This window comes from Mustelus asterias, unplaced genomic scaffold, assembly GCF_964213995.1.
Source record: "Mustelus asterias unplaced genomic scaffold, sMusAst1.hap1.1 HAP1_SCAFFOLD_2350, whole genome shotgun sequence".
NCBI lineage: Eukaryota > Metazoa > Chordata > Chondrichthyes > Carcharhiniformes > Triakidae > Mustelus > Mustelus asterias.
The window spans coordinates 1-58,237 of record NW_027592295.1 but is presented as its reverse complement, the minus strand read 5'-3'; the positions used below and the strand labels follow the sequence as shown (position 1 = coordinate 58,237).

General features: G+C 54.2%; 1 protein-coding gene and 1 pseudogene across 1 annotated transcript; both read left to right on the top strand.

Annotated features, from left to right (window-relative positions):
- The first annotated feature begins 3,023 nt into the window (after positions 1 to 3,023).
- LOC144489606 (UDP-glucuronosyltransferase 2A2 pseudogene) lies at positions 3,024 to 3,676 on the top strand (annotated as a pseudogene).
- A 5,713-nt stretch (positions 3,677 to 9,389) lies between these two features.
- LOC144489605 (UDP-glucuronosyltransferase 2A2-like) lies at positions 9,390 to 35,410 on the top strand. Its single transcript, XM_078207471.1, has 3 exons — positions 9,390 to 10,095; positions 33,421 to 33,569; positions 35,291 to 35,410. Exons 1-3 carry the CDS (start codon positions 9,390 to 9,392, stop codon positions 35,408 to 35,410), a joined length of 975 nt encoding a protein of 324 aa, XP_078063597.1.
- The last annotated feature ends 22,827 nt before the right edge of the window (positions 35,411 to 58,237 follow it).

Genomic DNA, 58,237 nt, shown 5'->3' with positions numbered 1-58,237 from the left:
AGGCACAACAGTCCTATCCTTGGTTTAATTAGCAGCAGAACAGACCTCTACAATTAAAGGTGAACACATTGGAGTGTCAGTTATTGAACTAATGATTCAATAGGCCCCCCCGCCAAAAATACACACATGGGCTGGCACACTCAGCGTTCTGTACAGCTGCATCATCAGACTCCAGCTTTTATACTCTATACCCCGTCCTATGAAGGCAAGCATACCATATGCCTTCTTCACCACCTTCTCCACCTGTGTTGCCACCTTCAAGGATTTGTGGACTTGCACACCTAGGTCCCTCTGTGTTTCTGTACTCCTGATGACTCTGCCATTTATTGTATAACTCTTCCCTACATTATTTCTTCCAAAATGCATCACTTCGCATTTATCCGGATTAAACTCCATCTGCCACCTCTCCGCCCAATTTCCCAGCCTATCTATATCCTGCTGTATTGCCCGACAATGCTCTTCGCTATCCGCAAGTCCAGCCATCTTCATGTCATCCGCAAACTTGCTGATTACACCAGTTACACCTTCTTCCAAATCATTTATATATATCACAAATAGCAGAGGTCCCAGTACAGAGCCCTGCGGAACACCACTGGTCACAGACCTCCAGCCGGAAAAAGACCCTTCTAAGTACAGCACAGGAACAGGCCATTCAGCCCACCAAGCCTACGTCATCACATTGTCCTACCTAGATCAACCGTCTGCATCCCTCTATACCCCACATGTTCCTGTGCCTGTCCAGATAAGTCTTAAATATTGCTAACCTGTTTGTCTCAACCACCTCACTTGGCAGTGCATTCCAGGCCCCCACCAGCCTCTGTGTAAAAAACTGGCCTCACACATCTCTACTGAACATTTTCCCCCTTACCTCGAACTTGTGCCCCCTTGTGATGGTCATTTTTGCCCTGGGAAAAATCTTCCACTGTTCACCTTATCTATGCCCCTCTTAATTTTATAAACTTTTGTCAGGTTGCACCTCAGCCTTCTTTCCAGGGAGAACAACCCCAGTTTATTCAATTTCTCATCATAGCTAATTCAAGGAACAAAGAAAATTACAGCATAGGAACAGGCCCTTCGGCCCTCCAAGCCTGCACCGACCATGCTGCCCGACGTAACTAAAACCCTCTACCCTTCCAGGGAACATATCCCTCTATTCCCATCTCAGTCATGTACTTGTCAAGACGCCCCTTAAAAGTCACTACCGTCTTCACTTCCACTACCTCCCCCGGCAACGAGTTCCAGGCACCCACCACTCTCTGTGTAAAAAATCTGCCTCGTACATCTCCTTTAAACCTTGCCCCTCGCACCTTAAACCTATGCCCCCTAGTAATTGACTCTTCCACCCTGGGAAAAAGCTTCTGACTATCCACTCTCTCCATACCCCTTGTAGACTTCTATCAGGTCTCCCCATAACCTCCATCACTCCAGTGAGAACAAACCAAGTTTCTCCAACCTCTCCTCATAGCTAATGCCCTCCATACCAGGCAACATCCTGGTAAATCTTTTCTGTACCCTCTCCAAAGCCTCCACATCCTTCTGGTAGTGTGGTGTCTAGAATTGAACACTTTACTCCAAGTGCGGCCTAAGGTTCTATAAAGCTGCAACATGACTTGCCAATTTTTAAACTCAATACCCCGGCTGATGAAGGCAAGCATGCCGTATGCCTTCTTGACTACCTTCTCCACCTGCATTGCCACCTGCGATGACCTGTGTACCTGTACACCCAGATCCCTTTGCCTATCAATATTCTTAAGGGTACTGCCATTTACTGTATATTTCCTACCTGTATTAGACCTTCCAAAATGCATTACCTCACATTTGTACCTTCCATACCAGGCAATATCCTGGTAAACCTTTTCTGTACTCTCTCCAAAGCCACCATGTCCTGATAGTGTGGTGACCAGAATTGGACACACTATTCTAAATGTGGCCTAACCAACGTTTTATACAACTGCAACATAATTTGCCAACTTTTATACTCGAAGTCCCAGTCAATGAAGGCAAGCATGCCACATGCTTTCTTGATCACCTTTTCTACCTGTGCTGCCACTTTTAAGGATCTGTGGACCTGTACTCCCAGATCTCTGTGTGTGTCTATACTCCTGGTGGTTCTGCCATTTATTTTATAGCTCCCACCTGAATTGGATCTACCAAAACACGTCACCTTTAATTTGTCCTTTCTGGTGTGATATATCTGGCTCCCAAGTTTGTCTGCATGATGGTTGTTCTCTGGGGCCATCAACTCTGATGTTCTACAAGTTTCTTTAATTGTATTTTCTGATGGTCATTGTCTTTTTGAGATGATACTGTCCCAGTCTCTTTATATAGAACTGACTTGATTTTGGTATTGGCATGCTTTGAAGATTACAGTACAGTCTGTCTCTGTGTGTTAAGGTTTGGCCTTTTTGTTTGCAGTGTTTATGTCCATGAAGCTTTTGTGACTTTATATTTAATAATAGTCCAGTTGGAGGGGATTCTGATCCTACAACCACTGTGGAGCCATCATGCCTGTGTTGGTTCTTTAAAAGAGTGAGCAATTCATCTCACAGCACAAGACATGCTGGTTAGGTGCATTGACCGGAACACGTGCCGGAGTGTGGCGACGAGGGGAATTTCACAGTAACTTCATTGCAGTGTTAATGTAAGCCTTACTTTGACTAATAAATAAACTTTAAAGCCCTTGTCTTTTCTCTTTAAGATAATGTTTCTTTTCAAGTATATATCTAATTCATTTTGTAAACTTTGTTACTGTTGAATCTGAATCTAAATTCAATATTTCTCATGCCAGGCCAGGCTTTTGAACTTACTACCATTTCATAAAGCCAAAGTGAACTTTATCTCTGGAAGGGTCAAAATCCTGCAGATAAATAGATTTGTTTGTTCTGACCCATACTATAGGAGCAGCTTTCTGCTGTGAATGTAAAGGAGTGATTCAAGGAGTTAGTGTAGATCTACCATTCTGAGCCATTCCTGCTGGACATTATGCAGCTCTGGTATCCGTTTGTAGTGTTTCTTTTCTCCAGAGTGTTACTGGTGACAATCTGGGGATCTGCCCTGCGGAAGGCAGTCACTGGATTAATTTAAAACCCATTATTGAGGAGCTGATTGAGAGGGGTCATGATGTTACTGTGGCTATACATACAGTTGCACTTTACATTAACTATTCTCAGCATCAACCATGAAATTTGCCATATTTGAAGTGCCATTTAAGAATGAGACATACAATGAAGTTATGAAGAATATTCTCCAATTCACGAGAAACCTCATTTATCCTATTGGGGCAGATACAGAAAATTCTCTCCGATAATCGCAAAAGGAACAAAACTGATCCAACAGATTTGTGTTGGAATAATAAAGAACCACAAACTGCTGCAAAAACTGCAAGGGTCAACATTTAAAGTCCTGCTGGTTGACTGTGTACATTATTGCAGTGATCTTCTGGTTATGAAGCTGGGAATTCCCTTCATTTTCACTGAGATTCTCTCTAGGATTTACTGCGGAGAGGCTCTGTGGACAAATCCCAGCTCCTGCTTCCTATGTACCTGTTTCTATGCCAGAGTTTTGTAACAAAATGACTTTTATTGAGAGATTTCAAAATGTTCTTTACTCTCTCATGTATGCTTGGGTGTGCAACCAGTTTTGGCATGACTGGGACTTGCATTACAGTGAATTTTAGATGAGTTGGAAAGTGCATTTCCCCTTATTAAAGTGATAGTAAAGTTACTTGTAGCTTTTGGAATCACAGCTATTTCTGCTCGCCAGTTCCATAAGTTCAGCAAAGTTTTAAAGGCTTGTGAAGAGGTGTAACCTGGTCAATTTAAATAGATTTATGGATACCAGCAAACAAGCTGATTGATGGTTGCAATCTATAACTAAAAAATTGCATTTACGTAGCACCTTTAACAACCTCAGGACATTGCAAAGCATTTTAAAGTGTTTTTGTAGCAAAGTGACTTTCTAATGTAAGAAATGTTCATGGGATAGGTTAGCTAGATGGCTACAGTATGATTCAAACTGATGTAATTGTCATCGGTTCAATCCATGTGCCGGCTACTGTAGTTCATGGAGGCCATCCCTATTTGGCCTGCTGCACACTTAGAGACTAGTGCCCCTCACGCTATATTTATCTCTCTATATTGATGGGAGATGCCTGTGGCCCGTTGAGGACAATGGCTAATTACAATGTCAGGATCACTGCATGATGTGGAGATGCTGGCATTGGACTGGGGTAAACACAGTAAGGAGTCTAACAAAACCAGGTTAAAGTCCAACAGGTTCATTTGGTAGCAAACGCCACTAGCTTTCGGAGCGCTGCTCCTTCGTCAGGTGAGTGGGAGATCTGCTCATAAACAGCAAACAGGGCATATAAAGACACAAACTCAATTTACAGAATAATGAATAATGATTGGAATGCGAGTCTTTACAGCTAATCAAGTCTTAAAGGCACAGACAACGTGAGTGGAGGGAGCATTAACACAGGTTAAAGAGATGTGTATTGTCTCCAGACAGGACAGCCAGTGAGACTTTGCAAGTCCAGGCAAGTTGTGGGAGTTACAGATAGTGTGGCATGAACCCAAGATCCCGGTTGAGGCCGTCCTCATGTGTGCAGAACTTGGCTATCAGTCTCTGCTCAGCGACTCTGCGCTGTCGTGTGTTGTGAAGGTCGCCTTGGAGAACGCCTACCCGAAGATCAGAGGCCGAATGCCCGTGACCGCTGAAGCCATATCCTGTTATGCCCTCATAAGAACAGGATATGGCACTCGACTCATCGATCGACAGTTCCGACGCGCCACAGCGAAAAACCGTACCGACCTCCTCAGAAGACAAACACGGGACACGGTGGACAGAGTACCCTTCGTCGTCCAATACTCCCCTGGAGCTGAGAAGCTACGACATCTCCTCCGGAACCTTCAACATGTCATTGATGAAGACGAACATCTCGCCAAGGCCATCCCCACACCCCCACTCCTTGCCTTCAAACAACCGCACAACCTCAAACAGACCATTGTCCGCAGCAAACTACCCAGCCTTCAGGAGAACAGGGACCACGACACCACACAACCCTGCCACAGCAACCGCTGCAAGACGTGCCGGATCATCGTCACGGATGCCATCATCTCACGTGAGAACTCCATCCACCAGGTACACGGTACATACTCTTGCAACTCGGCCAACATTGTCTACCTGATACACTGCAGGAAAGGATGTCCCGAGGCATGGTACATTGGGGAAACCATGCAGATGCTACGACAATGGATGAATGAACACCACTCGACAATCACCAGGCAAGACTGTTCTCTTCCTGTTGGGGAGCACTTCAGCGGTCACGGGCATTCGGCCTCTGATATTCGGGTAAGCATTCTCCAAGGCGGCCTTCACGACACACGACAGCGCAGAGCCGCTGAGCAGAGACTGATAGCCAGGTTCTTGCACACATGAGGACGGCCTCAACCGGGATCTTGGGTTCATGTCACACCATCTGTAACTCCCACAACTTGCCTGGACTTGCAAAGTCTCACTGGCTGTCCTGTCTGGAGACAATACACATCTCTTTAACCTGTGCTAATGCTCTCTCCACTCACATTGTCTGTACCTTTAATACTTGATTAGCTGTAAAGACTTGCATTCCAATCATTATTCATTATTCTGTAAATTGAGTTTGTGTCTTTATATGCCCTGTTTGCTGTTTATGAGCAGATCTCCCACTCACCTGACAAAGGAGCAGCGCTCCGAAAGCTAGTGGCGTTTGCTACCAAATGAACCTGTTGGACTTTAACCTGGTGTTGTGAGACTCCTTACCAGGATCACTGCAGCCAGTGTTTGCATTATGTCACTATGTATTTCAAAAAAGAGCAGGACTACCTGGTGTCCTGGTCAACGTTCAGCGCTCAGCTAAGATTACTAAAGTAGAGGTTTATTGTACTTTGATGTTTTCAAATGTGCCATCATGTTCTTAATACCTCAAAATACCTAAGCTCAAGTGCCTGATTGCTTATTCTTGTTCCTGTGTTTCAATACAGAAACATTTTTGAATTTGTTGTTTAGGATTATTCAATAGTTATTAAAACAACCTGATTATGTAATGCTGTTGAAGATCATAAAGTAACTACATTGTTATATTAGTGTATAAAATGAATAGATTTTATAAGTGATTGTTCTTAAATATTCTGCGAGGAGTAGAAGATATTTCAGCTACAGCAGAAAATTGCACTTTGCACTTTGCCTCATTGCCTTTCAGGAACATTTAAACCTTCAATACAACACAGATATCAATATAATTTGTACCCTAATGAGGTCTGAATGTGACCTTGGATTAGTCAAGTCAAATTGGCCAAGGCTCCTGGGTTTGTGTCCAGTGATCCAAATTAGGCAAGGACAGGATTGGGTTTAATTGGAATGATACCAGGAATGAGGGACTTCAGCCATGTGGAGAGACGAGGGAAGTTGGCATTATCTAGCTTGAAGCGGAGAGAGTTAAGGGGAGTTTTAATTGATGAGGGATTTTGAGGGACAAAGGGACGATTCACCGCATTTGTCAGATGGCCAGCGAGGATTCCCAATGCCCTGCTTAATGGGGTGTCAGCCAAAAATCTCGCCTGCCATGAAGGCTGTCAGGATTCACCTGCCCTGCTTCGCCAGTCTGATTGGATTCCCACCCTCAGTGGGTGGCAACCCAATAATTATGCAAACCCACTAATTGTAATGCAATTAACAGGTTTGAGGGCCCATTCACTACCTCTCCAGTGGGAAATGCACCAGGCAGGCTTTGGTGCTGGCACTAACCAGCGTGGGCCTCCGGAGCTGGGCCCTGAGGGTCTAGGGGAGCACCATCAACCTGCTGCACCTGCAAATCAACTCCTTGTGATTCGTGCACAAGGACACCCAGGTCCCTCTGCACAGCAGCATGCTGCAATTTTTTACCATTTAAATAATAGTCCATTTTGCTGTTATTCCTACCAAAATGGATGACCTCACATTTACCAACATTGTACTCCATCTGCCAGACCCTCACCCACTCACTTAGAATATGTATATCCCTTTGCAGACTTTGTGTTCTCTGCACATTTTGCTCTCCCACTCATCTTCGTGTCATCTGCGAATTTTGACACACTACACTTGGTCCCCAACTCCAAATCATCTATGTAAATCGTAAACAATTGCGGTCCCAACACTGATCCCTGAGGCACACCACTAGTCACTGATCGTGAACCAGAAAAACACCCATTTACCCCCACTCTTTGCTTTCTGTTAGTTAACCAATCCTATATCCATGCTAATACGTTACCCGTAGCACCGTGCACCTTTATCTGCAGCAGTCTTTGGTGCGGCACCTTGTCAAATGCCTTCTGAAAATTCAGATACACCACATCCACGGGTTCTCCATTGTCCACTGCGCACGTGATGTTCTGAAAGAATTCCACCAAATTAGTCAAACATGACTTACCCTTCATGAACCCATGCTGCATCTTACCAATGGGACAATTTATATCTAGATGTCTCACTATTTCTTCCTTGATAGATTCAAGCATTTTCCCTACTACAGAAGTTAAGCTAACCAACCTATAGTTACCCTCCTTTTGTTTACCTCCTTTTTTAAACAGTTAACCTTCTCTGGCATCCAGCCAATTGTGTAACTGGAAACTGATCACATGACTTGAACAGCCAATGAAATTATTTGTGAACAATGCCATTATGCTTGGTTCAGATTGCATGTATTCCACACACAACCCATTAACTTGATGTCATTAAGTCTCAGTCAATGTAAACAACCTTCCATTTTGGTCAACACAGGAAGCTCAGATCACAATTCCCAAACCAGGTTCTGACTCAAAGCCACTTTGCGGCTTGCATCTGGTTTTAATTATAAGTTGACCAAAAATCCCAGCATGTTTAACTCTCAGCCAGAATAGCCCTTTTAAAGCTAATATTGCCATTATTGTTGTTAAAATCATTGTTGTAGTCATTCTTTCTCCGTCCATACTGGTGATGTCCACTGACATTGGATGACTCAGTAAAGCCCAACTCAGTAAAGCACATGTTGAACATACACAGATGATATTTAGGTTAATTTGCTGCCACTCTTGCGATTTGCAGGAATTGGCTTTCTGTAATAAGATCATAATGAGGAACAGAAGTGCATCCTCTGCCGTTCAATGAGGTCATGGCTGATCTCATTGTGGCCTTAACTCCAATTTCTTGCCTCATCTCAATTTCTCTTAACTTCCCTTTTAGCCTCGCGTATATTCAATGACCCAGTTTTCATGCTTCCTGGGGAAGAGAATTCCAAAGATGAATGACCCTCTGAGAGAAGAAATTCCTCCTCATCACCATCTTAAATGGAAGGCCCCTTATTTTTAAGCAATGATCTGTTTCAGATAAGCATTGCCCTGCAGAAAAGCTTTGATGCATTGTATTTCAGCATCAAATGTTCAAGTGAATGATTGGCTCGCCATGTATTGCACGTATGGGGCCAAGGCCACCACTTTGAGACCTGAAAAGTCTCGGCCAACCTCAAATTACCCTGAAATTGGAAGGTTAACAAAGATGAAAAGCTTCAGCAGAAGTCTCCTTACTCAGCAATAATGAAGTTCTGTACTAGCAAGCATAGAAACATAGAAAAACTACAGCACAAACAGGCCCTTCGGCCCACAAGTTGTGCCAAACACATCCTACCTTCTAGCCCTACCTATAACCCTCCATCCTATTACGCTCCATGTACTCATCCAGGAGTCTCTTAAAAGACCCTATTGAGTTCGCCTCCACCACCACTGATGGCAGCCAATTCCACTCACCCACCACCCTCTGTGGAAAAACTTACCCCTAACATCTCCCCTGTACCTACCCCCCAGCACCCTAAATCTGTGTCCTCTCGTAGCAGACATTTCCACCCTGGGAAAAAGCCTCTGAGAGTCCACCCGATCTATGCCTCTCAACATCTTATACACCTCTATTAGGTCTCTCATCCTTCGTCTCTCCAAGGAGAAAAGACCGAGCTCCCTCAGCCTATCCTCATAAGGCATGCCACTCAATCCAGGCAACATCCTTGTAAATCTCCTCTGCACCCTTTCAATCTTTTCCACATCCCTCCTATCGTGAGGCGACCAGAACTGAGCACAGTACTCCAAGTGGGGTCTGACGAGGGTCTTATATAGCAACTATTTAAATAGTAAAATCTTGGATCCAGTCACAGCATTTCTGAATCCAGTCCTGGATTTTGAACTTGCTATCACCTTATCACACAAAACTGAACTTTATACCCCAAAAGACTTAATGCCTGATAGGTGAATGACCTGATTCATACTGATAGGAGCAGTGATCTGTATATAAATGTGTGATTTGACAAGTCAATATTGGTTAATTAGGACTCTGCACCATTCTGGATGGACATTATGCAGCTCAGGTATATGTCTATAATGCTCATCTTGCTCCAGACAGTTACCTGTGACAATGTGCTGATCTGGCCTGCAGAAGCTAGCCACTGGATTAATCTAAAACCCGTCATTGAGGAGCTGATCAAGAGGGGTCATGACGTTACTGTGGCTGTACATACTGCTGCACTTTACATAAACTATTCTGAGCCCTCGCCCATGAAATTTGAAGTATTTGCAGTACCATTTACCAGTGACATGTACAAAGACTTTCTGAAGAGCTTCCTGCACTTCTGGATCTATGAAAAACCTAATTTATCCTTTTGGGATGGATATGGAAGATTCACAAAATTAATCGGAACTGCAACAAAACTGAACAGACAGACCTGTGATGGAATCATTAAGAACCACAAACTGCTGCAAAAACTGCAAGAATCAAAGTTCAGAGTTCTGCTGTCTGATCCTGTAAGTCATTGTGGTGAGCTTCTGGCTATAAAGCTGGGAATTCCCTTCATCTTCACTCTGAGATTCTCCTTCGGATCTGCATTGGAGAGGCTCTGTGGACAAATTCCAGCACCTCCTTCCTATGTACCTGCTACAATGTCAGAATTTTCAGATAAAATGACATTTGCTGAGAGATTGCAAAATATTCTTTACATGAACATGTACAGCCTGATGTACAACAATTTCTGGCACGAATGGGACTCTTATTACAGTGAAGCTTTAGGTGAGTTTGGACAGTTTCTCTCATGAGAGCAAAACGGGTTGGAATTTTAATATATTCCATGAGGTGTGAGCGTGAGTTCTGTCAATTCCAAAATATCTCACCAAAGAAAAGATCAGGACAGTAGACGAGGCACTGGAAAAATGTCATTTTCACATCTTCAGAGCATTTCAGAACCAATTAAGTCTCCATGCTTTGCAGATACCTGTTGGATTAAATTGCATCTATTTCAATACAAGAGGGCTGACAGGTAAGGCTGATGAACTTAGGACATGAATAGGTATGTGGGACTGAGATATTATAGCCATAACTGAAACATGGCTAAGAGGGGGGACAGGACTGGCAGCTTAATGTTCCAGGGTACAGGCGCTTTAGGCAGGTCAGAGGTGAAGGAAAGAGAGGAGGGGGAGTTGCATTTTTGATTAAGGGAAGCATCACGGTAGTAGTCAGAGATGATATGACCAAGGGATCACCTAGTGAGGCTTTGTGGGTGGAACTAAGAAGGGGATGGTGACCTTGTTGGGGTTGTACTACAGGCCCCCAAACAGGAATTAGAAGAACAAATATGCAGTGAGATTGGGGAGACCTGCAGGAGTAATAGGGTTGTCTTAATAGAGGATTTTAATTTTCCTAACATAGACTGGGACTGCCTTAGTGTCAAGGGCTAAGATGGGGTGGAATTTGTTAAGTGTGTTCAGGAAAGTTTCTTCAAGCAGTATGTGGAGGGTCCTACTCGGGAAAGGGCAAAACATAACCTACTCATGGGAAATAGGGCAGGGCAAGTGACTGAGGTGATGATAGGGAACCACTTTGGGACCAGTGACCATAGATCTATTAATTTTAAAATAGTTATGGAAAGGCACAGAACTGGTCCACAGGTGCAAGTTCTAAATTGAGGCAAGGTGAATTTTGATGGAATTAGACAGGAATTTCTAAGGGTTGATTGGAGTAAGGGACCTCTGGCAAGTGGGAGCAAGAGTTAAGGGTCAATATGTTCCTGTTAGGACAAGGCTGGCAGGAGTAGAGAACCCTGGATGACAAAACATATTGAGGTACAAGCAGCCAGAATCAAGGGATTCCCTGGAGATGTACAGGGGATACAAGAGTATATTCAAGAAGGAAATTAGAAGGGCAAAAATGGGGCATGAGGTAGCTTTGGCTGAGAGGATTAAGGTGATTCCAAAGGGATTTTTAAAAGTATATTAAAGGAAAAAGAATAACTAGAGAGAGAATAGGACCCCTCAAGGACCAAAGTGGACATATATGTGAGGAACCTCAGGGGTTGGTTGAGGTTCTCAATTAATCGTTCTCCTGTGTTCACCATATAGAAAGACATGAAGACTTGGGAACCTGGGAAAGTTAGTGGCAATATATTGGGGACAGTTCACATTACAATGGAGGAGGTGATGGACATTTTAAAATGTATGAAGATGGATAAATCTCCTGGCCCTGAGCAGGTATATCCAAGAATACTGCGTGAGGCTAGAGAAGAAATTGCAGGAGCCCTGGCTGAGCTAGTCACATTATTGTTAGCCACAGGTGAGGTACCAGAAGACTGGAGGGTAACAAATATTGTGCCCTTATTTAAGAAGGGCTGCAAAGAAAAACCTGGGAATTATAGACCGGTAAGCCTAACATCTATGGTGGGTAAGTTACTAGAGAGGATTCTGAGGGATAAGATATACAGGCATTTGGAAAGACAGGGTTTGATTAGGAGTAGTCAGCATGGCTTTGTACATGGGAAATCATGCTTTTCAAATTTGTTAGAGTTCTTTGATGAAGTGACCAGGAAGATTGATGAGGACTCCAGTAAGGCCTTTAATAAAGTTCCACATGGCAGGCTGCTCTGAAAGGTTAGATCACATGGAATTTAGGAAGAGCTGGCAAATTGATTGTACAATTGGCTTGATGGTGAGAAGCAGAGGGTAATGGTGGAAGGATGCTTGTCGGACTGGAGGCCTGTGACTAGTGGTGTCCCTCAGGAGTCAGTGCTGGGCCCATTGTGTTTGTTATCTATAATCAATGATTTGGATGAGAATATATAAGGCATGATCAGTAAGTTTGCAGATGACACTAAAATAGGTGGTATTGTAAACAGTGAGGAAAGTTATCAAAAATTGCAGTAGGATCTTGATCAGTTGGGGTAGTGGGCCAAGAAATGGAAGATGGAGTTCAATACAGATAAGTGTAAGGAAAGTCAAATCAACGTAGGACTTTCACCGTGAATGGTAGGACCTTATGGAGTATCATGGAACAGAGGGACCTTGGTGCACGCTTCTCTAAACGTGGGGTCACAGTTAGATAGGGCAGTGAAGAAGGTTTTTGACATGCTGGCCTTCATCAGTCAGGGCACTGAGTACAGAAGGTGGGAAATTTTGTTGCAGTTGTACAGGACATTGGTGAGGCTGCACTTGGAGTATTATGTTCAGTTTTGGTCGCCTTGCTCTAGGAAAGATGTTATTAAACTAGATACAGTGCAGAAGAGATTTACAAGGACGCTACCAGGACTCAAGGGATTGAGTTATAGGGAGAGATTGGACAGGCTAGGACTTTTTTCTTTGGTGCGTAGGAGACTGAGGAATGATCTTATAGAGGTTTATAAGATCATGAGAGGCATGGATAGGCTGAATGTACTCAGTCTTTTTCCCAGCGTTGGGGAATTGAGAACTAGATGGCATAGGTTTAAGTTAAGAGAGGTTGGTACGTATGTGGAATGAGCTGTTGGAGGAAGTGGTTGAGACAGGGACATTGACAACATTTAAAAGGCATTTGGACAGATACATGGATAGGAAAGGTTTAGACGGATATGGGCCAAATGCAGGCAAATGGGGTTCGCTTAGATAGGCATTTTGGTCAGTCATGGACGAGTGTGGGCCGAAGGGCCTGTCTCCGTGCCGTAGATTTTATGAGACTCTATATATGCTGCAGCCAATAGGAATTCAACCAATGTTGCAACCAAAGCTTAGAACTGTCGCCAGTGTGGACTAGTGAATTTTACTTTCCGATTTCAAGAGGGTATTATGGAGGAAGTTCATGATTATCTCCAGGGACTTACTCTCTTTAGGACCTGAGTAAAGATCACAGGAAAATTTTTTAGATGCATAGTGAAACCTACAAGGTCAACTTATTAGGCCCAGGAGGTGATTGCAGTTACCTTCTCTAATCAGAATGACTCCGATAGAAGCCAAGGAGTTTTGAAAAACCGGCTCGCTGCGCTGTTCAACCAGCGCAGCATGCCCAGAGACATCAATGGGGGGCTTGTAGCAGGACTTGCAACTGGCGTCCGGCCGATCGTGAGTCTCCCAGGCAATGTTTTCTGATGTAATCAGCCCCATGCCAGAAATCAGCAGAAGGTTCATTATAATATTGAAATCGCTATTTCAATATCATTAGTGATCCCAGGAAGGGATCTCTGCCATTTTCCTTCAGCCCTTTTGAATTTGGCAGGTTTCTGCTCTGCCTTAGAAGGGTCAAAATAGGATTGTTGGCCTGCCCTAGCTGTGCAAATGAGCTTTGACTCTCTGCTGCATTTATTCACATCAGAGCAGAGTACTAGATAGTTCATGTGCATTATTTTAATTAATTAAACTTCTGTCTGTTAATGATCAGTGTATAACTTTGACAAGTATGGAGGAAGGTGAACTATGGCCAGAGCCGGGAAGTTGATACATTGGCCGGAATTTTACTGCTTTGCTCGCCCTGGAATTCTCCGTTGGCCTTGGGTGGGATTTTATGGGCCTTGCCTGAGCGAGATCGTAAAATCCCACCTATTATCTCTGGCAATAAGTTTGTTGAGTTGGCCCAATGGCTTTTGTAATAATTGCTCTCCACCTGAACTGTAACGTAGTTTAAGAGAGATTTTCGCTCAATTCTTTGATAAGATTTTCTCTCAATTTCTTTAGCTTTCCTGAAAACTTCTGACAGAGTTTAACTTCAGCAGAAATGTACATGTTATTTTCTTTGTTGATTCACATATATTTTAAAGTCTTCTGGCTGATCTTTTATCAATTAATGTTTACAAATCTTTCAGCCCCATGTGTTTTTCATGAGTTACCATGAACTTTGCAGTGATCAGCATCAATATTGTGTATTTTCTGTATTTCCTTAGGATTTGAATTATGTTAGGCTGTTTTGTGGTTTTTTTTGTTCCCTTGGCTTGTCCCAGCATTTGTTCAGTCCCTAATGCCACCATTAACACCCTCTTTTTCTTATGTCAATGACATCTTTGTCAATCTCCCCTTAATCTTGACTGCTCCCTAATCTTCTGTTCTGCCCCTTCTTCAATTATATAATTCATCACATTTCTATCTCTCTTCAGTTCTGGGCGGCATGGTGGCACAGTGGTTAGCACTGCTGCCTCACTGTGCCAAGGAACTGCATTAAATTCCAGCATCTGTCTGTGCGGAGTTTGCACATTCTCCCGTGGCTGCGTGGGTTTCCTCCAGGTGCTCCAGTTTCCTCCCACAATCTAAAGATGTGTGGGTTAGGTTGATTCGCCATGCTAAAAGGCCCCTTAATTTCAGGACGTTACAGGGATAGGGCCTGGGTGGGATTGTTGTCAGTGCAGGCTCGATGGGCTGAATGGCCTCCTTCTACACTGTGGCCATTCTATGATTCTAGAAGGGTCATATGGACTGGAAATGTTAACTTGTATTTCTCCACAGATGCTGCCTGACCTGCATTTTGTCCAGCATTTTCTGTTTCTATTTCTGATTTCCAGCATCCTCAGTTTTTTGCTTTTGCTTATCCCGATTATAGATTGTTATTTTTGTTGCAAAGTTTGGATAATTTGGTTATTCCCACTTGCGGCGTTGTTATATTTTCTCACCTTTGAGAATATGGCTTTCTGATTGATTTCATTTGTATTTGTATGCAAAACCTAACCTGGAAGTAACATCTTAGTATAAGTGTATTTAAAATCACTCCTAAGCCCAAAATTTGTATTGGTGCAGTGCAGGAATGTTCAATAAATGTAGTGAATCCATTCACATCAGAAAACATCCACTGTTCTCTGAAATAAAGTGGCTTCACTGAGCATTAAGACAACATTCAGACATGCTCCAGAAAGTTCTACCTTAGGAGCATTAAACGCTTTATAAAAATTGCATTTTCACACAAACAGTAATAGTTTCCAAAACCACAGTGCTCAGTCGCCATCAGCTCAAGCGAAAACCTTTCTATCTCAAATTTGTATGCAAACAAAAGTTTGGTGTGGGTGACAAAGAGGTAATTATTCTCACAGCCTTCAGTAACGTATCCAATTTATCTGATTGTTTATAAAAACCTCTAGTTGATTTTAATTGACAAATATCCAGTCCTTGTGTGTGTGGGGGGGGGGGGGGCGGTGTGGAGAGACTGACTTTTCTTGTACAACCCTAACAAATAGATTTAACAGCTTTTATCTCAAAAGATTAATGGTTGGCATATATGAATCCTCTTCAGTATATGTGGAGCAGGGAGGGTAATAATCATTCAGAATTCTCACTACTATCCCACTCCCTATCATCCTGGTGTGCTCCATGTGCCTATCCAATAACCGCTTAAATGTTCCTAAAGTGTCTGACTCCACTATCACTGCAGGCAGTCCATTCCACACCCCAACCACTCTCTGTGTAAAGAACCTACCTCTGAGATCCTTCCTATAATCTCCCACCACGAACCCTATAGTTATGCCCCCTTGTAATAGCTCCATCCACCCGAGGAAATAATCTTTGAACGTTCACTCTATCTATCCCCTTCATCATTTTATACACCTCTATTAAGTCTCCCCTCAGCCTCCTCCGCTCCAGAGAGAACAGCCCTAGCTCCCTCAACCTTTCCTCATAAGACCTACCCTCCAAACCAGGCAGCATCCTGGTAAATCTCCTCTGCACTCTTTCCAGCGCTTCCACATCCTTCTTATAGTGAGGTGACCAGAACTGCACACAATATTCCAAATGTGGTCTCACCAAGGTCCTGTACAGTTGCAGCATAACCCCACGGCTCTTAAACTCCAACCCTCTGTTAATAAAAGCTAACACACTATAGGCCTTCTTCACAGCTCTATCCACTTGAGTGGCAACCTTTAGAGATCTGTGGATATGAACCCCAAGATCTCTCTGTTCCTCCACAGTCTTCAGAACCCTACCTTTGACCCTGTAATCCACATTTAAATTAGTCCTACCAAAATGAATCACCTCACATTTATCAGGGTTAAACTCCATTTGCCATTTTTCAGCCCAGCTTTGCATCCTATCTATGTGTCTTTGCAGCCTACAACTGCCCTCCACCTCATCCACTACTCCACCAATCTTGGCGTCATCAGCAAATTTACTGATCCACCCTTCAGCCCCCTCCCCTAAGTCATTAATAAAAATCACAAAGAGCAGAGGACCAAGCACTGATCCCTGCGGCACTCCGCTAGCAACCTGCTTCCAATCCGAAAATTTTCCATCGACCACCACCCTCTGTCTTCGATCAGACAGCCAGTTACCTATCCAATCGGCCAACTTTCCCTCTATCCCACACCTCCTCACTTTCATCATAAGCCGACCATGGGGGACCTTATCAAACGCCTTACTAAAATCCATGTATATGACATCAACTGCCCTACCTTCATCAACACACTTAGTTACCTCCTCAAAAAACTATCAAATTTGTGAGGCACGACTTGCCCTTCACGAATCCGTGCTGACTATCCCGGATTAATCCGCATCTTTCTAAATGGTCGTAAATCCCATCTCTAAGGACCTTTTCCATCAATTTACTAACCACCGAAGTAAGACTAACCGGCCTATAATTACCAGGGTCATTTCTATTCCCTTTCTTAAACAGAGGTGGTGAGCTGCATTTTTGAACCGCGGCAGTCCCTGAGGTGTAGGTACACCCACAGTGCTGTCAGGGAGCAAGTTCCTGGATTTTGACCCTGCGACAGCAAAGAAACGGCGATATATTTCTAAGTCAAGATGGTGAGCGACTTAAAGGGCAACCTCCGGGTGGCTGTGTTGCCAGATATCTGCTGATGTTGTCCCTCAAGATGGTAGTGGTCATGGGTTTGGAAGGTGCTGCCTAAGGAACCTTGGTGAGTTCCTTCAGTGCATCCTTGTAGATGGTACACATGGCTGCCACTGTTCATTGATGGTGGATGGATTGGGTTGGCAATCAAATGGGCTGCTTTGTCCTGGATTGTGTCAAGCTTCTTCAGTGTTGTTGGAGCTGCACTCATCGAGACAAATAGAGAGTATTCGATTACTCTTCTGACTTGTGCCTTTTTGATGGAGAACACTTTAGGGAGTCAAGTGATGAGTTACCCGCCACAGGATTCCTAGTCTTTGATCTGCTCTGGTAGCTACAGTATTTATATGGCTGCTCCATTTCATTTCCCCATCATTTGTAACTCCCAGGATATTGATAGTGGGGGAATCATAGAATCCTACAGTGCAGAAAGAGGCCATTCGGCCCATCGAGTCTGTACCAACCACAATCCCACCCAGGCCCTATCCACATATCCCTACATATTTACCCACTAACCCCTCTAACCTATGCATCCCGGGACACTAAGGGGCAATTTAGAATGGCCAATCAACCTAGCCCGCACATCTTTGGACTGATAGTGCCATTGATTGTCCTGGACAATGGTTAGATCCTCTCTTGTTGGAGATGGTCATTGCCTGGCATGTGTGGCGTGAATGTTATTTGCCATTTGTCAACCCAAGCCTGGATATTGTCCAAATCTTGCTGCATTGGGATATGGACTACTTCAGTATCTGAGGAGTTGTAAATGATGTTGAATATTTCGCAGTCATCAACACACTACCCCACTTCTGACCGTATAATGGAAGGAAGGTAATTGATGAAGCAGCTGAAGATGGTTGGACCTAGGACACTACTCTGAGGAACTCCTGAAGCTGAGATGATTGACTTCCTATCACCACAACCATCTTCCTTTGTGCCAGGTATGACTCCAACTGGCAGAGAGCTTTCCCACTTATTCCCATTGACTCTAGTTTTACTAGGGCCCCTTGGTACCATACTCGGTCAAATGCTGCCTTGATGTCAAGGGCAATCACTCTCATCTCACCTCTGGCATTCAGCTCTTTGTCCATGTTTGAACCAAGGCTGTAATGAGGTCAGGCGCTGAGTGACTCTGGCAGAATCCAAACTGAGCATCCGTGAGCAGATATTGCTGAGTAAGTGCCGCTTGATAGCACTGTTGATGACTCCTACCATCACTTTACTGATGATTTGGAATAGACTGATGGGGCAGTAGTCGGCTGGGATGGATTTGCCCTGTTTCTTGTATGCAGGACACACCTGGGCAATTTTCCACATTGCTGGGTAGATGCTAGTATCATTGCTATACTGGAACAGCTTGGTTAGGGGTGCGGAAAGTTATGGAGCACAGGTCTTCAGTACTATTGCTAGAACATTGTAAGGGCCCATAGTATCCAATGCCTTCAGGGCGGCACGGTAGCACAGTGGTTAGCACTGCTGCTTCACAGCTCCAGGGACCTGGGTTCGATTTCCGGCTTGGGTCACTGTCTGTGTGGAGTTTGCACATTCTCCTCATGTCTGCGTGGGTTTCCTCCGGGTGCTCCGGTTTCCTCCCACAGTCCAAAGATGTGCGGGTTAGGTTGATTGGCCATGCGAAAATTGCCCCTCAGTGTCCTGAGATGTGTAGGTTAGAGGGATTAGTGGGTAAAATATGTAGGGATATGGGGGTAGGGCCTGGGTGGGATTGTGGTCGGTGCAGACTCGATGGGCCAAAGGGCCACTTTCTGCACTGTAGGGTTCTATGATTCAGTTGTTTCTTGGTATCACGTGGAGTGAATCAAATTGACTGAGGAAGTTGTTGAAGTGGAAATTTTCCTGCTTCTTGACTCTGATAGAAAGACTCAACAAAATTCGTTCCGACTAAATAACTAGTCTTTATTTACAAAAGACTGCATGCAGTAGTGGCCGTAACTTGAGTTTAGAGAGCAGTTGTTACAACTTGCTAATTCCTTCTCAAGTCCGCCCTTACACAAAGAATCAGTTCAGTATTTATACATAATCATTATCAGTTTGCGTGACTAGAGCTTATTCAGGAATTCGATCAGTAGTAGAATCATAAGCAATGTCATAAATAATGGCACAACCCGCTGACCTCCTAGAACTCTTTGTCTCATCATTCATACCCTTATCTTGTCCTTTGATAGAACAGAAAAAGGTCGGTGACTCCTTCATCCCTGACCTTATCTTGTCTTACTCATACAGCCCTAGGTTAAGCGGAGTCAGCCTTATCAGATGTTACAGGGGTCAGGCATTTTTGAATAGCTTGACCTTCTCTGGTCTTATTCATGTCTTAGGTTATGCGGAGCCAGCTTTATCAGGTCTTACAGGGGTCAGGCATTTTGGAACAGCTTGGTCATCTTTCCTTATATTGTACCAAATAGTTGACCAAGTTTCCCATCATGCCATTACTTAATTCATACAACTTCACATTCCCTCCTTTTGTCATATCTTGACAACTAATTAGATAGGTATATCCATGACCCGATTAAAAATGCATTTACACAAGCAACCAAGCAATCCTATCCCCAGTAGCAGTAGTAGTAGGAGCATGAAGGCCTTAAAGATCCAATCAAATAATCTGTGACCCAGCCATCCTAACCAACCCGGTGGGTCATAATCATGAAATTCACGGCCAACTTCTTGAATTTGATCAGCCTGTCTCTTAATATGGTCGGCCAGGTTGGTGATATTTTCAGAGGCATCTGGGATATAAGTACAGCATTCCTGACCTACAGTGGCGCACGTTCCTCCCTGTGAGACTAACAGATAATCCAAAGCCAGTCGATTTTGTAATGCCATGGTCCAGACAGCCACCAGCTCAGCCGAGACCTCGACCAGTGCCTGTCCAGTTGCCCTGGCTTCTGCCGTTGTTACGTTTGCCAGTTTTTCCAATGCTGAGGCTATAAGAATCAGTTCATTGGCTGCCCTGACCCTTCCATATAGTGGAAAGGCCATCATAAAGAACCGTTCAGTTCCGTTAATGGTCCTTTTGGCTCATCAGGGGTAATGCTGAAGGGAGGGTAGGTGGTGCATGTAGGGTGCGACATATCCCAGATAACAGGATCCTATCCAATTGGTAGGAAGCAACGAGTATGCTTTCGTGCCACATATGAAATATGTTCCATTGTCGGCTGTAAAATCATCAGCTCCGCATAACCTTAGACATGAATAAAACCAGAGAAGGTCAAGCTATTCCAAAATGCCCGACCCCTGTCAGATCTGATAAGGCTGACTCCGCATAACCTAGGGCTGTATGAGTAAGACAAGATAAGGTCAGGGATGAAGGAGTCACCTTTTTCTGTTCCAGCAAAGGACAAGATAAGGGTATGAATGATGAGACAAGGAGTTCGAGGAGGTCAGCGGGTTGTGCCATGATTTAGGACATTGCTTATGATTCTATTACTGATCGAATTTCTGAGTAAGCTCGAGTCACGCAAACTGATAATGATTATGTATAAATACTGAACTGATTCTTTATGTAAGCGCGGACTTGAGAAGGAATTAGCAAGTTGTAACAACTGCTCTCTAGACTCAAGTTTCGGCCACTACTGCATGCAGTCTTTCGTAAATAAAGACTAGTTATTTCGTCGGAACGAATTTTGTTGAGTCTTTCTATCACAGTCAAGAAGCAGGAAAAGAAGAAGAGACTATAGAGTATAGGAGCAGAATTAAGCCATTCAGTCCATCGCGTCTGCTCTGCCATTCAATCATGGCTGATAAGTTTCTCAACCCCATTCTCCCGCTTTTTCCCCATAACCTTTGATCCCCTTACCAATCGGCACGGTAGCACAGGGGTGGCACGGTAGCACAGTGGTTAGCACTGCTGCTTCACAGCTCCAGGGACCTGGGTTCGATTCCCGGCTTGAGTCACTGTCTGTGTGGAGTTTGCACATTCTCCTCGTGTCTGCGTGGGTTTCCTCCGGGTGCTCCGGTTTCCTCAAACAGTCCAAAGATGTGCAAGTTAGGTTGATTGGCCATGCTAAAAAAGAAATTGCCCCTTAGTGTCCTGAGATGCGTAGGTTCGAGGGATTATGGGTAAAATATGTAGGGATATGGGGATAGGGCCTGGGTGGGATTGTGGTTGGTGCAGACTCGATGGGCCGAATGGCCTCTTTCTGTACTGTAGGGTTTCTATGATGATCAAGAGCCTATCTATCTCTGGCTTAAATACATTCAATGACCTGGCCTCCACAGCCTTCTGTGGCAATGAATTCCATAGATTCACCTTCCTTTGGCTGAAGAAACTGCTCCTCATCTTTGTTCTAAAGGGTTGACCCTTTACTCTGAAGCTAGAGAGGAGGAGATAATGCATGTCCACAGTTCACTGAAGGTTGCAAGGCTGGTCATCATCTGGCTTGGTTGCTCTTGTTCAGGCTACCATGCCTAACACTTCACTGTGTTTTTGACTGCCAGGTATATCTGCTGATATTCCTAACAGCAGTATAGCAGCTGCGTACAGTTCAGTGTCCTTCAGTCAGGCCCCACCTGGCTCCATATTTGTGTCCCATTTGATGCAGACCGCTTTGGGTGGGCACTGTCACTGCTATAGTATATGTTTGTGGTTACAATGGAGTAGTCAGTGTTTAAAAGGAGCCACAATAGAGCATTAGTGCAGCAGGCCAGCTAAATTACATGCCCCAACTAATTCACTACCAATTAGACCCACTTCTCTGTACTCTCTCTATTAGCCTGCCAATGTTTCCTTGTCACATATATATCTGATACATTTTTGAAAGTTAACTATTGAATCTAGACCCAATTCAAATAATTCAGAATCCAGTCCAGGAATCACAATTTGCTTTCACTTTGTAATGCAGGAATGAATCTTTTTCCCAAAAGTCTTGATACCCTTGTCCTGTAGGTAAATGGTTTTGATTTGTTCTGACTTATACTGCTCGGAGCAGCATTCTGTTGTGTTTGTAAAGATGGGATTGAAGAACTCAATGTCTGAGCCATTCCTGCTGGACATTATGCAGCTCTGTTTGCAGTATTTCTCTTTTTCCAGAGTGTTACTGATGACAATGTGCTGGTCTGGCCTGCAGAAGGCAATTGCTAGATTAATTTAAAACCTGTCATTGAGGAGTTGACCGCAAGAGTCATAACATTACTGTGGTTGTATATTCGGCTGCACTTTATATTGACTATTCTAAGCTCTTAGTTGTGAAATTTGAAGTATTTGAAAGTCCCATTTGGCCCTGAATCATACAAAGATTTTTTGAAGGAATCAACAGCATTCTTCATGCACGAGAAATCTTATTTATCTCACTGGGCTGGGTATGGAAGAGTCTCAGTGATCATGGCAAATGGAATAAAACTGAACAGACAGGTCTGTGATGGAATATTACAAAACCACAACCTGCTGCAAAAACCAAAATTTATAATCCTGCTGGTTGACCAGAGAACATAGAACATAGAACATTATAGCGCAGTACAGGCCCTTCGGCCCTCGATGTTGCGCCGACCAGTGAAACCAATCTAAAGCCCCTCTAATCTACACTATTCCAATATCAACCATATGTTTATCCAATAACCATTTGAATGCTCTTAATGTTGACGAGTCCACTACTGCTGCAGGCAGGGCATTCCATGCCCTTACTACTCTCTGAGTAAAGAACCTACCTCTAACATCTGTCCTCTGATTATCTTGTATGCCTCTACTAAGTCACCTCTTAACCTTCTTCTCTCTAACGAAAACAACCTCAAGCCCCTCAGCCTTTCCTCATACGATTTTCCCACCATACCAGACAACATCCTGGTAAATCTCCTCTGCACCCTTTCCAACACTTCCACATCCTTCCTATAATGCGGCGACCAGAACTGTACACAATACTCCAAATGCGGCCGCACCCAGAGTTTTGTACAGTTGCAGCATGACCTCCTGGCTCCGAAACTCAATCCCTCTACCAATAAGGGGCTTCGGCGAGAACAGGCAGAGGCGAGAGTAGGTTTTTTTTTCTTTTTCAGAAAGTTTATTCCTGTATATCCCCAGAGTAAAAAAAATGCCAGGCAAGATGTTGGAATGCTCCTCTTGCAGGATGTGGGAGATCAGGGAGACCTCCGGTATCCCTGACAACAGCACCTGCAAAAGATGCATTCAGCTGCAGCTGCTGGCAAAGCGTGTTAGGGAACTGAAGAAGGAGCTTGATGACCTCCATCTAATTCGGGAGAATGAGAAGTATATAGACAGTAGCTTTAGGGAGATAGTTACACCTAAGCAGCAGAGCACAGGAAATTGGGTTACTGTAAGGAGAGGAAATGGCAGTGTGAAAGGACAGGCAGAGCAGGGTTCCCCTGTGGCCATACCCCTCCACAACAGGTATACTGAATTGGATACTGTTGTGGGAGTTGCTTTACCTGGGACAAGCTGCGACAGCTGGAACTCTGATACTGAATCTGGTTCTACAGCGCAAAAGGGTGGGATGAAGAAGAGGAGAGCAGTAATGATAGGGGACTCAATGGTCAGAGGTACGGACAGGAGGTTCTATGGTCGGGACAGAGACTCCCGCATGGTTTGTTGCCTCCCAGGTGCCAAGGTCAGCGATGTCTCTGATCGCGTGCACAGCGTTCTAAAGTGAGAAGGTGATCAGCCAGATGTCGTAGTACACATCGGTACCAATGACATGGGAAGGAAGAGTGAGGAGGTCCTAAAGAGTGAGTACAAAGAGCTTGGAAGGAAGTTAAAAAGCAGGACCCCGAGGGTAGTAATCTCAGGATTGCTACCTGAGCCACATGCCAGTGAGGGCAGGAGTAGGATGCTTGGGCGGATGAACACGTGGCTGAGGAACTGGTGCAGGGGGCAGGGTTTCCAATTCTTGGATCATTGGGACCTCTTCTGGGGCAGGTGGGACCTGTACAAGAGAGACGGGTTACACCTAAACTACAAGGGGACCAATATACTTGCAGGGAGATTTGCTAGTGTTATTGGGGAGCGTTTAAACTAGATTTGCAGGGGGATGGGAAGCAGAGTGCCAGAGCACATCATAGAATCATAGAAACCCTACAGTGCAGATGAAGGCCATTCGGCCCATCGAGTCTGCACCGACCACAATCCCACCCAGGCCCAACCTCCACATATTTTACCAACTAATCCCTCTAACCGACGCATCCCAGGACTCTAAGGGGCAATTTTTTTTGTAACCTGCCCAATCAACCTAACCCGCACATCTTTGGACTGTGGGAGGAAACCGGAGCACCCGGAGGAAACCCACGCAGACACGAGGAGAATGTGCAAACTCCGCACAGACAGTGACCCGAGCCGGGAATCGAACCCGGGACCCTGGAGCTGTGAAGCAGCAGTGCTAACCGCTGTGCTACCGAGCCGCCCATAGAAACCCTACAGTACAGAAAGAGGCCATTCGGCTAATCGAGTCTGCACCGACCACAATCCCACCCAGGCCCTACCCCCATATCCCTACATATTTTACCCACTAATCCCTCTGACCTCAGGACACTAAGGGCAATATTTTTTAGCATGGCCAATGAACCTAACCCGCACATCTTTGGACTGTGGGAGGAAACCGGAGCACCCGGAGGAAACCCACGCAGACACGAGGAGAATATGCAAACTCCACACAGACAGTGACCCAAGCTGGGAATCGAACCCAGGTCCCTGGAGCTGAGAAGCAGCAGTGCTAACCATTGTGCTACCGTGCCGCCCCTAACCACCATAGTGGAGCAGGGCTAAAAAGACAGGTTAGTTCAAGCAAAATCACAAATGGAAGGGTAGAGTGTGGTGGAAATAATCTTTTGAGCTGTGTCTATTTCAATGCCAGGAGTATTGTGGGAAAGGCAGATGAGCTGAAGGCGTGGATAGACACATGGAAATATGACATTATAGCCATTAGTGAAACTTGGTTACAGGAGGGGCAGGGCTTGCAGCTCAATGTTCCAGGGTTCCAATGTTTCAGGCGGGATAGAGGCAGAGGGATAAAAGGTGGGGGGGGGGGGGTGGCATTGTTGGTCAGGGAAAATGTTACAGCGGTACTCAGGCAGGATAGATTAGGGAGCTTGTCTACAGAGGCCCTATGGGTGGAGCTGAGAAACAGGAAAGGTATGACCACATTAATGGGGTTGTATTATAGACCACCCAATCGTCAGCGAGAATTGGAGGAGCAAATCAGCAGAGAGATAGCTGACAACTGCAAGAAACACAAAGTTGTGATAGTAGGGGATTTTAATTTTCCACGTATAGATTGGGACTCGCATACTGTTAAAGGTTTAGACGGGGTAGAGTTTGTAAAATGTGTTCAGGAGAATTTTCTACATCAGTATATAGAGGTGCCAACTAGAGAGGATGCGATATTGGATCTCCTATTGGGAAATGAGTTAGGGCTGGATGGATGTGAGTGTGAGGGAACACTTTGGATCCAGTGATCATAATTCCATTAGTTTCAACCTGATCGTGGATAAGGATACATCTGGTCCTCGGGTTGAAGTTCTGAACTGGAAAAAGGCCAAATTTGATGAAATGAGAAGGGATCTGGGAAGTGTGGATTGGCACAGGCTGTTCTCTGGTAAGGATGTAAATGGAAAGTGGGAGGCCTTCAAAGGAGAAATTTTGAGAGTGCAGAGTTTGTATGTTCCTGTCAGGATTAAAGGCAAAGTAAATAGGAATAAGGAACCTTGGTTCTCGAGGGAGATTGTAACACTGATTAAGAGGAAGAGAGAGTTGTATGAAATGTACAGGCAGCAAGGAACAGATCAGATGCTCGAGGAGTATAAAAAGTGCAAGAAGCTACTTAAGAGGGAAATCAGGAGGGCTAAAAGAAGACATGAGGTTGCTTTGGCAGACAGAGTGAAGGAAAATCCAAAGAGCTTCTATAGGTATGTTAGGAGCAAAAGGATAGTGAGGGATGAAATTGGTCCTCTTGAAGACCAGAGTGGTAGACTGTGTATGGAACCAAAAGAGATGGGGGAGATACTAAATGGTTTTTTTGCATCCGTATTTACTGAGGAAACGGGCAGGGAGTCTACGGAAATAGGGCAAACTGGTAGGGCGGTCATGGAACCTTTACAGATTAAAGGGGAGGAGGTGCTCGCTGTCTTGAGGCAAATCAGAGTGGATAAATCCCCAGGACCGGACAGGGTATTCCCACGGACCTTGAGGGAAGCTCGCGTTGAACTTGCAGGGGCCCTGGCAGACATATTTAAAATGTCAGTATTCACGGGGGAGGTGCCGGATGATTGAAGGGTGGCTCATGTTGTTCCGTTGTTTAAAAAAGGTTCCAAAAGAAATCCGGGAAATTATAGGCCAGTAAGTTTGACGTCGGTGGTGGGCAAGTTATTGGAAGGTATGATAAGGGATAGGATCTCCAAATATTTCGATAGACAAGGATTAGGGAGAGTCAACATGGCTTTGTGCGTGGTAGGTCATTTTTGACCAATCTATTAGAGTTTTTCGAGGAGGTTACCAGGAAAGTGGATGAAGGGAAGGCGGTGGATGTTGTCTACCTGGATTTCAGCAAGGCCTTTGACAAGGTCCCTCATGGGAGGTTAGTTAGGAAGGTTCAGTCGCTGGGTATACATGGGGAGGTAGTAAATTGGATTAGACACTGGCTCAATGGAAGAACAGTAAGAAGTCTCACAACACCAGGTTAAAGTCCAACAGGTTTATTTGGTAGCAAATACCATAAGCTTTCGGAGCTTGCTGCTCCTTCGTCAGATGGAGTGGTCTCTGTTCTCCAACAGTGCACAGACACAGAAATCAAGTTACAGAATACTAATTAGAATGCAAATCTCTACAGCCAGCCAGGTCTTAAAAGGTACAGATAATGTGGTTGGAGGGAACATTAAACACAGGTTAAAGAGATGTGTATTGTCTCCAGACATAACAGCTGGTGAGATTATGCAAGACCAGCCTTCACGACACACGATAGCGCAGAGTCGCTGAGCAGAAACTGATAGCCAAGTTCCGCACACATGAGGACGGCCTAAACCGGGATGTTGGATTTATGTCACATTATCAGTAACCCCCACAGCTTGCCCCTGGTCTTGCATAATCTCACCAGCTGTTCTGTCTGGAGACAATACTCATCTCTTTAACCTGTGTTTAATGTTCCCTCCAACCACATTATCTGTACCTTTTAAGACCTGGCTGGCTGTAGAGATTAGTATTCTGTAACTTGCAACTTGTGCAGTGTGTGTATCCTGCACACACTGAACAAAAACCGCCCCATCCAAACTATTCGACCTATAAAGGCTCCAATCAATATTTGGAAAGTTAAAGTCCCCCATGACAACTACCCTGTGACCTCCACACCTATCCATAATCTGCCCAATCAACCTAACCCGCACATCTTTGGACTGTGGGAGGAAACCGGAGCACCCGGAGGAAACCCACGCAGACACGAGGAGAATGTGCAAACTCCGCACAGACAGTGACCCGAGCCGGGAATCGAACCCGGGACCCTGGAGCTGTGAAGCAGCAGTGCTAACCGCTGTGCTACCGAGCCGCCCATAGAAACCCTACAGTACAGAAAGAGGCCATTCGGCTAATCGAGTCTGCACCGACCACAATCCCACCCAGGCCCTACCCCCATATCCCTACATATTTTACCCACTAATCCCTCTGACCTCAGGACACTAAGGGCAATATTTTTTAGCATGGCCAATGAACCTAACCCGCACATCTTTGGACTGTGGGAGGAAACCGGAGCACCCGGAGGAAACCCACGCAGACACGAGGAGAATATGCAAACTCCACACAGACAGTGACCCAAGCTGGGAATCGAACCCAGGTCCCTGGAGCTGAGAAGCAGCAGTGCTAACCATTGTGCTACCGTGCCGCCCCTAACCACCATAGTGGAGCAGGGCTAAAAAGACAGGTTAGTTCAAGCAAAATCACAAATGGAAGGGTAGAGTGTGGTGGAAATAATCTTTTGAGCTGTGTCTATTTCAATGCCAGGAGTATTGTGGGAAAGGCAGATGAGCTGAAGGCGTGGATAGACACATGGAAATATGACATTATAGCCATTAGTGAAACTTGGTTACAGGAGGGGCAGGGCTTGCAGCTCAATGTTCCAGGGTTCCAATGTTTCAGGCGGGATAGAGGCAGAGGGATAAAAGGTGGGGGGGGGGTGGCATTGTTGGTCAGGGAAAATGTTACAGCGGTACTCAGGCAGGATAGATTAGGGAGCTTGTCTACAGAGGCCCTATGGGTGGAGCTGAGAAACAGGAAAGGTATGACCACATTAATGGGGTTGTATTATAGACCACCCAATCGTCAGCGAGAATTGGAGGAGCAAATCAGCAGAGAGATAGCTGACAACTGCAAGAAACACAAAGTTGTGATAGTAGGGGATTTTAATTTTCCACGTATAGATTGGGACTCGCATACTGTTAAAGGTTTAGACGGGGTAGAGTTTGTAAAATGTGTTCAGGAGAATTTTCTACATCAGTATATAGAGGTGCCAACTAGAGAGGATGCGATATTGGATCTCCTATTGGGAAATGAGTTAGGGCTGGATGGATGTGAGTGTGAGGGAACACTTTGGATCCAGTGATCATAATTCCATTAGTTTCAACCTGATCGTGGATAAGGATAGATCTGGTCCTCGGGTTGAAGTTCTGAACTGGAAAAAGGCCAAATTTGATGAAATGAGAAGGGATCTGGGAAGTGTGGATTGGCACAGGCTGTTCTCTGGTAAGGATGTAAATGGAAAGTGGGAGGCCTTCAAAGGAGAAATTTTGAGAGTGCAGAGTTTGTATGTTCCTGTCAGGATTAAAGGCAAAGTAAATAGGAATAAGGAACCTTGGTTCTCGAGGGAGATTGTAACACTGATTAAGAGGAAGAGAGAGTTGTATGAAATGTACAGGCAGCAAGGAACACATCAGATGCTCGAGGAGTATAAAAAGTGCAAGAAGCTACTTAAGAGGGAAATCAGGAGGGCTAAAAGAAGACATGAGGTTGCTTTGGCAGACAGAGTGAAGGAAAATCCAAAGAGCTTCTATAGGTATGTTAGGAGCAAAAGGATAGTGAGGGATGAAATTGGTCCTCTTGAAGACCAGAGTGGTAGACTGTGTATGGAACCAAAAGAGATGGGGGAGATACTAAATGGTTTTTTTGCATCCGTATTTACTGAGGAAACGGGCAGGGAGTCTACGGAAATAGGGCAAACTGGTAGGGCGGTCATGGAACCTTTACAGATTAAAGGGGAGGAGGTGCTCGCTGTCTTGAGGCAAATCAGAGTGGATAAATCCCCAGGACCGGACAGGGTATTCCCACGGACCTTGAGGGAAGCTCGCGTTGAACTTGCAGGGGCCCTGGCAGACATATTTAAAATGTCAGTATTCACGGGGGAGGTGCCGGATGATTGAAGGGTGGCTCATGTTGTTCCGTTGTTTAAAAAAGGTTCCAAAAGAAATCCGGGAAATTATAGGCCAGTAAGTTTGACGTCGGTGGTGGGCAAGTTATTGGAAGGTATGATAAGGGATAGGATCTCCAAATATTTCGATAGACAAGGATTAGGGAGAGTCAACATGGCTTTGTGCGTGGTAGGTCATTTTTGACCAATCTATTAGAGTTTTTCGAGGAGGTTACCAGGAAAGTGGATGAAGGGAAGGCGGTGGATGTTGTCTACCTGGATTTCAGCAAGGCCTTTGACAAGGTCCCTCATGGGAGGTTAGTTAGGAAGGTTCAGTCGCTGGGTATACATGGGGAGGTAGTAAATTGGATTAGACACTGGCTCAATGGAAGAACAGTAAGAAGTCTCACAACACCAGGTTAAAGTCCAACAGGTTTATTTGGTAGCAAATACCATAAGCTTTCGGAGCTTGCTGCTCCTTCGTCAGATGGAGTGGTCTCTGTTCTCCAACAGTGCACAGACACAGAAATCAAGTTACAGAATACTAATTAGAATGCAAATCTCTACAGCCAGCCAGGTCTTAAAAGGTACAGATAATGTGGTTGGAGGGAACATTAAACACAGGTTAAAGAGATGTGTATTGTCTCCAGACATAACAGCTGGTGAGATTATGCAAGACCAGCCTTCACGACACACGATAGCGCAGAGTCGCTGAGCAGAAACTGATAGCCAAGTTCCGCACACATGAGGACGGCCTAAACCGGGATGTTGGATTTATGTCACATTATCAGTAACCCCCACAGCTTGCCCCTGGTCTTGCATAATCTCACCAGCTGTTCTGTCTGGAGACAATACTCATCTCTTTAACCTGTGTTTAATGTTCCCTCCAACCACATTATCTGTACCTTTTAAGACCTGGCTGGCTGTAGAGATTAGTATTCTGTAACTTGCAACTTGTGCAGTGTGTGTATCCTGCACACACTGCACAAAAACCGCCCCATCCAAACTATTCGACCTATAAAGGCTCCAATCAATATTTGGAAAGTTAAAGTCCCCCATGACAACTACCCTGTGACCTCCACACCTATCCATAATCTGCTTAGCAATTCCTTGCTCCACATCACTATTACTATTTGGGGGCCTATAGTAATCTCCTAACAACGTGACCGCTCCTTTCCTATTCCTCACCTCAGCCCATATTACCTCTGTAGGCAGATCCCCTTCGAAATGCTTTTCTGCAGCCGTTACACTCTCTTTGATTAACAGTGCCACTCCTCCACCTCTTTTACCAGCTACCCTACACTTACTGAAACATCTGTACCCTGGAACTTCCAACAACCATTCCTGTCCTTGTTCTACCTGTCTCCGTCATGGCCACAACATCGTAGTCCCAAGTGCCAAACCAAGCCCCAAATTCACCTACCTTATTTTGGATGCTCCTTGCATTGAAGTAGACACACTTCAACCCACCTTCTTGTCTGCTGGTACCCACCTTTGACCATGATACCCTTCCCAGTACCTCACGACACTCACTGACCTCTGGACTACAACTCCTTTTCCCATCCCCCTGGCAAATTAGTTTAAACTCCCCCGAAGAGGTGTAGCAAATTTCCCTGCCAGGATATTGGTGCCCCTCTGGTTCAGGTGCTCCCCGTCCTGTTGGTACAGGTCCCACCTTCCCCAGAAAGTGTTCCAATTATCCACATAGCTGAAACCCACCCTCCTACACCATCCCTGCATCCATGTGTTTTACTGCACTCTCTCCCTGTTCCTCAACTCGCTATCTCGTGGCACCGGCAAAGTAAAGATGCGCATGTTAGGTGGATTGGCCATGCTAAATTGCCCCTTAGTGTCCCGAGATGTGGTAGTTACGTGGATTAGCCATGGTAAATATACAAGTTTATGGCGATACGGCAGAGGGAAAAATCTGGGTGGGATTTTCTTTCAGAGAGTTGGTGCACACTCAATGGGCCCAATGGCCTCCTTCTGCACTGTAGAGATTCTATGGTTCTATGATTATGTCAGGGATGAACTATTTATGAGGATGAACTTTCCCTTGGAGAAAGCAGGCAAAGTGGAGAATAGAGGATTTTAAAACTATGTAGAGTTCTGATAGAGTAAGAAAGGCTAATTTTCATTGCTGCAGAGCCTAAAATAACCACTCTGAGAATGAGGTGAATGTTTCAGAGAAATTTCTTTACGCAGGGGATCGCTGAAGCTTGGAATGTTTTACTATGCACAATGGACTTTTGCAAGGCCTTTGGCAAGGTACCGCACGGTAGGTTATTGCATAAGATTAAATCTCACAGGATCCAGGGTGAGGTTGCCAATTGGATACAAAATTGTCTTGACGAAAGAAGACAGATCGTTTTCGTAGAGGGCTGTTTTTCAAACTGGAGGCCTGTGACCAGTGGTGTGCCCCAGGGATCGATGCTGGGTCCACTGTTATTTGTTATTTATATTAATGATTTGGATGAGAATTTAGGAGGATGGTTAGTAAGTTTACAGATGACACAAGATAGGTGGCATAATGGACAGTGAAGTTTTTCATTTATAGGACAACTTTAGAATGTAGAAAATGAGTTGAAACTAGGAAGAAAAAGAAGCTTGGTTCATTTGTGAACTGCTAATTCCGTGAACTGGCACAGACACACAGGGTGTGGTCCACCATGGCGAGCCGGTAAGATTGCATGCAAAGCCAAAAATTTGGTTTGCATTGGGTGTGAACCAGTTTGGCGTTGCATGCAGTGTTCCCAGCCCTGATTTGCCGGCGAGGGCGCAAAGCTGATTTGCATAGGATTAACTTAATTTCAATCTTATTAGCGCATCCAGGATGGCATCTTCCAGCCTCCCGAATGGTTTCCCCTCACCTGACCTTACACCGGCGAGAATCACTGTTGGTCTCCACCAGGGTTGGATTGGAGGCCATTAAAGCCCCTGGGCAGTCGGGGGCATGGTCGGACATTTGGGCCAAATGCAGGCACTTGCACCTACCTGGCAGTGCCTGGTTAGGTACCATAAGTGTGCCAAGGGCAGTGCCAGAGAGTGGGGCCTGAGTGAGGGTGGGACTGAGAGGGGGGAATGGTGGTATGCGAATGCGGTGGGCTTATACAGGGGAGGGCTCTTCAAGGGGTGGGGGGCTATTCAAGGGTGGGATATGTGACGAGTGGGGCTCTGCAAATGGGGAGGGCTCGGCAAGGGGTGAGCTCTGCAATTGGGGAGGGTTCTGCAAGGGGTGCTCTGCAAGTGGGGGCTTGCAGGGGAAGCTATGCAAGGAGGAGCTATGCAAGGGGGTTGTGTGCAGGGGGTCGGGAGCCTCGGGGGTGTGCCAGGGGACCCATCGGGAGGGTCCAGATGGCCCAATGCTGGCAACCTATGTTGGTGTGGGATATATGCCGCTGATGATGGGGCGAGGAGTGTGTTTATATTTTGGGGGAAAATTCTGCCCACGGAGTTGAATGGATGCGGCACGGTAGCACAGTGGTTAGCACTGCTGCTTCACAGCTCCAGGGTCCTGGGTTCGATTCCCGGCTCGGGTCACTGTCTGTGTGGAGTTTGCACATTCTCCTTGTGTCTGCGTGGGTTTCCTCCGGGTGCTCCGGTTTCCTCCCACAGTCCAAAGATGTGTGGGTTAGGTTGATTGGCCAGGTTAAAAATTGCCCCTTGGAGTCCTGAGATGCGTAGGTTGGAGGGATTAGCAGGTAGATATGTGGGGGTAGGGCCTGGGTGGGATTGTGGTCGGTGCAGACTCGATGGGCTGAATGGCCTCCTTCTGCACTGTAGGGTTTCTATGATTCTATGATTCTATGATGCTGTAGTTGTGCCTACATTGTGAAGTAAGCCCAAGTACATTGAGATATGAAGACTAAATTAGCTTCAATGATTTGATCCTGTTGGAGATAATGTTACTAATAATGGGTGTCTGAAAAGTGATTCATATAATACACACTCTCATTGTTCTAATCTCCTGCTTGTTCTGCTGCTGTTTCTAAAGGCAAACCAATCACATTCTGTGAAGCAATAGGCAAAGCTGAAATTTGGCTGATTCGGACATATTGGGATTTTGAATTCCCCCGCCCATTTCTGCCCAATTTCGTATTTGTTGGAGGGCTTCACTGTCGACCAGCAAAACCCCTGTCTCAGGTAAGACTGAAAAAACAATAGAATCTAAAATTTACCACCATATCAAAAATGGAGCAACAGCCTTTGTGGCGTGATTTTATAAAATGCAATTCAACACCAACATTGTCAGGAAAATGCAATTTATTCCATCAGGGTTCATGCAGAGTACAATATTCACACTGTTCAATACACCTTCATATTGAGGGCTTTCATATCTCTTAACGGTATCCTTGTGTTGGATGGAGATGTGAGGGGCAAGTTTTTTACACTGAGAGTGGTAGGTATTTGGAACGAGTTGCCAGGGGTGGTGATGGTGGGAGCAGATACAATAGGGGCATTTAAGGGGCTTTTAGATAAGCACGTGAATATGCAAGGACTAGAGGGAATTGGACCAAGGGCAGGTAGAAGGGATTAGTTTAATTTGGGATCATGTTTGGCACAACATCGTGCGTCAAAGGGCCTGTTCCTGTGCTATACTGTTCTATATTCTATGTTTGCGTGCTCTGATTATGCTGTACAGGTCTCTTGGCCTGTACAGCATAACCGTTTGCACATGCCCAAGCCAGTGAAGCCTTTGTTTGATTAATGGTGGCATGCTTGACATTTCTGACCAGTGGAAAACTCTACTTGACTGTGGCACCAGCTGAGGGCTAGAATTTGCCACCACCACGATATGTGGTTTCAGAAATTCTATAACAGATACCTGGCCTGCAAACAACACTTCAGAGGAGATCTTCCCACACACTGGCAAGTGACAACCTGATGTGTGGCACTGTGACACAGGGGACACAGCCTACAGGGGAGGTCCCAGAGGATTGGAGAACAGCCAATGTTGTTCCTTTTTTTAAGAAGGATAGCAAGAATAATCCAGGTAATTACAGGCCGGTGAGCCTTAGATCAGTGGTAGGGAAATTATTGAAGACGATTCTTCAAGACAGGAATTATTCTCACTTGGAAATAAGTGGATGTATTAGTGAGAGGCAACATGGTTTTGTGAAGGGGAGGTGACAAAGGAAGTGACAAAGATGATTGACAAAGGGTGTCCAGGTACACAGATCACAAAGTGGCAATGCAGGTGGAGAAGGTAGTCAAGAAGGCATACGGCATGCTTGCCTTCATCAGCCGGGGTATTGAGTTTAAAAATTGGCAAGTCATGTTGCAGCTTTATAGAACCTTAGTTAGGCCGCACTTGGAATATAGTGTCAATTCTGGTCGCCACACTATCAGAAGGATGTGGAGGCTTTGGAGAGGGTACAGAAAAGATTTACCAGGATGTTGCCTGGTATGGAGGGCATTGGCGATGAGGAGAGGTTGGAGAAACTTGCTTTGTTCTCACTGGAGCGACGGAAGTTGAGGGGAGACCTGATAGAAGTCTACAAGTTTTTGAGAGGCATGGACAGAGTGGATAGTCAGAAGCTTTTTCCCAGGGTGGAAGAGTCAATGACTAGGGAGCATAGGTTTAAGGTGTGAGGGGCAAGGTTTAAAGGAGATGTACGAGGCAGATTTGTTACACAGAGAGTAGTGGGTGCCTGGAACACGTTGCTGGGGGAGGTAGTGGAAGCGGATACGGTAGTGACTTTTAACGGGCGTCTTGACAAGTACATGAATAGGATGGAAATAGAGAGATATGGTCCCTGGAGGGGTAGGGGGTTTTAGTTAAGTCGGGCAGCATGGTCGGTAGCGGCTTTGGAGGGCCTAAGGGCCTGTTCCTGTGCTGTCATTTTCTTTGTTCTTTGTGATAGACTTTACCTTTCCAGTATCGGCTTGTTCAAATAGCAAAGGAAGTTCAGCACCTCTTGCAGATAGAGGGATGTCAATCAATCAATCCTTCACGGAAAAATACATTTGGGGAATTTATTTAAATAGCTGGGATAAAGGCCTGTACTATTTCTGATTATGGTAGTAAGAAAGACACATTTATATAGAACATAGAACATTACAGCGCAGTACAGGCCCTTCAGCCCTCGTTGTTGCGCCGACCAGTGGAACCAATCTAAAGCCCCTCTAATCTACACTATTCCAATATCATCTATATGTTTATCCAATAACCATTTGAATGCTCGTAATGTTGACGAGCCCACTACTGCTGCAGGCAGGGCATTCCACGCCCTTACTACTCTCTGAGTAAAGAACCTACCTCTAACATCTGTCCTATATCTCTCACCCCTCAATTTAAAGCTATGTCCCCTCGTGCTAGCCATCACCATCCGAGAAAAAAGGCTCTCACTATCCACCCTATCTAATCCTCTGATCATCTTGTATGCCTCTATTAAGTCACCTCTTAACCTTCTTCTCTCTAACGAAAACAACCTCAAGCCCCTCAGCCTTTCCTCATACGATTTTCCCACCATACCAGGCAACATCCTGGTAAATCTCCTCTGCACCCTTTCCAACACCTACACATCTTTCCTATAATACGGCGACCAGAACTGTACGCAATACTCCAAATGCAGCCGCACCAGAGTTTGTACAGTTGCAGCATGACCTCCTGGCTCCGAAACTCAATCCCTCTACCAATAAAAGCTAACACACCGTACGCCTTCTTAACAACCCTATCAACCTGGGTGCCAACTTTCAGGGATCTATGCACATGGACACCCAGATCCCCCTGTTCATCCACACTACCAAATACCTTACCATTAGCCCAGTACTCTGTATTCCTGTTACTCCTTCCAAAGTGAATCATCTCACACTTTTCCGCATTAAATTCCATTTGCCACCTCTCAGCCCAGCTCTGCAGCTTATCTACGTATAGACGGCAGCATGGTGGCACAGTGGTTAGCACTGTTGCCTCACAGCGCCAGGGACCACTGTTCAATTCTGGCCTCAGGTCATTATCTGTGTGGAGTTTGCAGGTTCTCCCCGTGGCTGCATAGGTTTCCTCCGGGTGCTCCGGTTTCCTCCCACAGTCCAAAGATGTGCGGATTAGGTTGATTGGCCTTGCTAAATTAACCCTCGTGTCAGGGGGATTAGCAGGGTAAATATGCGGGCCTACGGGAATAGGGCCAGGATGGTCTCCTTCTGCACTGTAGGGATTCAATGATTCTGCGTTCTACTTCAGGGTGACCAAAACACTTGGTAGACAATTGAGTATTTTTGAAGTGCAGTCACTAATATAATGTAAACAATGTAGCCAGATCTCTCTTTCAAGATCCTATTAGGCCTTCAGTTCAACTCTGAATTGATAAGGCATTTGCTCTATTTTCTCACAAGTATCCTCTTTGGCTACTAGAATTCTTGCAGTAATGAACGTGAATGTATCTCCCCCACACCCCAAGTTCTCCTAACCAACAAGACTCACATTTGGAACTGTTCAGAATTGGAATTTAGTACCTTTGACTTTGCTATGCAATACTGTTCCAAAGTTCGAGGGGAATTTCACAGTAACTTCATTGCAGTGTTAATGTAAGCCTTACTTGTGACTCATAAATAAACTTCACTTTTACTTTACTTCTATGGGAGGCTGGGAGATGGGGTTGGGGACGGCAGGTGTCTGCTGTTTCTCGTCACCCTAAAATCAGATGCAAGTGATCTAAGATGCTTTTCGATAAGATTTGTGCAATTGTGTTATGATTGTAAGGAAAGTGTAAAAGGCTCAGGAAACACTTTCTCTCTTTGGAAAGTAATAGTCCCACTGAAGCCATATCTGCTCTCCTCTCACACCCTCTCTGAACTCATTCCAATCTCAGTCAGCTAGCTTTCAGTGAATGTTGGAGGAAAACATAGAAACATAGAAAACTACAGCACAAAACAGGCCCTTCGGCCCCACAAGTTGTGCCGAACATATCCCTACCTTTTAGGCCTACCTATAACCCTCCATCCTATTAAAAGTCTCTTAAAAGATCCTATTGAGTTTGCCTCCACCACCACTGACGGCAGCCGATTCCACTCGCCCACCACCCTCTGTGTGAAAAACTTCCCCCTAACATTTCCCCTGTACCTACCCCCAAGGGAAAAGGGAGACACTTGGAGGAGAGAAAGCCACTAAGTTGGTAATCTGACACCAAAATGGTACAGACACTGTCTGTGTGGAGTTTGCAGGAAGACTTAGACAGGTTGCAAAGTTGGGCCGAGAGGTGGCGGATGGAGTTTAATGCGGAGAAGTGTGAGGTAATTCACTTTGGTAGGAATAACAGATGTGTTGAGTATAGGGCTAACGGGAGGACTTTGAATAGTGTGGAGGAGCAGAGGGATCTAGGTGTATGTGTGCATAGATCCCTGAAAGTTGGGAATCAAGTAGATAAGGTTGTTAAGAAGGCATATGGTGTCTTGGCGTTTATTGGTAGGGGGATTGAATTTAGGAGTCGTAGCGTTATGTTGCAACTGTACACAACTCTGGTGCGGCCGCACTTGGAGTACTGTGTGCAGTTCTGGTCCCCACATTACAGGAAGGATGTGGAGGCTTTGGAGAGGGTGCAGAGGAGGTTTACCAGGATGTTGCCTGGTATGGAGGGGAGATCCTATGAGGAGAGGCTGAGGGATTTGGGATTGTTTTCGCTGGAAAGGCGGCGGCTAAGAGGGGATCTTATTGAAACATATAAGATGATTAGAGGTTTAGATAGGGTGGATAGTGATAGCCTTTTTCCTCTGATGGAGAAATCCAGCACGAGGGGGCATGGCTTTAAATTGAGGGGGGGTAGTTATAGAACCGATGTCAGGGGTAGGTTCTTTACCCAGAGGGTGGTGAGGGATTGGAATGCCCTGCCAGCATCAGTTGTAAATGCGCCTAGTTTGGGGGCGTTTAAGAGATCCGTAGATAGGTTAATGGACGTAAAGAAATTGGTTTAGGTTGGAGGGTCACAGTTTTTTTTTTAACTGGTCGGTGCAACATCGTGGGCCGAAGGGCCTGTTCTGCGCTGTAATGTTCTATGTTCTATGTTCTATTCTCCTTGTGTCTGTGTGGGTTTCCTCCGGGTGCTCCGGTTTCCTCCCACAGTCCAAAGATGTGCGGGTTAGGTCGATTGGTCAAGCTAAAATTGCCCCTTAGTGTCCTGAGATGCGTAGGTTAGAGGGATTAGCGGGTAAATATGTAGGGATATGAGGGTAGGGACTGGGTGGGATTGTGGTCAGTGCAGACTCGATGAGCCCAATGGCCTCTTTCTGCACTGTAGGGTTTCTATGATTTCTATGGTATTAATCACACTCTCATTCATATTATTCTTTATTTGTCAAATCTTTTCACTTCGGAGCTTTTTGACAGCCTCTCAGTTTCGAACAGTGCCCTGTTTGAAACTGAGAGGTGACTGTGATTTGAGGCAGGTGGTCTGATCTAAGATCCTTGCGATGTTTCATTTTAATATGTGCTACATGACAATGATACATTTCATGCCTTTCTAACATGTGCCACTGAAAGGGAGGTGGCAATTCCTGGGCAAAGTTATTTCCCAGATGTTATACTCGATGCTATTTAAAAATTATTTTCAAGGACAGATGGGATATATCCTAGTATTCTTTGGGAGGCAAGGGATGAGATTGCAGAGCCTTTGGCTTTGATCTTTGGGTCCTCACTGTCCACGGGGATAGTGCCAGAAGACTGGAGAGTGGCGAATGTTGTTCATCTGTTCAAGAAAGGAAATAGGAATGACACTGGTAATTATAGGCCGGTTAGTCTTACTTCGGTGGTCGGTAAGTTAATGGAAAAGGTCCTGAGGGATAGGATTTATGACCATTTGGAAAGATGCAGCTTAATCCGGGATTGTGAACACGGATTCGTGAAGGGTAAGTCTTGCCTCACAAATTTGTTGAATGCTTTGAGGAGGTAACTAAGTGTGTAGATGAAGGTAGAGCAGTTGATGTCATATACATGGATTTTAGTAAGGCGTTTGATAAGGTCCCCCATGGTCGGCTCATGAAGAAATTAAGGAGGTGTGGGATAGAGGGAAATTTGGCTGATTGGATGAGTAACTGGCTATCTCATAGAAGACAGAGGGTGGTGGTGGATGGAAAATTTTCAGACTGGAGACCAGTTACCAGCGGTGTACCACAGGGATCAGTGCTGGGTGCTCTGCTATTTGTGATTTTTATCAATGACTTGGAGGAGGGGGCTGAAGAGTGGGTCAGTAAATTTGCTGATGACACCAAGATTGGTCGAGTAGTGGATGAGGTGGAGGGTTGTTGTAGGCTGCAAAGAGACATTGATAGGATGCAGAGCTGGGCCGAAAAATGGCAGATGGAGTTTAACTCTGATAAGTGCGAGGTGATTCATTTTGGTAGGACAAATTTGAATGCGGATTACAGGGTCAACAGCAGGGTTCTGAGGAATGTGGAGGAACAGAGAAATCTTGGGGTTCATATCCACAGATCTCTGAAGGTTGCCACTCAAGTGGATAGAGCCGTGAAAAAGGCCTATAGTGTGTTAGCGTTTATTAACAGGGGGTTTGAGTTTAAGAGCCGTGGGGTTATGCTGCAACTGTACAGGACCTTGGTGAGACCACATTTGGAATATTGTGTGCAGTTCTGGTCACCTCACTATAAGAAGGATGTGGAAGTGCTGGAAAGAGTGCAGAGGAGATTTACCAGGATGCTGCCTGGTCTGGAGGGTAGATCTTATGAGGAAAGGTTGAGGGAGCTAGGGCTTTCCTCTTTAGAACGTTGAATAGGTTGGGACTTTATTCCCTGGAGCGTAGAAGATTGAGGGGAGATTTGATAGAGGTGTATAAGATTTTGATGGGTATAGATAGATAGATAGAGTGAATGCAAGCAGGCTTTTTCCGCTGAGGCTAGGGGAGAAAAACCCAGAGGGCATGGGTTAAGGGTGAAAGGAGAAAAGTTTAAAGGGAATATTAGGGGGGGCTTGTTCACGCAGAGAGTGGTGGGAGTGTGGAATGAGCTGCCGGATAAAGTGGTAAACTTTTAACATTTAAGAAAAACTTGGACGGGTTCATGGATGAGAGGGGTGTGGAGGGATATGGTCCAAGTGCAGGTGAGTGGGACTAGGCATAAAATGGTTCGGCACAGACAAGAAGGGCCAAAGGGCCTGTTTCTGAGCTGTAATTTTCTATGGTTCTATGGTTCTAACGGAGGAGGATAAGAGGTGACTTAATAGACGTTTATAAGATGATGAGGGGGATAGATAGAGTGGACGTTCAGAGACTATTTCCTTGGGTGAATGTAGCTGTTACTAAGGGGCATAACTATAAGGTTCATGGTGGGAGATATAGGAGGAATGTCCGAGGTAGGTTTTTTACTCAGAGAGTGGTTGGGGTGTGGAATGGACTGCCTGCTGTGATAGTGGAGTCGGACACTTTAGGAACTTTCAAGCGGTTATTGGATAGGCACATGGAGCACACCAGAATGATAGGGAGTGGATAGCTTGATCTTGGTTTCGGACAAAGCTCGGCACAACATCGAGGGCTGAAGGGCCTGTACTGTGCTGTACTGTTCTATGTTCTATGACACCAGAGAACAGTTTTCGTAGAATTCTAGCAGATACAGAAAGCAGGATTTCCTGCCCCGACCCCCACCCCTGTGCGGCATGTTTTCCAGTGCAAATGGCCAGTACCTGGTGCAGGATCTTCCGAATTGGCCAATGGCTATGGGGTTTTGGAAAATTCTACCCTGAATTTAAAATAATGCCAGAAGTAACACACTGACAGCATCAATGGAAGATTCAGGGGGCAATTCTCCCATCCCACTGTGCATATTTTTTAGCGTGGCAGGCCAGGAGAATCGTGTGTCGGCGGATTCGTGCCTGTGTTCCCGCTGCACGTGCATCCCCACCGCACATGCATCTCCCAGTGCCAGATACCCAGTGCCGTCTGAGCCGCGCTGGAAACCGGCGGGAACACCACTTTGCATCTTTTTATAACCTGGTTTTAATGTGATTAGTGGGCCCAGAACTGAATTCTCCAGGCATGCTGACATCTTCCACCCTGTCAGGAGTATTTCACTCCAGCGGGGTTCAGACCAGCTCCCCACTTTCAGTGAACTAGCGGGTCGACCCCACTGGGGTGAAGGGGGGTCATTCGGGGTGGGGGGATGGTGATCCTGGGAATGGGCACTCTCAGTGCCAGATTGTGCCCCGAGACACTGCCCATGGGACAAAGTGCCCATGCTTAGGAAACACCTTGGCACTGCCCATCAGGCATCAGGCAGTGCCAAGGGGGTGGGGCCAATCTGGGGCAGGGCCTGTTGGGGGCAGGGCCTAGGGGGCGATCGGTGGGGGTGAGGGGGTCCCACTGCCAATCTGCCATTGCGATCGATGGGGACTGGAGGGAGGCCAGGAATCAGGGCGGGCAGGGGGGTGTGGTCTGCCGGGATGGGGGTTCTGCCAGGGGGGTGGAGGGGGGGGATCGTCGAGGGGGGGAGGGAGGGGCGAGGGAGGGAGGGAGGGGCGAGGGAGGGAGGGAGGGAGGGGCAAGGGAGGGAGGGAGGGAGGGGCAAGGGAGGGAGGGAGGAGCGAGGAGGGAGGGAGGGGCGAGGGAGGGAAGGAGGGGCGAGGGAGGGAGGGAGGGAGGGGCGAGGGAGGGAGGAAGGGAGGGGCGAGGGAGGGAGGGGCGAGGGAGGGAGGGATGGGCGAGGGAGGGAGGGAGGGGCGAGGGAGGGAGGGAGGGAGGGGCGAGGGAGGGAGGAGCGAGGAGGGAGGGAGGGGCGAGGGAGGGAGGGAGGGGCGAGGGAGGGAGGGAGGGAGGGGCGAGGGAGGGAGGGGCGAGGGAGGGAGGGAGGGGCGAGGGAGGGAAGGAGGGGCGAGGGAGGGAGGGAGGGGCGAGGGAGGGAGGGAGGGGCGAGGGAGTGAGGGTGGGGCGAGGGAGGGAGGGAGGGGCGAGGGAGGGAGGGAGGGAGGGGCGAGGGAGGGAGGGGAGAGCGAGGGAGGGAGGGAGGGGCGAGCGAGGGAGGGAGGGGCGAGGGAGGGAGGGGTGAGGGATGGGAGGGAGGGGCGAGAGAGGGAGGGAGGGGCGAGGGAGGGAGGGAGGGGCGAGGGAGGGAGGGAGGGAGGGGCGAGGGACGGGCGAGGGAGGGAGAGACGGGCGAGGGAGGGAGGGACGGGCGAGGAAGTGAGGGACGGGCGAGGGAGGGAGGGAGGGACGGGCGAGGGAGGGAGGGAGGGACGGGCGAGGGAGGTAGGGAGGGACGGGCGAGGTAGGGAGGGAGGGACGGGTGAGGGAGGGAGGGAGGGACGGGCGAGGGAGGGTGGGAGTGACGGGGGAGGGAGGGAGGGACGGGCGAGGGAGGAAGCGAGGGAGGGAGGGACGGGCGAGGGAGGGAGCGAGGGACGGGCGAGGGAGGGAGGGAGGGAGGGGCGAGGGAGGGAGGGAGGGATGGGCGAGGGAGGGACGGAGGGACGGGCGAGGGAGGAAGGGAGGGACGGGCGAGGGAGGGAGGGACGGGCGAGGGAGGAAGGGAGGGACGGGCGAGGGAGGGAGGGAGGGACGGGCGAGGGAGGGAGGGAGGGACGGGCGAGGGAGGGAAGGAGGGGCGAGGGAGGGAGGGAGGGGCGAGGGAGGGAGGGAGGGGCGAGGGAGGGAGGGAGGGGCGAGGGAGGGAGGGAGGGGCGAGGGAGGGAGGGAGGGAGGGGCGAGGGAGGGAGGGAGGGAGGAGCGTGGCAGGGAGGGAGGGAGGGAGGAGCGTGGGAGGTAGGGGCGAGGGAGGGAGGGAGGGGCGAGGGAGGGTGGGAGGGAGGGAGGGGCGAGGGAGGGAGGGGGGGCGAGGGAGGGAGGGGGGGCGAGGGAGGGAGGGAGGGAGGGGCGAGGGAGGGAGGGGTGAGGGAGGGAGGGAGGGAGGGAGGGGCGAGGGAGGGAGAGAGGGAGGGGCGAGGGAGGGAGGGAGGTAGGGGCGAGGGAGGGGCGAGGAAGGGAGGGAGGGGCGAGGGAGGGAGGGAGGGGCGAGGGAGGGAGGGAGGGGCGAGGGAGGGAGGGAGGGAGGGGCGAGGGAGGGAGGGAGGGAGAGGCGAGGGAGGGAGCGAGGGGCGAGGGAGGGAGGTAGGGAGGGGCGAGGGAGGGAGGGAGGAGGGAGGGAGGGAGGGGCGAGGGAGGGACGGAGGGGCGAGGGAGGGAGGGAGGGAGGGGCGAGGGAGGGAGGGAGGGGCGAGGGAGGGAGGGAGGGAGGGGCGAGGGAGGGAGGGAGGGGCGAGGGAGGGAGGGAGGGAGGGGCGAGGGAGGGAGGGAGGGGCGAGGGAGGGAGGGAGGGGCGAGGGAGGGAGGGGCGAGGGAGGGAGGGAGGGGCGAGGGAGGGAGGGAGGGAGGGGTGAGGGAGGGAGTGGCGAGGGAGGGAGAGAGGGAGGGGCGAGGGAGGGAGGGGCGAGCGAGGGGCGAGGGAGGGAGGGAGGGGCGAGGGAGGGAGGGAGGGGCGAGGGAGGGAGGGGCGAGGGAGGGAGAGAGGGAGGGGCGAGGGAGGGAGGTAGGGGCGAGGGAGGGAGGGAGGGAGGGGCGAGGGAGGGAGGTAGGGAGGGGCGAGGGAGGGAGGGGCGAGGGAGGGAGGGGCGAGGGAGGGAGTGAGGGGCGAGGGAGGGAGGGAGTGAGGGGCGAGGGAGGGAGGGAGGGGCGAGGGAGTGAGGGAGGGAGGGGCGAGGGAGGGAGGGAGGGGCGAGGGAGGGAGGGAGGGGCGAGGGAGGGAGGGAGGGGCGAGGGAGGGAGGGAGGGAGGGGCGAGGGAGGGTGGGAGGAGCGAGGAGGGAGGGAGGGGCGAGGGAGGGGCGAGGGAGGGAGGGAGGGAGGGGCGAGGGAGGGAGGAAGGGAGGGGCGAGGGAGGGAGGGAGGGGCGAGGGAGGGAGGGAGGGGCGAGGGAGGGAGGGAGGGGCGAGGGAGGGAGGGAGGGAGGGGCGAGGGAGGGAGGGAGGAGCGTGGGAGGGAGGGAGGGGCGAGGGAGGGAGGGAGGGAGGGGCGAGGGAGGGAGGGGAGAGCGAGGGAGGGAGGGGCGAGCGAGGGAGGGAGGGGCGAGGGAGGGAGGGGTGAGGGAGGGAGTGAGGGGCGAGGGAGGGAGGGAGGGGCGAGGGAGGGAGGGGCGAGGGAGGGAGGGAGGGAGGGGCGAGGGACGGGCGAGGGAGGGAGGGAGAGACGGGCGAGGGAGGGAGGGAGGGACGGGCGAGGAAGTGAGGGACGGGCGAGGGAGGGAGGGAGGGACGGGCGAGGGAGGTAGGGAGGGACGGGCGAGGTAGGGAGGGAGGGACGGGTGAGGGAGGGAGGGAGGGACGGGCGAGGGAGGGTGGGAGTGACGGGGGAGGGAGGGAGGGAGGGACGGGCGAGGGAGGAAGCGAGGGAGGGAGGGACGGGCGAGGGAGGGAGCGAGGGAGGGGCGAGGGAGGGAGGGAGGGAGGGGCGAGGGAGCGAGGGAGGGACGGGCGAGGGAGGGAGGGAGGGATGGGCGAGGGAGGGACGGAGGGACGGGCGAGGGAGGGAGGGTGGGACGGGCGAGGGAGAGAGGGAGGGACGGGCGAGGGAGGGAGGGACGGGCGAGGGAGGAAGGGAGGGACGGGCGAGGGAGGGAGGGACGGGCGAGGGAGGAAGGGAGGGACGGGCGAGGGAGGGAGGGAGGGAGGGACGGGCGAGGGAGGGAGGGAGGGACGGGCGAGGGAGGGAAGGAGGGGCGAGGGAGGGAGGGAGGGACGGGCGAGGGAGGGAAGGAGGGGCGAGGGAGGGAGGGAGGGGCGAGGGAGGGTGGGAGGGGCGAGGGAGGGAGGGAGGGGCGAGGGATGGAGGGAGGGAGGAGCGTGTGAGGGAGGGAGGGAGGGAGGAGCGTGGGAGGGAGGGGCGAGGGAGGGAGGGAGGGAGGGGCGAGGGAGGGAGGGAGGGAGGGGCGAGGGAGGGAGGGAGGGAGGGGCGAGGGAGGGAGGGAGGGGCGAGGGAGGGAGGGAGGGGCGAGGGAGGGAGGGAGGGGCGAGGGAGGGAGGGGGGGCGAGGGAGGGAGGGGGGCGAGGGAGGGAGGGGCGAGGGAGGGAGGGAGGGAGGGGTGAGGGAGGGAGGGAGGGAGGGAGGGGCGAGGGAGGGAGAGAGGGAGGGGCGAGGGAGGGAGGGAGGTAGGGGCGAGGGAGGGGCGAGGAAGGGAGGGAGGGGCGAGGGACGGAGGGAGGGGCGAGGGAGGGAGGGGCGAGGGAGGGAGGGAGGGAGAGGCGAGGGAGGGAGCGAGGGGCGAGGGAGGGAGGTAGGGAGGGGCGAGGGAGGGAGGGAGGAGGGAGGGAGGGAGGGGCGAGGGAGGGAGGGAGGGGCGAGGGAGGGAGGGAGGGGCGAGGGAGGGAGGGAGGAGGGAGGGAGGGAGGGGCGAGGGAGGGAGGGAGGGAGGGGCGAGGGAGGGAGGGAGGGGCGAGGGAGGGAGGGAGGGAGGGGCGAGGGAGGGAGGGAGGGAGGGGCGAGGGAGGGAGGGAGGGGCAAGGGAGGGAGGGAGGGGCGAGGGAGGGAGGGAGGGGCGAGGGAGGGAGGGAGGGGCGAGGGAGGGAGGGAGGGAGGGGTGAGGGAGGGAGTGGCGAGGGAGGGAGAGAGGGAGGGGCGAGGGAGGGAGGGATGGAGGGGCGAGGGAGGGGCGAGGGAGGGAGGGAGGGGCGAGGGAGGGAGGGAGGGGCGAGGGAGGGAGGGAGGGGCGAGGGAGGGAGGGGCGAGGGAGGGAGAGAGGGAGGGGCGAGGGAGGGAGGTAGGGGCGAGGGAGGGAGGGAGGGAGGGGCGAGGGAGGGAGGTAGGGAGGGGCGAGGGAGGGAGGGGCGAGGGAGGGAGGGGCGAGGGAGGGAGTGAGGGGCGAGGGAGGGAGGGAGTGAGGAGCGAGGGAGGGAGGGAGGGGCGAGGGAGTGAGGGAGGGAGGGGCGAGGGAGGGAGGGAGGGGCGATGGATGGGGGAGGGGCGAGGGAGGGAGGGAGGGATGGGCGAGGGAGGGACGAGGGAGGGAGGGAGGGAGGGAGGGGCGAGGGAGGGAGGGAGTGAGGGGCGAGGGAGGGAGGGAGCGAGGGAGGGAGGGAGGGAGGGAGGGGCGAGGGAGGGAGGGAGGGAGGGAGCGGCGAGGGAGGGAGGGAGGGAGGGAGGGGCGAGGGAGGGAGGGAGGGAGGGGCGAGGGAGGGTGGGAGGGAGGGGCGAGGGAGGGAGGGAGAGAGGGCGGGACGGGCGAGGGAGCGAGGGAGGGAGGGAGGGAGGGACGGGCGAGGGAGGGAGGGAGGGACGGGCAAGGGAGGGAGGGAGGGACGGGCAAGGGAGGGAGGGAGGGACGGGCAAGGGAGGGAGGGAGGGAGGGACGGGCGAGGGAGGGAGGAGGGACGGGCAAGGGAGGGAGGAGGGACGGGCGAGGGAGGGAGGGAGGGACGAGGGAGGGAGGGGGGGACGGGCAAGGGAGGGAGGGAGGGAGGGAAAGGCGAGGGAGGGAGGGAGGGAGGGACGGGCGAGGGAGGGAGGGATGGGCGAGGGAGGGAGGGAGGGACGGGCGAGGGAGGGAGGGAGGGGCGAGGGAGGGAGGGAGGGACGGGCGAGGGAGGGAGGGAGGGACGGGCGAGGGAGGGAGGGACGTGCGAGGGAGGGACGGAGGGACGGGCGAGGGAGGGAGGGACGGGCGAGGGAGAGAGGGAGGGACGGGCGAGGGAGGGAGGGAGGGACGGGCGAGGGAGTGAGGGAGGGAGGGACGGGCGAGGGAGGGAGGGAGGGACGGGCGAGGGAGGGAGGGAGGGGCGAGGGAGGGAGGGGCGAAGGAGGGAGGGAGGGGCGAGGGATGGAGGGAGGGGCGAGGGAGGGAGGGATGGAGGGGCGAGGGAGGGAGGGAGGGAGGGGCGAGGGAGGGAGGGAGGGAGGGACGGTCGAGGGAGGGAGGGAGGGGCGAGGGAGGGAGGGAGGGACGGGCGAGGGAGGGAGGGAGGGACGTGCGAGGGAGGGAGGGACGGGCGAGGGAGAGAGGGAGGGACGGGCGAGGGAGGGAGGGAGGGACGGGCGAGGGAGTGAGGGAGGGAGGGACGGGCGAGGGAGGGAGGGAGGGACGGGCGAGGGAGGGAGGGAGGGGCGAGGGAGGGAGGGGCGAGGGAGGGAGGGAGGGGCGAAGGAGGGAGGGAGGGGCGAGGGATGGAGGGAGGGGCGAGGGAGGGAGGGAAGGGCGAGGGAGGGAGGGAGGGAGGGGCGAGGGAGGGAGGGATGGAGGGGCGAGGGAGGGAGGGAGGGGCGAGGGAGGGAGGGAGGGGCGAAGGAGGGAGGGGCGAGGGAGGGAGGGGCGAGGGAGGGAGGGAGGGAGGGGCGAGGGAGGGAGAGAGGGAGGGGCGAGGGAGGGAGGGAGGGAGGGGCGAGGGAGGGAGGAAGGGGCGAGGGAGGGAGGGAGGGAGGGGCGAGGGACGGAGGGAGGGAGGGGCGAGGGACGGAGGGGCGGGGGAGGGAGGGAGGTAGGGGCGAGGGAGGGAGGGAGGGGCGAGAGAGGGAGAGAGGGAGGGGCGAGGGAGGGAGGGAGGGAGGGAGGGGCGAGGGAGGGAGGGAGGGAGGGGCGAGGGAGGGAGGGAGGGGCGAGGGAGGGAGGGAGAGGCGAGGGAGGGAGGGGCGAGGGAGGGAGGGGCGAGGGAGGGAGGGGCGAGGGAAGGAGGGGCGAGGGAGGGAGGGAGGGGCGAGGGATGGAGGGAGGGAGGGGCGAGGGAGGGAGGGAGGGAGGGAGGGGCGAGGGAGGGAGGGGCGAGGTAGGGAGGGGCGAGGGAGGGAGTTAGGGAGGGGCGAGAGAGGGAGGGAGTGAGGGGCGAGGGAGGGAGGGAGTGAGGGGCGAGGGAGGGAGGGAGTGAGGGGCGAGGGAGGGAGTGAGGGGCGAGGGAGTGAGGGAGGGAGGGGCGACGGAGTGAGGGAGGGAGGGGCGAGGGAGGGAGGGAGGGAGGGGCGAGGGAGTGAGGGAGGGGCGAGGGAGGGAGGGAGGGCCGAGGGAGGGAGGGAGGGAGGGGCGAAAGGGGGAGGGGCGAGGGAGGGAGGGAGGGGCGAGGTAGGGAGGGAGGGCCGAGGGAGGAAGAGGCGAGGGAGGGAGGGGCGAGGGAGGGAGGGGCGAGGGAGGGGCGAGGGAGGGAGGGAGGGGCGAGGGAGGGAGGGAGGGGCGAGGGAGGGAGGGAGGGGCGAGGGAGGGAGGGAGGGAGGGAGGGGCGAGGGAGGGAGGGAGGGAGGGGCGAGGGAGGGAGGGAGGGGCGAGGGAGGGAGGGAGGGAGGGGCGAGGGAGGGAGGGAGGGAGGCGCGAGGGAGGGAGGGAGGGAGGGGCGAGGGAGGGAGGGAGGGAGGGGCGAGGGAGGGGAGGGAGGGAGGGCGAGCGAGGGGAGGGAGGGGCGAGGGAGGGGCGAGGGAGGGGCGAGGGAGGGGCGAGGGAGGGAGGGAGGGGCGAGGGAGGGAGGGAGGGAGGGGCGAGGGATGGAGGGAGGGAGGGAGGGAGGGGTGAGGGAGGGAGGGAGGGGTGAGGGAGGGAGGGAGGGGCGTGGGAGGGAGGGAGGGGCGTGGGAGGGAGGGAGGGGCGAGGGAGGGAGGGAGGGGCGAGGGAGTGAGGGAGGGAGGGGCGAGAGAGGGAGGGAGGGAGGGGCGAGGGAGGGAGGGAGGGGCGAGGGAGGGAGGGAGGGAGGGGCGAGGGAGGGAGGGAGGGAGGGGCGAGGGAGGGAGGGAGGGGCGAGGGTGGGGCGAGGGAGGGAGGAGCGAGGGAGGGAGGGAGGGAGGGGCGAGGGAGGGAGGGAGGGAGGGGAGAGGGAGAGAGGGAGGGAGGGGCGAGGGAGGGAGGGAGGGGTGAGGGAGGGAGGTAGGGGCGAGGGAGGGAGGTAGGGGCGAGGGAGGGAGGGAGGTAGGGGCGAGGGAGGGAGGGAGGGGCGAGGGAGGGAGGGAGGGGCGAGGGAGGGGGGGAGGGGCGAGGGAGGGAGGGAGGGATGGGCGAGGGAGGGAGGGGCGAGGGAGGGAGGGAGGGAGGGAGGGGCGAGGGAGGGAGGGAGTGAGGGGCGAGGGAGGGAGGGAGCGAGGGAGGGAGGGAGCGGCGAGGGAGGGAGGGAGGGAGGGAGGGGCGAGGGAGGGAGGGAGGGAGGGGCGAGGGAGGGTGGGAGGGAGGGGCGAGGGAGGGAGGGAGAGAGGGCGGGACGGGCGAGGGAGCGAGGGAGGGAGGGAGGGAGGGACGGGCGAGGGTAGGAGGGAGGGACGGGCAAGGGAGGGAGGGAGGGAGGGACGGGCAAGGGAGGGAGGGAGGGAGGGACGGGCAAGGGAGGGAGGGAGGGACGGGCGAGGGAGGGAGGAGGGACGGGCAAGGGAGGGAGGAGGGACGGGCGAGGGTGGGAGGGAGGGACGAGGGAGGGAGGGGGGGACGGGCAAGGGAGGGAGGGAGGGAGGGAGGGAAAGGCGAGGGAGGGAGGGAGGGAGGGACGGGCGAGGGAGGGAGGGATGGGCGAGGGAGGGAGGGAGGGACGGGCGAGGGAGGGAGGGAGGGGCGAGGGAGGGAGGGAGGGGCGAGGGAGGGAGGGAGGGACGGGCGAGGGAGGGAGGGAGGGACGGGCGAGGGAGGGAGGGAGGGACGTGCGAGGGAGGGACGGAGGGACGGGCGAGGGAGGGAGGGACGGGCGAGGGAGAGAGGGAGGGATGGGCGAGGGAGGGAGGGAGGGACGGGCGAGGGAGTGAGGGAGGGAGGGACGGGCGAGGGAGGGAGGGAGGGACGGGCAAGGGAGGGAGGGAGGGGCGAGGGAGGGAGGGGCGAGGGAGGGAGGGAGGGGGGGACGGGCGAGGGAGGGAGGGAGGGACGGGCGAGGGAGGGAGGGAGGGGCGAGGGAGGGAGGGGCGAGGGAGGGAGGGAGGGGCGAAGGAGGGAGGGAGGGGCGAGGGAGGGAGGGAGGGGCGAGGGAGGGAGGGATGGAGGGGCGAGGGAGGGAGGGAGGGGCGAGGGAGGGAGGGAGGGGCGAGGGAGGGAGGGAGGGAGTGGCGAGGGAGGGAGGGAGGGAGGGGCGAGGGAGGGAGGGAGGGAGGGGCGAGGGAGGGAGGGAGGGGCGAGGGAGGGAGGGAGGGAGGGGCGAGGGACGGAGGGAGGGAGGGGCGAGGGAGGGAGGGGCGAGGGAGGGAGGGAGGGGGCGAGGGAGGGAGGGAGGGGCGAGGGAGGGAGGGAGGGGCGAGGGAGGGAGGGAGGGAGGGGCGAGGGAGGGAGGGAGGGGCGAGGGAGGGAGGGAGGGGCGAGGGAGGGAGGGGCGAGGGAGGGAGGGGCGAGGGAGGGAGGGAGGGGCGAGGGATGGAGGGAGGGAGGGGCGAGGGAGGGAGGGAGGGAGGGGCGAGGTAGGGAGGGGCGAGGGAGGGAGTTAGGGAGGGGCGAGAGAGGGAGGGAGTGAGGGGCGAGGGAGGGAGGGAGGGAGGGGCGAGGGAGGGAGGGAGTGAGGGGCGAGTGAGGGAGGGAGTGAGGGGCGAGGGAGTGAGGGAGGGAGGGGCGACGGAGTGAGGGAGGGAGGGGCGAGGGAGGGAGGGAGGGAGGGGCGAGGGAGTGAGGGAGGGGCGAGGGAGGGAGGGAGGGCCGAGGGAGGGAGGGAGGGAGGGAGGGGCGAGGGAGGGAGGGGCGAGGTAGGGAGGGAGGGCCGAGGGAGCAAGGGGCGAGGGAGGGAGGGGCGAGGGAGGGAGGGGCGAGGGAGGGGCGAGGGAGGGAGGGAGGGGCGAGGGAGGGAGGGAGGGGCGAGGGAGGGAGGGAGGGGCGAGGGAGGGAGGGAGGGGCGAGGGAGGGAGGGAGGGGCGAGGGAGGGAGGGAGGGGCGAGGGAGGGAGGGAGGGAGGGGCGAGGGAGGGAGGGAGGGAGGGGCGAGGGAGGGAGGGAGGGAGGGAGGCGCGAGGGAGGGAGGGAGGGAGGGGCGAGGGAGGGAGGGAGGGAGGGGCGAGGGAGGGGAGGGAGGGAGGGCGAGCGAGGGGAGGGAGGGGCGAGGGAGGGGCGAGGGAGGGGCGAGGGAGGGGCGAGGGAGGGAGGGAGGGGCGAGGGAGGGAGGGAGGGGCGAGGGAGGGAGGGAGGGAGGGGCGAGGGAGGGAGGGAGGGAGGGAGGGGTGAGGGAGGGAGGGAGGGAGGGGTGAGGGAGGGAGGGAGGGAGGGGCGTGGGAGGGAGGGAGGGGCGTGGGAGGGAGGGAGGGGCGAGGGAGGGAGGGAGGGAGGGAGGGGCGAGCGAGTGAGGGAGGGAGGGGCGAGAGAGGGAGGGAGGGAGGGGCGAGGGAGGGAGGGAGGGGCGAGGGAGGGAGGGAGGGAGGGAGGGAGGGAGGGGCGAGGGAGGGAGGGAGGGAGGGGCGAGGGAGGGAGGGAGGGAGGGGCGAGGGAGGGAGGGAGGGGCGAGGGTGGGGCGAGGGAGGGAGGAGCGAGGGAGGGAGGGGCGAGGGAGGGAGGGAGGGAGGGAGGGGCGAGGGAGAGAGGGAGGGAGTGGCGAGGGAGGGAGGGAGGGGTGAGGGAGGGAGGGAGGGAGGTAGGGGCGAGGGAGGGAGGTAGGGGCGAGGGAGGGAGGGAGGTAGGGGCGAGGGAGGGAGGGAGGTAGGGGCGAGGGAGGGAGGGAGGGAGGGGCGAGGGAGGGAGTGATGGAGGGGCGAGGGAGGAAGGGAGGGAGGGGCGAGGGAGGGAGGAGCGAGGGAAGGAGGGATGGGCGAGGGAGGGAGGGAGGGAGTGGCGAGGGAGGGAGGGAGTGGCGAGGGAGGGAGGGAGGGGCGAGGGAGGGAGGGAGGGAGGGGCGAGGGAGGGAGGGAGGGAGGGGCGAAGGAGGGAGGGAGGGAGGGACGAGGGAGGGAGGGAGGGGAGAGGGAGGGAGGGAGGGAGGGGCAAGGGAGGGAGGGAGGGAGGGGCGAGGGAGGGAGGGAGGGGCGAGTGAGGGAGGGAGGGAGGGGCGAGGGAGGGAGGGGCGAGGGAGGGAGGGAGGGGCGAGGGAGGGAGGGAGGGGCGAGGGAGGGAGGGAGGGAGGGAGGGGCGAGGGAGGGAGGGAGGGGCGAGGGAGGGAGGGAGGGCCGAGCGAGGGAGGGAGGGAGGGGCGAGCGAGGGAGGGAGGGAGGGGCGAGGGAGGGAGGGAGGGACGGGCGAGGGAGGGTGGGAGGGACGGGCGATGGAGGGAGGACGGGCGAGGGAGGGAGGGAGGGACGGGCGAGGGAGGGAGGGAGGGAGGGACGGGTGAGGCAGGGAGGGAGGGACGGGCGAGGGAGGGTGGGAGGGACAGGCGAGGGAGTGAGGGAGGGACGGGCGAGGGAGGGAGGGAGGGACGGGCGATGGAGGGAGGGAGGGAGGGACGGGCGAGGGAGGGAGGGAGGGACGGGCGAGGGAGGGAGGGAGGGAGGGACGGGCGAGGGAGGGAGGGAGGGACGGGCGAGGGAGGGAGGGACGGGCGAGGGAGGGAGGGACGGGCGAGGGAGGGAGGGAGGGACGGACGGGCGAGGGAGGGGGGGATGGACGGGCGAGGGAGGGAGGGAGAGAGGGAGGGACGGGCGAGGGAGGGAGCGAGGGAGGGAGGGAGGGAGGGAGGGACGGGCGAGGGAGGGAGGGAGGGACGGGCGAGGGAGGGAGGGAGGGAGGGACGAGGAAGGGAGGGAGGGAGGGACTGGCGAGGGGGGTAGGAGGGACGGGCGAGGGAGGGAGGAGGGACGGGCGAGGGAGGGAGGAGGGACGGGCGAAGGAGGGAGGGAGGGAGGGACGAGGGAGGGAGGGAGGGACGGGCGAGGGAAGGAGGGTGGAAGGGAGGGAGGGACGGGCGAGGGAGGGAGGGAGGGAGGGGGACGGGCGAGGGAGGGAAGGAGGGAGGGACGGGCGAGGGAGGGAGGGAGGGGGGGGCGAGGGAGGGAGGGAGGGACGGGCGAGGGAGGGAGGGAGGGACGGGCGAGCGAGGGAGGGAGGGACGTGCGAGGGAGGGACGGGCGAGGGAGGGAGGGACGGGTGAGGGAGATAGGGAGGGATGGGCAAGGGTGGGAGGAAGGGACGGGCGAGGGAGGGAGGGAGGGACGGGCGAGGGAGGGAGGGAGGGACGGGCGAGGTAGGGAGGGAGGGACGGGCGAGGGAGGGAGGGACGGGCGAGGGAGGGAGGGAGTGGCGAGGGAGGGAGTGAGGGGGAGGGAGAGAGGGAGGGGCGAGGGAGGGAGGGGCGAGGGAGGGAGGGAGGGGCGAGGGAGGGAGGGAGGGGCGAGGGAGGGAGGGGGTGCGAGGGAGGGTGGGAGGGAGGGGTGAGGGAGGGAGGGAGGGGCGAGGGAAGGAGGGAGGGAGGGGCGAGGGAGGGAGGGAGGGAAGGGCGAGGGAGGGAGGGGCGAGGGAGGGAGGGAGGGAGGGGCGAGAGAGGGAGGGAGGGAGGGGCGAGGGAGGGAGGGAGGGAGGGGCGAGGGAGGGAGGGAGGGAGGGGCGAGGGAGGGAGGGAGGGGCGAGGGAGGGAGGAAGGGAGGGGCGAGGGAGGGAGGGAGTGAGGGGCGAGGGAGGGAGGGAGTGAGGGGCGAGGGAGGGAGGGAGCGAGGGGCGAGGGAGGGAGGGAGGGGCGATGGAGGGAGGGAGGGAGGGGCGAGGGAGGGAGGGAGGGAGGGGCGAGGGAGGGACGGAGGGAGGGAGGGGCGAGGGAGGGAGGGAGGGGCGAGGGAGGGAGGGAGGTGCGAGGGAGGGAGGGAGGTGCGAGGGAGGGTGGGAGGGAGTGGTGAGGGAGGGAGGGAGGGAGGGGCGAGGGAAGGAGGGAGGGAGGGGCGAGGGAGGGAGGGAGGGAGGGGCGAGGGAGGGAGGGAGGGAGGGGCGAGGGAGGGAGGGAGGGAGGGGCGAGAGAGGGAGGGAGTGGCGAGGGAGGGAGGGAGGGAGGGGCGAGGGAGGGAGGGAGGGAGGGGCGAGGGAGGGAGGGAGGGGCGAGGGAGGGAGGGAGGGGCGAGGCAGGAAGGGAGTGAGGGGCGAGGGAGGGAGGGAGTGAGGGGCGAGGGAGGGAGGGAGCGAGGGGCGAGGGAGGGAGGGGCGAGGGAGGGAGGGAGGGAGGGAGGGAGGGGCGAGGGAGGGACGGAGGGAGGGGCGAGGGAGGGACGGAGGGAGGGGCGAGGGGGGGAGGGAGGGGGGAGGGAGGGAGGGAGGGAGGGGCGAGGGAGGGAGAGAGGGACGAGGGAGGGAGGGAGGGAGGGGCGAGGGAGGGAGGGAGGGAGGGGCGAGGGAGGGAGGGAGGGGCGAGGGAGGGAGGGAGGGGCGAGGGAGGGAGTGAGGGGCGAGGGAGGGAGGGAGGGGCACGGGAGGGAGGGAGGGGCGAGGGAGGGAGGGAGGGAGGGGCGAGGGAGGGAGGGAGGGAGGGGCGAGGGAGGGAGGGAGGGGCGAGGGAGGGAGGGAGGGGGGAGGGAGGGAGGGGCGAGGGAGGGGGGGAGGGAGGGAGGGGCGAGGGAGGGAGGTAGGGAGGGGCGAGGGAGGGAGGTAGGGAGGGGCGAGGGAGGGAGAGGCGAGGGAGGGAGGGAGTGAGGGGCGAGGGAGGGAGGGAGTGAGGGGCGAGGGAGGGAGGGAGTCAGGGGCGAGGGAGGGAGGGAGGGGAGAGGGAGTGAGGGAGGGAGGGACGGGCAAGGGAGGGAGGGAGGGAGGGACGGGCAAGGGAGGGAGGGAGGGACGGGCGAGGGAGGGAGGAGGGACGGGCAAGGGAGGGAGGAGGGACGGGCGAGGGTGGGAGGGAGGGACGAGGGAGGGAGGGGGGGACGGGCAAGGGAGGGAGGGAGGGAGGGAGGGAAAGGCGAGGGAGGGAGGGAGGGAGGGACGGGCGAGGGAGGGAGGGATGGGCGAGGGAGGGAGGGAGGGACGGGCGAGGGAGGGAGGGAGGGGCGAGGGAGGGAGGGAGGGGCGAGGGAGGGAGGGAGGGACGGGCGAGGGAGGGAGGGAGGGACGGGCGAGGGAGGGAGGGAGGGACGTGCGAGGGAGGGACGGAGGGACGGGCGAGGGAGGGAGGGACGGGCGAGGGAGAGAGGGAGGGACGGGCGAGGGAGGGAGGGAGGGACGGGCGAGGGAGTGAGGGAGGGAGGGACGGGCGAGGGAGGGAGGGAGGGACGGGCGAGGGAGGGAGGGAGGGGCGAGGGAGGGAGGGGCGAGGGAGGGAGGGAGGGGGGGACGGGCGAGGGAGGGAGGGAGGGACGGGCGAGGGAGGGAGGGAGGGGCCAGGGAGGGAGGGGCGAGGGAGGGAGGGAGGGGCGAAGGAGGGAGGGAGGGGCGAGGGATGGAGGGAGGGGCGAGGGAGGGAGGGAGGGGCGAGGGAGGGAGGGAGGGAGGGGCGAGGGAGGGAGGGATGGAGGGGCGAGGGAGGGAGGGAGGGAGGGAGGGGCGAGGGAGGGAGGGAGGGGCGAGGGAGGGAGGGAGGGAGTGGCGAGGGAGGGAGGGAGGGAGGGAGGGGCGAGGGAGGGAGGGAGGGGCGAGGGAGGGAGGGAGGGAGGGGCGAGGGACGGAGGGAGGGAGGGGCGAGGGAGGGAGGGGCGAGGGAGGGAGGGAGGGAGGGGCGAGGGAGGGAGGGAGGGGCGAGGGAGGGAGAGAGGGGCGAGGGAGGGAGGGAGGGAGGGGCGAGGGAGGGAGGGAGGGGCGAGGGAGGGAGGGAGGGGCGAGGGAGGGAGGGGCGAGGGAGGGAGGGGCGAGGGAGGGAGGGAGGGGCGAGGGATGGAGGGAGGGAGGGGCGAGGGAGGGAGGGAGGGAGGGGCGAGGTAGGGAGGGGCGAGGGAGGGAGTTAGGGAGGGGCGAGAGAGGGAGGGAGTGAGGGGCGAGGGAGGGAGGGAGGGAGGGGCGAGGGAGGGAGGGAGTGAGGGGCGAGGGAGGGAGGGAGTGAGGGGCGAGGGAGTGAGGGAGGGAGGGGCGACGGAGTGAGGGAGGGAGGGGCGAGGGAGGGAGGGAGGGAGGGGCGAGGGAGTGAGGGAGGGGCGAGGGAGGGAGGGAGGGCCGAGGGAGGGAGGGAGGGAGGGAGGGGCGAGGGAGGGAGGGGCGAGGGAGGGAGGGGCGAGGTAGGGAGGGAGGGCCGAGGGAGGAAGGGGCGAGGGAGGGAGGGGCGAGGGAGGGAGGGGCGAGGGAGGGGCGAGGGAGGGAGGGAGGGGCGAGGGAGGGAGGGAGGGGCGAGGGAGGGAGGGAGGGGCGAGGGAGGGAGGGAGGGGCGAGGGAGGGAGGGAGGGGCGAGGGAGGGAGGGAGGGGCGAGGGAGGGAGGGAGGGAGGGGCGAGGGAGGGAGGGAGGGAGGGAGGCGCGAGGGAGGGAGGGAGGGAGGGGCGAGGGAGGGAGGGAGGGAGGGGCGAGGGAGGGGAGGGAGGGAGGGCGAGCGAGGGGAGGGAGGGGCGAGGGAGGGGCGAGGGAGGGGCGAGGGAGGGGCGAGGGAGGGAGGGAGGGGCGAGGGAGGGAGGGAGGGGCGAGGGAGGGAGGGAGGGAGGGGCGAGGGAGGGAGGGAGGGAGGGAGGGGTGAGGGAGGGAGGGAGGGAGGGGTGAGGGAGGGAGGAGGGAGGGGCGTGGGAGGGAGGGGCGTGGGAGGGAGGGAGGGGCGAGGGAGGGAGGGAGGGAGGGAGGGGCGAGGGAGTGAGGGAGGGAGGGGCGAGAGAGGGAGGGAGGGAGGGGCGAGGGAGGGAGGGAGGGAGGGGCGAGGGAGGGAGGGAGGGAGGGGCGAGGGAGGGAGGGAGGGAGGGGCGAGGGAGGGAGGGAGGGAGGGGCGAGGGAGGGAGGGAGGGGCGAGGGTGGGGCGAGGGAGGGAGGAGCGAGGGAGGGAGGGAGGGAGGGGCGAGGGAGGGAGGGAGGGAGGGAGGGGCGAGGGAGAGAGGGAGGGAGGGGCGAGGGAGGGAGGGAGGGGTGAGGGAGGGAGGGAGGGAGGTAGGGGCGAGGGAGGGAGGTAGGGGCGAGGGAGGGAGGGAGGTAGGGGCGAGGGAGGGAGGGAGGTAGGGGCGAGGGAGGGAGGGAGGGAGGGGCGAGGGAGGGAGTGATGGAGGGGCGAGGGAGGAAGGGAGGGAGGGCGAGGGAGGGAGGGAGGAGCGAGGGAAGGAGGGATGGGCGAGGGAGGGAGGGAGGGAGTGGCGAGGGAGGGAGGGAGGGGCGAGGGAGGGAGGGAGGGAGGGGCGAGGGAGGGAGGGAGGGAGGGGCGAAGGAGGGAGGGAGGGAGGGACGAGGGAGGGAGGGAGGGGAGAGGGAGGGAGGGAGGGAGGGGCAAGGGAGGGAGGGAGGGAGGGGCGAGGGAGGGAGGGAGGGGCGAGTGAGGGAGGGAGGGAGGGGCGAGGGAGGGAGGGGCGAGGGAGGGAGGGAGGGGCGAGGGAGGGAGGGAGGGGCGAGGGAGGGAGGGAGGGAGGGAGGGGCGAGGGAGGGAGGGAGGGGCGAGGGAGGGAGGGAGGGCCGAGCGAGGGAGGGAGGGAGGGGCGAGCGAGGGAGGGAGGGAGGGGCGAGGGAGGGAGGGAGGGACGGGCGAGGGAGGGTGGGAGGGACGGGCGATGGAGGGAGGGACGGGCGAGGGAGGGAGGGAGGGACGGGCGAGGGAGGGAGGGAGGGAGGGACGGGTGAGGCAGGGAGGGAGGGACGGGCGAGGGAGGGTGGGAGGGACAGGCGAGGGAGTGAGGGAGGGACGGGCGAGGGAGGGAGGGAGGGACGGGCGATGGAGGGAGGGAGGGAGGGACGGGCGAGGGAGGGAGGGAGGGACGGGCGAGGGAGGGAGGGAGGGAGGGACGGGCGAGGGAGGGAGGGAGGGACGGGCGAGGGAGGGAGGGACGGGCGAGGGAGGGAGGGACGGGCGAGGGAGGGAGGGACGGGCGAGGGAGGGAGGGAGGGACGGACGGGCGAGGGAGGGGGGGATGGACGGGCGAGGGAGGGAGGGAGAGAGGGAGGGACGGGCGAGGGAGGGAGCGAGGGAGGGAGGGAGGGAGGGACGGGCGAGGGAGGTAGGGAGGGACGGGCGAGGGAGG

Coding starts and splice junctions, on each gene's coding strand:
- LOC144489605 (XM_078207471.1), top strand. CDS start 9,390: ATGCAGCTCAGGTATATGTCTATAATGCTCATCTTGCTCCAGACAGTT. Junction 10,096..33,420: donor TTATTACAGTGAAGCTTTAG/GTGAGTTTGGAC, acceptor CTGTTTCTAAAG/GCAAACCAATCACATTCTGT. Junction 33,570..35,290: donor CAGCAAAACCCCTGTCTCAG/GTAAGACTGAAA, acceptor TCTTTGTGATAG/ACTTTACCTTTCCAGTATCG.